Below are 71,433 nucleotides of genomic sequence, written 5' to 3' on the forward strand. Positions count from 1 at the left end.
AGCGTCTGGAGTTGTCTGTTGCGATCCTCCCCATCTGAGCAGATCCTGTGTATACGGAGGGCTTGTCCGTAGGGGATGGCTTCTTTAACGTGTTTAGGGTGGAAGCTGGAGAAGTGGAGCATCGTGAGGCTATCCATGGGCTTGTGGTATAGTGAGGTGCTGAGGTGACCGTCCTTGATGGAGGTGCGTGTGTCCAAGATTCCGGAGAGTAGTCCATGGTGAGACTGATGGTGGGATGGAACTTGTTATCATCATATAGTTGTTTCAGTGATTGTTCACCATGAGTCCAAAGGAAGAAAATGTCATCGATGTATCTAGTGTATAGCATCGGTTGAAGGTCCTGTGCGATGAAGAGGCCTTGTTTAAACCTGTGCATGAAGATGTTGGCATATTGAGGTGCGAATTTGGTCCCCATGGCTGTTCCATGTGTCTGGATGAAGAACTCGTTGCTGAAGGTGAAGATATTGTGGTCCAGGATGAAGCAAATGAGTTATAAAATTGCATCTGGAAACTGCAGTTGTCAGCGTTGAGTACTGAGACCTTTGATTTGGACTTTCAGAGCACCCTCCGTGTTCTCATCCTACGAACCCCCCACTTTGGACATCTCTACTGCCTCCCAAAAATACACAACGCAAACACACCCGGCCGTCCCATCGTATCGGGCAATGGGATCCTGTGCGAGAATCTCCCCAGCTACGTCAAGGGCATCCTAAAACCCATTGTACAAAGAACCCCCAGCTTTTGTCACGACACTACAGACTTCCTACGGAACCTCAGCACACATGGAGCAGTTGAACCAGGGACACTCCTCGTCATAGTGGATGTCTTGCCACTCTACACCAACATCCCCCACTGGTGTAGAAAAATAGACGATGGCATTGCTGCAACTGCCTCAGTACTCAATACTGCCAACTGCCAATCTCCAGATGCAATTTTACAACTCATTCGCTTCATCCTGGACCACAATGTCTTCACCTTCAACAAGCAGTTCTTCATCCAGACACACGGAACAGTCATGGGGACCAAATTCACACCTCCATCTGCCAACATCTTCCTGCACAGGTTTAAACAAGACCTCTTCACTGCACAGGACCTACAACTGATGCTATACACTAGATACATCGATGACATTTTCTTCCTTTGGACTCATGGTGAACAATCACTGAAACAACTGTATGATGATATCAACAAGTTCCATCCCACCATCAGACTCACCATGGACTATTCCCCAGAATCAGTTGCATTCTTGGACACACGCATCTCCATCAAGGACGGTCACCTCAGCACCTCACTGTACCGCAAGCCCACTGATAACCTCACAATGCTCCACTTCTCCAGCTTCCACCCTAAACACGTTAAAGAAGCCATCCTCTACGGACAAGCCCTCCGTACACACAGGATCTGCTCAGATGAGGAGGATCGTGACAGACACCTCCAGACGCTGAAAGATGCCCTCATAAGAACAGGATATGGCGCTCGACTCATCGATTAACAGTTCTGACGTGCCACAGTGAAAAACCACACTGACCTCCTCAGAAGACAAACAAGGGACACGGTGGACAGAGTACCCTTCGTCATCCAGTACTTCCCCGGAGCGGAGAAGCTACGACATCTTCTCCGGAGCCTTCAACATGTCATCAATGAAGAGAAACATCAAGGCCATCCCCACACCCCCACTTCTTGCCTTCAAACAACCACACAACCTCAAACAGACCATTGACTGCAGCAAACTACCCAGCCTTCAGGAGAACAGTGACCACAACACCACACAACCCTGCCACAACAACCTCTGCAAGACATGCCAGACCATCGACATGGATGCCATCATCTCACATGAGAACACCATCCACCAGGTACACGGTAAATACTCTTGCAATTCGGCCAACGTTGTCTACACTGCAGGAAAGGATGTCCCGAGGCATGGTACACTGGGGAGACCATGCAGATGTTACGGATGAACACTGCTCGACTGACTAGGCAAGAGTGTTGGCGAACACTTCAGTGGTCACGGGCATTCGGCCTCTGATCTTCAGGCAAGCGTTCTCTAAGGCGGCCTTCACAACACACAACAGCGCAGAGTCGCTGAGCAGAGACTGATAGCCAAGTTCCGCACACATGAGGACGGTCTCAACGGGGATCTTGGGTTCACGTCACACTATCTGTAACTCCCACGACTTGCCTGAACTTGCAAAATCTCACTAACTGCCCTGTCTGGAGACAATACACATCTCTTTCACATCTGCTTAAACCCTCTCTCCACTCACATTGTCTGTAACTTTAAGACTTGATTACCTGTAAAGACTCGCATTCCAATCATTATTTTGTGAATTGAGTTTGTGTCTTTATATGCTCTGTTTGTGAACAGAACTCCCACTCACCTGACAAAGAGACAGCGCTCGAAAGCTAGTGACTTTTGCTACCAAATAAACCTGTTGGACTTTAATCTGGTGTTGTGAGACTTCTTACAGCAGCTACAGGTCAGTAAATGCAAAAATTGTCAGGCAAAACACTACCTATCTCCTGGTCAACTCATATAACTTTCAACCTTCTGGCAATTGTAACAGGGAAACTTCTAAATTTGGAATATATTTGTAATGAATAGTTCTAACCGCGTATAATAAAGACATGGGATTTCTCATACCTAACCTGCAGTGAGCCAGTTTATATCGGTTGAAAAACATGGAAAGAAATTCTGTGACTGTCTGAAGAAGGGAACCACTCAGCAAACTAAATAGATGAACATTAGAATTAAACAAGCAGAGAAAGATCAGCCATCTCATGCTTGATATTTCTCACCCTCCTCCCCCCCACCCCACAATGGTTAGCACTGCTGCCTCACAACGCCAGGGACTCGGGTTCAATTCCCAACAGAGGTGACTGTGTGAAGGCTGCACATTCTCCCCGTTTCCTCCGGGTGCTCCGATTTCCTCCCACACTCCGAAAGACGTGCTGGTTAGGTGCATTGGCCGTGCTAAACATTCCCTCAGTGTACCCGAACAGGCGCCGGAGTGTAGGGGATTTTCACAGTAACTTCTTGTTACTGTGACACTAATAAATAAACTTTAAAAAAACCCCTCCTGGTTCTGATCTCACCCACGGTCACACATACCCCTGTAAGAGGCAAAGAAATATCTCGGGTCAATGAAAGATGAAATATTCCCCAGCCCTCACAGGCAACCAGAATAGGCCCAGTAAATTGGGAGGACTATGAATTAGTCCTCACCTGGACTTACAGCGCGACTGGTTCCTGAGAACAATGATGTAAGTCAAAGCGTCATAAGTTGGAATCGATTTTTCCCTGCGGAATGTTGGTATAAATGGGGAATTGGCCCCTGAACCAAGAAATCACTCATGGAACACCCACTGGTGTAAAATGCTCTCAGCCGTTGACGTGTTAAGACACTGAGGCGATTGTTGATATCTGCATGACTTAACACAAGTTCCTCAGTGTGGGGGATATGATGAAGCCATCGATCACCGTCCCTTGTCTGTTTAACCTTGAACCTCGGTGAACCTGAGCACATATTGAATACAACATCACTGTATGATTGCATTAAGGCTGTTCCAAAACTATTTAACAGCATAAAACACCCCTTTCATAGAATCCTACAGTGCAGAAAGAGGCCATTCGACCCATCAAGTCTATACCGACCACAATCCCACCCCATTTCCCTACATATATTACCCATTAATCCCTCTAACCTACACATCTCAAGACACTAAGAGGCAATTTCTTAGCATGGCCAATCAACCTAACCCACACATCTTTCGGACTGTGAGAGGAAACCGGAGCACCCAGAGGAAACCCACGCAGACACGAGGAGAATATGCAGACTCCACACAGACAGTGACTCAAGCCGGGACTCGAACCCGGGTCCCTGGAGCTGTGAAGCAGTGGTGCTAACCACTGCGGCCCAATCTAATTTCAGTCTAATAAAGTTGGTTCAACCTGTCCCGTCATACAGGAGGGGGGCATAGAATGGGTGTAGAACAATCTAATAAAGACTGTTCGACCTATCCCATCGTACAGGAGGGGGCTGTACGAATGTCAGTGCACACAATGTGTTGGCATGGTGCGTTAGTTCAAAATGGGGTGTCAATTTATGAACATTGTAACTGGAACATTGTAAAGTCGAGAACTGCCCGTGTGTTGTATCGCTCACCTTCCATTACAAATGATTCAGGATTAAACTGATCAATAAATTTTGATATCAGAGGCATCCTCAACCAGTGCCAGCCATTATAAATAAAACGGAGACATCTGTGACCTGTCTGTTTACAGACACTGATGGATTGGGTAAATTTTGCTTCACAGAGTGACATGAAACTCTTGACAGTTCAACAAATAGCTGCCAAAACATCATTCAGACTACAGTCAAGAATGGCTCTCAATGTGCTTTCCTGCAAAGGAACATGGCTTCACCAGCTCGTTCCGAACTCCACACTGATCCAAAGGAACTAAAGTGTGACCTTCGCTCAAACCTGTCACCACTCCCCTGACTGGCCAGGTAGAATAACATCTGAAACGCACACGCATATACACACACACACACACACACACACACACACGCTTGCACGCACACACACAACCTGTTCCATCCTCTGATATCTGAAATGATATCTGATAGCTCCAGTATCTGAAACACACACACACACACACACACACACACAAACTGTTCCATCATAGATATCTGAAATATATCTGATATTTCCAATATCTGAAATGCACACACACACACACACACACACACACACAAACTGTTCCATCATAGATATCTGAAATATATCTGATATTTCCAATATCTGAAATACACACACACACACACAGAACCTGTTCCATCCTCTGATACCAGTTTCTCCATCAATAACATTGTCCCTCAGCCGCTTACTTCACAAGAGGAAACCTGAATTGTACTCCAGTTTATTTATTAGTGTCACAGTTAGCCTTACATTAACACTGCGATGAAATTACTGTGAAAATCCTAGCGGGATTCAAACCCGGGTTCCCAGAACATTAGCTGAGCTTCTGGATTAAGCGTCTATAGTAAGAATACCGCTCGCCCCCCCGCATCGGGAATCCCCTGATAAAAGTGATTCGTTTCCTCTTGCAAAAAATCAGAAGTACAATTTCTACCCGAGTATAAATAGTTCAGGAAACATCCCTCAATGTTTCTCTAAGAGAGGAACAATGTAGAGTTGATCACTGCACAGGGGGTCATGTCCATGTGGTCTGGTTGGATGTTCACACCCCTGAACCTTTTGTTATTCACCAGCAATAAACATTGCAGAGAATATTGTCAGATACACCAATAGTTATTAACCTGTTTGTTTAAGGCTGGGTTGGATAGATATGAAGGGAAAGGAGGGACCTGGGACAATCAAGCAGGAGTTGACTTATTAAAATAAATGGCGATTTCCTCTTGCTACCACTTCCTGTTTACTAATTCATTGCCTGGTTCTGAAACTGGACATGTATGTATTGAAAGGACTGTTTAAACACAAACCTCGCTCACCAGCAAAGAACAGAAACAGGGCCCGCGCCGCCATTTTAACATTACCCGTTCCCCCCCTCCACCCGTGACCCTTATCGATGCTTATACGCTTAACGAGGGCAGGTTTAAGACTCCAGAAATAGGAGAAGGCCGTTCAGCCCCTTCATGCTGTTCCACCACCCCATTAAGTCATTTGTAGCTTAACTCCAATAGCCTGCCTCGATTAAACATCAATCCCTACCCTAATGCATTATAATCTACTCATCCTTTCACCCTTTTAGCTCCAGGATTATTCCAGTCAATCTGCGCTCCACCCCATCCAAGACTCACTTTGTTGAAGGGAACTGGGTCATTACGTGAGAAGGGTTACAGCGGGGCGGGGTTAAGGAGGTAAGTCATATCTTCACAGGGCCAACACAGGCATGAGGGATCAAATGACCTCTTTCTGATTTGTCCTTCCTGAGATGCGATGCCCAGAAGGGAACAAAGTTCTCCAGAGGCACTCCAGCCCATGGTGTAACCAGAGCATCATGTCCAATCCTTTCTATTCCAACTGCCCTGAGATAAAGGCCAACACTCCACTGTCCTTATTAGAACCATACAATGGCCAATCCACCTAACCTGCACATCTTTGGACACTAAGGTGCAATTTAGCATGGCCAATCCCCCTAACCTACACATTTTTGGGCACTAAGGGGCAATTTAGCATGGCTAATTCATGAACATATGAATTAAGAGCATCAGTAAGTCATTCAGCCTTCTCCATCTTTCAATAAGATCCTAGCTGATCCGAATGTAACATCAACTCCACATTCCTGCTGACCCCCAATAACCTTTCACTCCCCCACCCCCATTAACCAAGAATCTGTCTCGCTCCACCTTAACAATATTTAAAGACTCTGCTTCCATTGTCTTTTGAGGAGGAGGCTCCCCACCCTCTGAGAGAGAGAAAAACATTATTCCCTCATCTCCGTATTAAATGTGACCCCTCATCTCTAACCAGTGACCCCCTAGGTCTAAATTCTCCCATAAGAGGAAACATCCTCTTCACATCAAACCTGTCAAAACCCCTCAGGATCTTATATACTTCAATAAAGTTGCCTCTTACTCTTAGAAACTCAGGTGGATACTAGTCTAGCCTGTCTAAACTTTCCTCAATAGACATAATACAGCGTCTCAGGCTTATGATCTTGGAGTTTGATTTGATTGATTATTGTCACATGTATTGGGATACAGTGGTGGAAAGTATTGTTTCTTGCGCAGTATACAGACAAAGCATACCGTTCATAGAGCACATACGGGAGAAGGAAAGGAGAGAGTGCAGAATGTAGTGTTACGGTCATAGCTAGGGTGCAGAGAAAGATCAACTTCAAGTGAGTTAGGTCCATTCAAAAGTCTGATGGCAGCTGGAAAGTTCTTGGTTGGTACACTACCTCAGACTTTTGTATCTTTTTCGCGACAGAAGAAGGTGGAAGAGAGAATGTCCGGGGTGATAGTACACACTGCTGCTGCTGTGAATCAGTAGTGGAAGGATTACACTTCTGTATATGGGGTGCCAATCAAGTGGGGCTGATTTGTCCTGGGTGGTGTGGAGCTTCTTGAGTGTTGTTGGAGCTGTACCCATCCAGGCAAAGTGGGGAATATTCTATCACACGCCTGACTTGTGCCTTGTAGATGGTGGACAGATTTTGGAGAGTCAGGAGGTGAGTTACTTGCCGCGGGAACCCTAAACTCTGAACTGTTCTGGTAGCCACAGTGTTTATATGGCTGAGTCCAGTTCAATTTCTGGTTGATGGTAAACCCCAGGATGTTGATAGTGGGGGAATCAGCGATGGTTGCCTTTGAATGTCAAGGGACGATGGTTGATGGTCATTGCCTGGCATTTGTCTGGCACGAACGTTACTTGCCACTTGTCCGACAAGCCTGGATACTGTCCAGATCTTGCTGCATTTGAATAGCTTCAGTATCTGAAGAATTGCGAATGGTGCTGAACATTGCGCAATTATCAGGGAACATCCCCACTTCTAAACTATGACAAGAGGGAAGGTCATTGATGAAGCAGCTAAAGATGGTTGGGTCTAGGATACCACTCAGAGATTCCTGCAGAGATATCCTGGAACTGAAATGACTGACCCTCCACAGTAACAACCATCTTCCTATGTACCAGGTATGACTCCAACCAGCGGAGAGTTTGCCCCAATACCCATTGACTCCAGTTTCGCTAGGGCTCCTTGATGACACACCCAGTTGAATCATAGAATCATGGAATCCCTACATTGCAGAAGGAGGCCATTTGGCCCATTGAGTCTGCACTGATCACAATCCCACCTAGGCCCTATCCCTATGTATTGACTCTAAATAATCTCCCTGACACTAAAGGGCAATTTAGCATGGTGAATCTACCTAACCCGCACGTTTTTTTGGGGAGTGTGGGAGGAAACCCACGCAGACACGGGGAGAACGTGCAAACCCCACACAAGACAGTGACCCGAGGCTGGGAACCGAAGCCGGGTCCCTGGGGCTGTGAGGCAGCAGAGCTAACCACCCCGCTGGCCAAGAGCCACATGTCAGTGATCCACTCTGTGGAGAGGTTGTTTACTGAAGTGGCCAGTTTGTCTGAGCTGAGTCGACAGAAGGGAAAAGTCAGAAGAGACACAATGGATCGTGAAGCGAGGTTTGAAATGAAGTTATTGTTGAGGAGTTTCCACCCTGCCTATTCCTGGAGTGTTTATCTGAGCGGAGATCATACAGGAAAGAGCTGACAATAGCAGCACATCTAGAATTAGCTCCAATATCTGATGTTTATTGTCAGTGGGATCTGGCTGAGAACACATCTTGACCAGAGATTGTGAGACGCACGGCGACAGGGACCAAGCCTCACTCCCCAGGGTGAGTGGAAACCTTTCCCTCTGCGCCTCACAATGCTCTCGTATCCGTCCCCTCAGAGTACCGGGGGGTACAGGCCCCAGGGACACTGGGCCTCCTCACTGCCTCGTATAGTTAGCTATTCTTCACCTAACACTCTGGATCCCTCCACTACAGGCCCGAGGGGAGGCCTGGTTGTATTACCACTAGATTTTCAATCCAGAAACACAGTTAATATTCATGCCGGGACCCGGGTTCGAATCCCACCATGGCAGACGGCGGAATGTGAATTCAGTCAAGAAAAAAATCTCAAAATTAAGAATCTCCTGATGACCACGAAACCACTGTCGGAAAAGCCCATCTGGTTCTCTAATGTCCTTTAGGGAAGGAAATCTGCCGTCCTTACCCGGTCTGGCCTACATGTGACCCCAGAGCCACAGCAATGGGGTTAACTCTCAACTGCCCTCCAAGGGCAACTAGGGATGGGCAGTAAATGTTGGCCAAGCCAGCGATGCCCATATCCCAGGAATGAATTCCATTCTCACCCAATGGTGACATTCCTGAGCTGTGAGTTTAGGGTTAGAACAGCACAGCACAGGGAACAGGCCCTTCGGCCCAACGAGCCCGCGCCGCCATTTTAACATTATGAGTGCCCTCCTCTACCCGTGACCTTTGTCTATGCCTATTGGGGAAGATTGAGGGAAGAATAATTTAGGGACAATTTGTTACACCAATCAGCCTAAGAGCACATCTTTGGGGTGTGGGAGGAAACTGGAGCACCCGGAGAAAACCCACGCAATCACGGGGAGAATGCGCAAACTCCCGCAGACACCGGCCCAAATCCATGTATCTACACAGCAAACAGTGATAGTCACTGAGCTGTCATGTTGCCCGCCAGATGGTCCAGTTTAAGCGTACACTAACGATGTGAAGCACTAGGCAACTCTCGAAACATCCAAGAGCAGCCCTCGCACGACCCACCGCGTGTGTGCTCCTTGTTGGTCAACAAGGCGGACTGATGGATGGTGATGGATTAATTCTTGACTCCCCTTAGTATCTTGAGGCAGCGAGGCCAGTTATCTCTCCCTCAACACACGCTGAGCACCTTGTATCCATCAGTTCAAGGAACCCATCCTCGTGCTTTCTACTTTGCTTGGCTCAGCTATTCTCTAAGAGAACTCTGTCACCCTCAGCCCTCGATTGGTTCTGTTGGGATTCCCGTGACGTGGAACGGAATCCCACACTATGTTCAAAAGCTTTGTCCTAGTTGTTATTTTGTTGCTGAATGGATTCTACTCCAACACACTCTCTTCCTCACTCCCAACAATCTGAATGGCATCCATGGTGCCAGGTACATCTGCCCCTCCAGCCCGCACCTTCCTCCTCACCCACCCATCTGTTGGACACAATGCCAGGGGACACGGTTCCTCCATGCTGGTCTCCCATATCTGTCCAGCTCACTCGTTAGAGTTTAGAGAGGCTGAGGGGGGGATCTTATAGAGACGTATAGGATAATGAAGGGAATGGATAGGGTAGAGGTAGAGAGATTCTTCCCGCTTAGAAAGGATAGCAGGACTAGAGGGCACAGCCTCAAGATAAGGGGGGGGGGGGGCGTGCAGTTTAGATCGGAGTTGAGGAGGAACTTCTTCACTCAAAGGGTGGTGAATCTCTGGAATTCTCTGCCCGTTGAAGTGGTGGAGGCTGCCTCGCTGAATATATTTAAGTCACGGGTAGATAGGTTTTTGATAGACAAGGGAATTAAGGGTTATGGGGAGAAAGCGGGAAAGTGGAACTGATCCACTTCAGATCAGCCATGATCTTATTGAATGGCAGGGCAGGCTCGAAGGGCTAGATGGCCTACTCCTGCTCCTATTTCTTATGTTCTCACACTCACACCCTCCTGTCCCTGAGCACTGACAAAGTTAAAGCCATGTCTGACCTGAGGGGAGTGCCAGCCTCCCGGGACAGTGCATCCAGGTAACTCTCTCTACCCCTCCCCCCACCCCAACCAGCCCCCACCCCCACCCCCTAGACCCCCCCCCCCCCACCCACCACTCTGTCCGATGCCCCACAGTTCAGCTCAACAACTTGGGGCTGAGTTTGCCCAAACTGCAGGCAGCTCTCATCACATCTCTTCCCTGCCACAACTGGTTTAAATGTTATTTGTGATTCCTATGGACCATCCAACATATTTTATGGCTCACCTCTCTTACATCTGAGCTTCTGAGGATTCCGTGAATGTCTGTATAAGCTGCGTATGTTTATTGATGTCTTTTTTTTTAATCCACAGGCGATTTGGCCCGCCTTGTTGTCCAACGAGGGGCATACACGCGGTGGGTCGTGCGAGGGCTGCTCTTGGATGTTTCGAGAGTTGCCTAGTGCTTCACATCATTAGTGTGTGCTTAAACTGGACCAGATGCTGGGCAAGACGACAGCTCAGTGACTCTCACTGTTTGCTGTGCAGACACATGGATTTGGGCCGGTGTCTGTGGGAGTTTGCACATTCTCCCCGTGCTTGCGTGGGTTTTCTCCGGGTGCTCCGGTTTCCTCCCACACCCCAAAGATGTGCTGTTAGGCTGATTGGTGTAAGAAATTGTCCCTAAATTAGTCTCCCCTCAATCTTCCCCAATAGGCGTAGACAAAGGTCACGGGTAGAGGAGGGAACTCATAATGTGAAAATGGCAGCGCGGGCTCGTTGGGCCGAAGGGCCTGTTTCCCGTCTGTGTTTTCCTTTGTTCTTTGTTATTAAACACACGTCATTTGGGTGCCGTTAGTCTGACGGCTAAACAGGGTTCCAATAAGGTGGCTCCATTCATTCTTACCTCCGTGACAAGACTACGTTCCCACGATCCTCTGATATCCCTGCCTGGCGGTGATCCAGTGAACACGGCGACCACATCAGTTCGTCACGTTAGGGATTGTGAGTTGAATTCAACTCAAGTGGCTCCTGTCCGTGGAGAGGGTTCCTCTCAACGGTGAAGGGGGCAGGAGAGAGTCGTGGCCAGCGGTGATCTTGAAGGCAGCTCCAATTTACTTCCGTCGCCCGTGAGGATGTTCTTCAACCTCTGGGATCTTCGGCGGCTCCTCCCCCCCCCTACGAACCCCCCCCCCAACCCCCCACCGGCGCCACCCCCCCCCCTAGAACCCAGGCTGCTAACAATGGCCCCCATTGTTACACCTCAAGCTTCTATTGTTGGATACCACAAGGGGAGGAGGGGGAGGGGGAGGGGAGGGGGTGGGGAGGAGGAGGAGGAGGAAGTGGGGGAGGGGGGGGACCGCGCCAGGGTTTTGGGGGGGGGGGGGTGCGGTTGCTGATCTTCCACTCAGGCAGAGGACGGAGGCCAGAAGCCCCCTGAAAATGTCAGTCATCCATTCCGAGACAGATATCTACGACATTATTCAGGTTCTGGGCAAGGGGACGTTTGGCGAGGTAGCAAAGTGTTGGAAAAGGAGCACGGGCCATTTTGTCGCCATCAAGATCCTCAAGAGCGACTCGTATCGAACCCGGATCATCAAGAATGAATTAAAGATGCTGAGGGTTCTGGGATCGGTGGATCCCGACCAGTACCACTTCATCCGGTTTTTCGAGTGCTTCCACGACGACATCAAGTCTTACCTGGTGTTCGAGCTGATGGAGCAGAACATCTTTGAGTTCCAGAAGGAGAACAACTTTGCCCTGCTTCCAGCCAGGCACATTCGGACGATTACCATCCAGGTTCTGAGGGCGCTCCAGAAACTAAAGGACCTGTCGATCATCCACGCTGACCTCAAACCCGAGAATATAATGATTATTGATCAGAAGAGGTTCCCCTTCCGCGTGAAGGTCATCGATTTTGGCTCGGCCAGCATATTTCATGAGGTGCGGTACGTTAAAGGTAGGAGTGAGTGCTCGTTCCCTCCTTACCGACACACACACACACACACACACACACACACGCACACACACACACAGACCGAGCTCTCAACACGGTGGTGATTAGGACCCAGCCTGGGACATACCGACTGTGCGCAAAGAATATCCACATGCCTTACAATAACGGCAACATTTATACATGTATAAATCTCTTTACGCGGTTAAGCATTCCCCGCCCCCCACAAGAACCTGAGTAGCCATCACTTGTCACCAAGTTACATGAGGAAATATTAAGGCAGGTTGGTCAAAGAGGGTGGCACGGTGGTTAGCGCTGAGGCCTCACAGCGCCAGGGACCCGGGTTTGATTCCCAGCTTGGGTTAGGGTTAGGGTCTGTGGGGAGTTTGCACATTCTCCCCATTTCCACATGGGTTTCCTCCGGGTTCTCTGGTTTCCTCCCACACTCCAAAGATGTGTAGGTTAGGGGGGAATTGGCCATGCTAAAAATTGCACCTTAGTGTCCAAAGAGTATGTGGATTGGCCATGAGAAATGTGCAGGAGACAGCGCAGGGAAGGGGTGGGCCTGGGTAAGGTGCACTTTCAGAGAGTCGGTGCAGACACAGTGGGACAAATGGCCTCCTATTACACTGTAGGGATTCTATGGTTAGGTGGGGTTTAAGGGGAGGCTGGATGAAAGCGAGGTGGCCAGGGTTTGGGGGAAGGAATCCCAAATCTTAGGACCCAGGCAGCTGAAGGCGTGGCCACCAATGGCGGAGCGACTAAAATCAATACAAGAAGTGAAAATTGGAGCTGTAACAGATCTCGGAGGGTTGTAGAGTTGGCGGAGATTACAGGGCAAGGCCAGGGAGGGATTTGAACACAGCAAATTTAAAATTTCAAAGCTAAGAATTTTCAAGAACCCTCGCTGTTAAAAATATTACCCATCGAAGGGCTAGATGGCCTACTCCTGCTCCTATTTCTTATGTTCTTATGTTCTTATCCTCGTCTGCTTCCTAATGTCCCCTTCAGGGAAGGAAATCTGCCGTCCTTACCCGGTCTGGCCTACATGTGACTCCAGAGCCACAGCGATGCGGTTGACTCTTAACTGCCCTCCAGGGCAAGTAGGGTTGGGCAATAAATGCTGGCCCAGCCAGCGACACCCATCTCCCAGGAATGAATTAGCAAATAAATCTCCAACTCTCCAATCCACAGAGTCTTAACATTAAACCCGAGGGTCACCCAATCAAACCTGTTTGATCTATTCCAGCTTTGATCTTGAGATGAGCCAATCTCACATTGGCTAGTAAAAGGTTTAATAGAAATGTTCTTTTGTAAATGATGAAGGGTTTGACTGGGTGAGTAAGTGAAAGGTTATTCTGACCAGTTGGGGAGTTACTCTGACGAGAGAATTACGAAAGTTAAGTTTGTCATTGTAAGTGGGTAGTAACATTTCTTTCTCCAAAAGGCTATTGGAGCACAGAATATTTTTTTAAGTTAATTCATGGGACATGGGGGTCACTGGCTGGCCAGCATTTATTACCCACAATGATGTGGAGATGCTGGTGTTGGACTGGGGTAAACCCAGTAAGCAGTCTGACAACACCATGTTAAAGTCCAACTGATTTATTTGATAGTAAACTCACAAGCTTTCAGGGTTTGCCCCTTCGTCAGGTGAATGGAGAGTTCTGGCCTCAGACAGAGCTCAGACAGAGTTATATGCTCTGCCTGAGGCCAGAACTCTCCACAGTGAGTTTACTATCAAATAAATTGGTTGGACTTAAACCTGGTGTTGTCAGACCGCTTACTGTGTTGACCTACAACGCCATTAGAGAGGGAACTCCAGAATTTTGACCCAGCAAAAGTGAAGGAATGACAGTATATTTCCAAGTCAGGATGGCGAGTGGCTTGGAGGGGGAACTTGTAGGTGGTGGGGTTCCCATGTATCTGCTGCCCGCTTCCTTCTAGATAGAAGTGGTCGTGGGTTTGGAAGGTGCTGTCTAAGGATCTTTGGCAATCGCAGAGAATGGTTGGGGACACAACTGGGGACGACTATCTGAGAAATAGACACATGGGCAGTGTGGTTAACTCTGGATTGATTCTGGGCTTTGGGGACAGAGTGGGACAGTGGGACTGGTTTCTCCCTGATAGAGTGCTGGGCGGGCGGGGAGAGAGAGAGAGAGAGAGAAAACAGGTCAATGCCATTAGCCTGGGAATGATACAGAGGGCTCAGGGGGCAAAGGTAACACCATTAGTTTTGGATTGTCCTCACAAAGGACCAACAATAGGCTGCATGGACCTCCTTCATTGGTTCCTGGAAACTTTTTGATGATTGGAAGAGCATGTTTAGGGTTTGACAAAGGGGTTTGCATAAATAGGCTCCATAATGCCACTGGTGATGGCGCTGTGTAAGGCCCAGTGTGAGAAAGGACTGCGTGTGTATTGCTCCTACCCTCTTCTGGCCCAGCCTCCCACATGGTGCCCCAAACTGGTGGGCCAGAGACTCCAAGGTGCTTTCTGAAGGTAGCCTAGATCTTAGATTTATACATTTGATTTTGGCATTGGGGTGAGTGTAAGATATTTCACTCCAGGTATGATTCAAGTGATCCACTAGGGAGCTTTTATCAAACACAGTTTGTTTAAGAATATAGTTAACATGCAATAAAAAGATTAACTTTTCCCAACATCAAGAATCAAACACAATATAATATAAACTTAACAGCTCGCTATCTCTGATATTCCAAGTCAAACAACACCTCACAAACATACACCCCTTCCTCGACTTGGCATAAAGAGCGAGTATGCTCACATGATGCTGTGAATTAGCCCTTTGAATGTTGGGTCAAATCTATGAGGCTTCCTGGGAGCCTCCGTCCATCGGGATATTGAGAATAAAAATTGGCAGGTCATGCTGCAGCTGTACAGAGCCTTAGTTAGGCCTCATTTAGGATATTGTGTACAATTCTGGTTGCCACACTACCAGAAGGATGTGGAGGCTTTGGAGAGGGTACAGAAAAGGTTCACCAGGATGTTGCCTGGTCTGGAGGACATTCACTAACCGATTTGTTCTCACTGGAATGATGGACGTTGAGGGGGAGACCTGATAGAGGTTTACAAAATTATGAGTGACAGAGTGGATAGTCAGATGTTGTCTCCTAGGGTAGAAAAGTCAAATAGTCGGGGACATAAGTTTAAGGCGCATGGGGAAATGTTTAGAGGACGTGTGAGAGGCAAGTTTTTTTACACAGAGGGTGATGAATGTCTGGAATGCACTGCCCAGGGAAGCGGTGGGAGCAGGGATGATAGCAGCATTTAAGGAGTAGCTAAATGATTAGATGAATAGGGTGGGAATGGAAGGATACGGAGTCTGTAAGAGCATGTAGTTTTATTTGAGGCAGGCTTGGAGGGCCACAGGCCCTGTCCCTGTGCTGTACAGACAGAGAGAGACAGACAGACAGAGAGAGAGAGAGAGACTGCCTGCTGCCAGCAACTTCCAATAGCATCTGAGTAAAATGAAACTAAAAACTTGGACTTCCCTGTGGGAAATCCCTGACCTGTTGATCATGCTCCACACAGCAATTCCAAGAAGGTCATAAAACCCCAGGACACTGCATTAGGCCAGGTTAAAAAAAAATGTCCATCATTACTTCAGTCGCAATTAGTGGACACCAGTTACAGACAACACGGCACCGATAAAATACTAGGAGCTGCTTGACAAACCTACAAAGAAATTTGCTTGAAATACATTTCTTAAAGGCACAGTCCATCACACTGGTTCTACCCACTTCCCGGACAGCATCTCCCCACCCCCTCATGCAGCACCCCACAGACACTGGTGTATCATAGTGGCATTTCCGCCATTCCCACTAATCTGATGCCTGTTCTGGGTCAGCTCTGATCCAGCGACCACGTGGATTGACCACTCACATCTGGACCTGTGCTCAGTTGCATGGGGGGGGAACTGACCCCCTCCATCTGATGCTATTTAAAGGGACAGGCACCCAGTTTGCAGGTGGCATAAAAAGAAAGAAATGCTGGATATTTCAGAGGGTCTGGCAGCAACTGCGAAGAGAGAGGAACACAGTCAACATTTCGAGTCCGTGTGGCCCTTCTACAGAACTGAAAAGGGATAGAAAAACAAAGGATTGTATATTTGGCTGGAGGGGGAGGGAGGCAGGATGGGAGGTCAGGGATTGGTCGGAGCTAAGGAGAGATTGATAAAGATGTCGTAGGCATCCAGATCACCTGGAGGAAACCCACGCAGACACGGGGAGAACGTGCAGAGTCCACACAGACAGTGACCCGAGCCAGGAATCGAACCCGGGTCCCTGGCGCCGCGAGGCAGCAACACTAACCACTGCGCCACCGTGCCACCCATATCCTGACCCCCAATCGATGAACTCAATGTGCACGCTGTCCTAGTGGGATCCTGCTCTGCCAGTCTCCTCTTCTCACTGACCCTGGGAGGCTCACCCCCCACCCCCACCCCCCCCCCGTCCACTAAATTCACAATTCCCACCTTTGAATCACGTGTCCATCTAACGTCCAGTGCTCACTCCGTCTATTCCAGTTCCAACTCTCTTCCCGCCCCAAGTGTCACGCTCAGGCAGGCTCATATCTGTTTCCATAGCTAGTCATTCCCGGAACAGGTCATTAGTCTGTCACCAGGCAGCTTATAGTGTGAGGGGGGCGGGTGGGTCACTCCATTTCCCGCGTCGCTGACCAGGAGTCTCTCCCTCTCTTATCGCCAGTGATTGGCGTGTCTGGAAGGATTGACAGATTGACATTCTCAGTCTGTTTGACTTGATTTGGTTTTATTATTGCCACTTGTTCGGGGATATAGTGAAAAGTATTGTTTCTTACACGCTACATACACATCCTGTTCATAGAGTACGTAGGGGAGAAGGCAATGAGAGAGTGCAGAATGTAGTGTTGCAGTCAAAGCCAGGGTGTAGAGAAAGATCAGCTTAGTGCAAGGCAGGTCCATTCAAAAGTCTGATGGCAGCAGCAGGGAAGAAGCTGTCCTTGAGTCAGTTTGGCCGCGTAATGAACACATCTTCCTCCGCCATCCTGGGAACGGGAGCTGAACCAGAGCTTCTGGCTCGGAGGCAGGGACGGTGACCCCACAAGACCTCCACATTCTATCTCTTACTGCGCCTAAATTCCATCGCCCACCACCATGACCTCCCCCTCACCCGCCAGCCCTCTACGCAGACTCTCACTCTACTGAATCTGGCCCCCCTTGCATCTCTCTCTCACTCCCTGAGCCCTCTAACTGATCCTATAGAGACTGAAATCCCCCCTTCCCAAACTCTTCCGCCTCCTCATTGGCACTGAGGGACACTTTCCAAGTCCCCTCTTGAGGACCCAGACCTCAAGCAGAACCTTTCCCCCTGCTTCCTGGTGAGTCTGAACCCAACCACGAGGGGCCTGACAAACGGTGGAACAGGGAGGTTTCCGAATGGCATGAACCTCGGAACCGCAGAGGAACAGAGGACCCTAACGGATAGGGTCAAGAACAAAAACCGGAAACCTCGACAGGAAGGACAGCTTTTAACTGGAGGAAGCTGGAATATCAGTGGGCGACCGCGGTGTAAACTATCCGGTTAGGTCCCATCCTGAGAGCAGCTTTCTGGGCTCTATACCTTGGACAGGTACAGCCAGGTTAACCAGGCTGGTACCGAGGCTATGGAGGAGAGATGATGCCCGTATCCCTCAGATATAGAACATTAAGGGTGGATTTGACTGAGCTGCTTGAAACGTGGTTCAGTTGCGCTAAACTTGAATATTGCTGAAAGACCACTGAAGTTTTTCATCCCTCACTCATCAGGACAAACTTCAGAAATATTGGGGTGCTTAATATGATGAAGGGATTTATTTATTGTCCTATTTATTATTTTTTCTTAGGTCACAAGTAGACTTACATTAACACTACAGTAACTTCACCGCAGTGTTAAGGTAAGCCTTACTTGTGACTAATAAATAAACACTAAATTACTGTGAAAATCCCCCAGTCACCACACTCCAGCGCCTGTTCGGGTACACTGAGGGAGAATTTAGCACGGCCAATGCACCCTAACCAGTATGCCTTTAAGAATGTGGGAGGAAACCAGAGCACCTGGAGGAAACCCACGCAGACATGGGGAGAACGTGCAGACTCTGCACAGACGGTGACCCAAGCCGGGAAACGAACCTGGGTTCCTGGTGCTATGAGGCAGCAGTGCTAACCCGCCGTGCCACCTGAGTCAGATCAGACATAATCTAATTAATTAAGCTAAGCTAGCTCAAGGGGTGGGAATCCTAACTCTGATCTTGTATTCCTCATGTATCCCTGCTTGGGTCAATTACAGCCTTTGAGGACGTTTACTTGTTAAAGGTGCTATATAAATGCGGTGGTTTAGTCCCTGTAAACCCTGGCACCATGCCACACTCCTGCTCTTGTGCCTCCCGCTGAACCCATTTCATCCGGAAAATACTTGCTGCCCACTTTGGGAACATGATGTGGAGGTGCTGGTGTTGGAGTGGGGTAAACACAGCCAGAAATCTCCCAACACCAGGTTAAAGTCCAACAGGTTTATTTGGTAGCAAAAACCACTAGCTTTCAGAGCACTGTCCCTTCATCAGGTAAGTGGGAGTTCGATCACAAACAAGGCATATAAAGACACAAACTCAATTTACAGAATAATGGTTGGAATGCGAGTCTTTACAGGTAATCAAGTCTTAACAGGTACAGACAACGTGAGTGGAGAGAAACTTTACAAAAACTTTACCAGGCACTTAATCATACTAAAATAAAGTTCCCAGGAGCTGTAGGTGCTCCAGCTGCTGTGGTGTCAATCGACTGTGGAAGGCCTCGTTTAGCTGGAGGACATCACAATCTCCCCCTCCCAGGGGTAACTGGGCCTGACCTAGCCACGGAATGGGGCAGACAGTTGGGTCTAACACCCCCCATGATGCCCCATTGGTTGGACATCCTAGTGGCCACTTTAGCCAGGCCAGGAACAGACACACAAGATTGGGGGGGGGTGGAATTGGTCTGCCTGCCCCCACTCTCTCCACTCACATTGTCTGTACCTTTAAGACTTGATTACCTGTAAAGACTCGCATTCCAGCCATTATTCTGTAAACTGAGTTTGTGTCTTTAAACGCCCTGTTTGTGAACAGAGCTCCCACTCACCTGACGAAGGGGCAGCGCTCCGAAAGCTTGTGGCTTTTGCTACCAAATAAACCTGTTGGACTCTAACCTGGTGTAGTGGGACTTCTGGCTGTGTTTACCCCAGTCCAACACCAGCATCTCCACATAGTGTCAGGAATGCCAGCTGCCCCATCTGCTGGTTGGACCCCAGTCCTGCAGCTAAACATGTGGAAAAGTTCAGGTTGAAACCCTGATGGTTATTCAGATTACTGTATCGCTGGCATTGCCAAACAGACTCCCCGCCAGCTGTACAATTCCACCTTTGAAACTCCCTTGCAATGCCACCTGGTCAGTACCAGCTTGTTCACACAGTTGTACATGATGCACAGGACAATAACCAGCCGCCGATCCACATTGCGCAGAAGCTGCCTCTCCGTCTGTGTCACCCCCTCATTCCTGGCAGAGATCTGATGGTGTGTGACAGACAGGAGGGTGTTGAAGCTGAGTATCGTCCCAGTGTTGCTACCTGTGGGCGGCACGGTAGCACAGTGGGTTAGCACTGCTGCTTCACAGCTCCAGGGGCCTGGGTTCGATTCCCGGCTCGGGTCACTGTCTGTGTGGAGTTTGCACATTCTCCCCGTGTCTGCGTGGGTTTCCTCCGGGTGCTGCGGGTTCCTCCCACAGTCCAAAGATGTGCAGGTTAGGCTGATTGACCATGCTAAGAAATTGCCCCTTAGTGTCCAGGGATGTGTAGGTTAGAGGGATTAGTGGGTATAATATGTAGGGATATGGGGGTGGGGCCTGGGTGGGATTGTGTTCGGTGCAGACTCGATGGGCCAAAGGGCCTCTTTCTGCACTGTAGGGTTTCTATGATTCTATGATCACCTCCTGCTGTTGTAGAAATTTGTGGTTCCCCTGTGTTAATTGCTTCAGATGCTTGATGCTCAAATGGGAAACTAGACACTATAATTTATGCTTAAATATTGGATCTACTTACAGAACTCAACATTTGTCTGCCTCCCAATCCAATGCCCAGTGTCCCGGAAGTCTCCCTGCTGAATAAACAATAATCAGAGAATCATAGAATCCCTACAGAGCAGGAGAAACCATTCAGCCCATCGAATCTACACTGGCTCTCTGATGGAACATCTTACCCAGGCCCTCTCCCCCTCCTTAATGCCCTCCAATCCCACACATTTACCATGGCCAATCCCATCTAATCTACAGACTTTGGGCCACTAAGAGGCAATTTAGCAGGACCAATCCCCTTACCTGCACAAACTTGGAATACTGTGTGCAGTTCTGGTCACCCTATTACAGAAAGGATATTATTAAACTAGAAAGAGTGCAGAAAAGGTTTACTACCGGGACTTGATGGATTGAGTTATAAGGAGAGGCTGGATAGACTGGGACTTTTTTCCTCTGGAGCGTAGGAGGCTGAGGAGTGATCTTGTAGAGGTCTGTAAAATAATGAGGGGCACAGATCAGCTAGATAGTCAATATCTTTTCTCAAAGGTAGGGGAGTCTCAAAGTGGAGGGCATAAGTTTAAGGTGAGAGGGAAGAGATACAAAAGTGTCCAGAGGGGCAATTGTTTCACACAGAGGGTGGTGAGTGTCTGGAACAAGCTGCCAGAGGTAGTAGTAGAGGCGGGTACAACTTTATCTTTTAAAAAGCGTTTAGATAATTACATGGGTACAACGGGTATAGAGGGATTATGGGTCAAATGTGGGAAATTGGGGCTAGCTTAGGGTTTAAAAAAAAAGGCAGCCTAGACAAGTTGGGCTGAAGGGCCTGTTTCCATACTGAAAGCCTCTTCTTTGGCGTGTGGGAGGAAACTGGAGCATCTGGAGGAAACCCACGCAGGCACGGTGAGGATGTGCAGACTCCACAGTCACCCGAGGCTGGAATCAAACCCATGTTCCTGGCGCTGTGAGGCAGCAGTGCCAACCACTGTGCCACCGTGCCGCCCCAACCAAATCAACCAATAGACTAAAGGACAACCCCTTAAAGGGGCAACACAACAAAAAACAAAACTTTAAAAGAAAGAAATCAAAAACTTTACCAGATACTTTTCATACTAAAATAAGGTTCCCGGGGGCTGTAGGTGCTCCAGCTCCTGTGGTGTCAATCGGCTGTGGAAGGCCTCGTTTAGCTGGAGGACATCATAAGCTCCCCCTCCCCCCAGGGGTAACTGGGCCTGACCTAGCTGAGGAATGGGGCAGACGGTTGGGTCTAACAACCCCCATGATGCCCTATTGGTTGGATGTCTTCGTGGCCACTTTAGCCAGTAAGAGGTCTCACACCAGGTTAAAATCCAACAGGTTTATTTGGTAGTAAACACCACGAGCTTTCGGAACACTGTTCCTTCATCAGGTGAGTGGGGAGTTCTCATCACAAACAGGGTTTATAAAGACACACACAGTTTACAGAATACTGATTAGGATGTGAATCTTTACAGCTAATCAAGTCTTAAAGGTGCAGACAATGTGAGTGGAGATAGCATTAAGCACAGGTTAGAGATGTGTATTGTCTCCAGACAGGACTGTTAGTGAGATGTTGCAAGTTCAGACAAGTCATGGGGGTTACAGATAGTGTGATCCCAGTTGAGGCCGTCCTCACGTGTGCAGAACTTGGCTATCAGTCTCTGCTCAGCGACTCTGCGCTGTCGTATGTCATGAAGGTCACTTTGGAGAACGTTTACCCGAAGATCAGAGACCGAATGCCCAAGACCAATACACATCTCTTTAACCTGTGCTTAACGCTATCTCCACTCACATTGTCTGCACCTTTAAGAATTGATTAGCTGTAAAGACTCGCATCCTAATCAGTGTTCTGTAAACTGAATGTGTGTCTTTATAAACCCTGTTTGTGATCAGAACTCCCCACTCACCTGATGAAGGAGAAGCGCTCCGAAAGCTAGTGGTGTTTACTACCAAATAAACCTGTTGGACTTTAACCTGGTGTTGTGAGACCTCTTACCGTGTTTACCCCAGTCCAACACCAGCAACTCCACATCACTTTAGGCAGGCCAGCAGCAGACACACAAGGTGGAGGGGTGGAGGGGGGGAGAGGGGGTTGATCTGCCTGCTCCCACCAGCTCCCCCACCCCTCTCTGACCCTCCCCCGTCTCCTCTTTGATTTGGATGCTGGGGTTAGTCGGTAACACCACCATAATTGGAGGTGACACTAAAATAGGTGGGATAGTAAAAATGCGAAAACGAAATAATAAATTTGCAAATGGATACGGATTGGTCAAAGTGAATGGGACAAAATGTAGCAGATGGAGCTTAACGGGGATAAGCGTGAGGTTATCCAGTTTGCAAAGGCAAATTATTATATAAATAAACAGAAACTTGGTAGTGCCTCGGTGCAGAGGGATCTGGGTGTTCTAGTGCACGAGTCTCAAAAAATTAGTGTGCAGATACAGTGGGTAATAAGGAAGGCATGGAATCAAATAGTGAAGTGTTACTGCTAATATACAAAGCATTAGTCAGACCACACTTACAGTATCATGCACAGTTTCGGTCTCCTTGCTTGAGGAAAGATGTAGTGGCATTGGAGGCAGTTCGGAGGAGGTTCACTAGATTGATTCCAGAGATGAGGGGTTTGTCTTACGAAGAGGGATTGAGCAGGTTTGGCCGATAGTCCCTGGAGTTTAGAAGAATGAGGGGGAAATCAAATTCAATTGTATAAGATGACACAGGAGACATGGAGAGGGTGTTTCTGCTTGTGGGGCAATCTAGAACAAGAGGTCACAGTTTTAGGAGAAGGGGGTGGCAGATTTAAAACAGAGGTGAGGTCAAATTGCTTCTAAGAACATAAGAAATAGGAGCAGGAGTAGGCCATCTATCCCCTTCGAGCCTGCCCCGCCATTCAATAAGATCATGGCTGATCTGAAGTGGATCAGTTCCACTTTCCCGCCCTCTCCCCATAACCCTTAATTCCCTTTCTCTTTCTCTCAGAGGGTGGTGAGTCTGTGGAATTCACTGCCTCAGTGTGTGGTGGATGTCGGGTCTTTAGGTAAATTTAAGGAAGAGGTAGACAGATTTTTTAATGGGTTTGAAGGGTTAGGGTGAATGGGCAGGAAGGTGGAGTTGAGGCTGAGATGAGATCAGCCCTGACCGTATTAAATGGCGGGGTAGGCTCGAGGGGCTGAATGGCCTACTCCTGGTCCTAGTCCTTATGATTCTTATGGTCCAGCAGAAGGTAAACCTTCATCTAAATGCTAATTAATAATTGGTATTTGGATTCCGCCGAGATCTCTGTAGCTTCATTCATGCCCACGACCTTCCGAGATCTCCATCTATCTCCTCCAACCCTATAACCTTCTGAGATATCTGTATCCTCCTCCAGCCCTACAACCCTCCGTAATCTCTGTAGCCTCTTCCAGTCCTACAACCCTCCGAGATCTCTACCCCTGTAGCTTCATCCAGCCCTCCGATCCTCCAAGATCTCTATCTTTATAGTCTCCTCCAGCCCTACAAACTTCTGAGATATCTGTAGCCTCCTCCAGTCCTACACCCCTCCATAGTCTCTGTAGCCTCTTCCAGTCCTACAACCCTTCATGATCTCTATCTTTATAGCCTCCTCCAACCCTATAACCTCCTGAGATATCTGTATCCTCCTCCAGCTCTGTCTGAGATCTCTATCTCTGTTTCCTCCTCCAGCCTCACAACCCTCCGAGAGCTCTCTGTTTCTCCAATTCCATCCTCTGACATCTCTGTTTTTTTACCCCAGTCCAACACTGGCATCTCTACATCATTTCTGCGTCCCACCGCCTGAACTGCCCCAACCCCTCTCTCCCTTAAAACCAACCTGTCCGGCCAAGTTATCGGTCACCCATTCCAATACCTCCCTAGTTAGTTCAGTTTTGACATTTGCTTGACAAACAGCACCTCGGGGTCATTGTAGGCTAGACTGATTCCTAGGCTGATTTACTAGGCTGATTCCGGAGTTGAGGGGGTTGAACTATGAGGAGAGGCTGAATAAACTAGGCTTGTACTCGTTAGAGTTTAGAAGAATGAGGGGAGATCTTATTGAGACGTATAAGATGATGAATGGGATGGATAGGATAGAGGTGGAGAGACTCTTCCCGCTCAGAAAGGACAGTAGGACTAGGGGGCACAGCCTCAAGATAAAGGGGGGGCGGTTTAGAACGGAGTTGAGGAGGAACTTCTTCACTCAAAGGGTGGTGAATCTCTGGAATTCTCTGCCTGTTGAAGTGGTGGAGGCTGCCTCGCTGAATGTATTTAAGACGCGGGTTGATGGGTTTTTGATAAGAGAGGGGATTAAGGGTTATGGGGAGAGGGCGGGAAAGTGGAACTGAGCCACAACAGATCAGCCATGATCTTATTGAATGGTGGGGCAGGCTCGAGGGGCTAGATGGCCTACTCCTGCTCCTATTTCTTATGGTCTTATGTTAGGCGCTACGTAAATGCCAAGTTGTTGTTTGACCCAGTAGATCAGAAGAACATGTCCCCTCCCCCCCCGCCACCAAGTTCAGATCCGTAATTCCTTCTTGGTTTAACCTCTGTGCTTTCTCCTTCCCCCCCACCCCCTCCCCCTCAGAGCCCTACATCCAGTCACGGTTCTACCGCTCTCCGGAGATTCTCCTGGGCCTCCCCTTCTGTGAGAAGGTGGACATGTGGTCTCTGGGCTGCGTGATGGCCGAACTGCACCTGGGCTGGCCCCTCTACCCCGGCAACAGCGAGTACGACCAGGTCAGGTACATCGTGGAAACACAGGGGCTGCCAAAGGACCACCTTCTCAACGCGGCCACCAAGGCCGGCCACTTCTTCAGACGCAACCCCCGGCAGCACTCGCCTCAGCAGTGGCAGCTCAAGTGCGCGGCCGATTACCAGGCCGAGACCATGATCCAGCCACTGGAGAGGAGGAAGTACGTCCTGAAGTCCTTGGACCAGCTGGAGACCATTAACATTGCCAAGACTGTCTTCCCCGACGACGAGGTCATCGCTGAGTTCCACGATCGGAGAAACATGGTGGAGCTGATCAAAAGGATGCTCACCTTGGACTCTCACGAGCGAATCACGCCCAGCGCCGCCCTGAAGCATCCCTTCGTCACCATCCAGCAACTGAAGGCCACACACGAACACACCAAATATTACGAGCTGTCGGTCCAAGGCCTCAACGCGGCCCTGAACTGCGACAGGCGGGTGCTGGCCGACCGCCATTACTACAACATGGCCGACGAGGCCTACTACCCCACCTCGGACTACTACGAGTGCCGGCAGGCCCGCCACATCCCCAGCATCAGCTCGATGCAGAGGGCCATCGACAAGATGGACAGCCTGACCATCGAGGAGCCGGGGGCCCTGAACTTGTGGCCTGAGGGAGCAGGCAACGCGGGCTACCAGCCCTCGACCTCCAAGGCCGGCAGCTCCACGTGCCTGCCCCACTCATACCACCACGGGGCCTGCTGCAGGGCCAGCCACCCTGCCCACCGACACAGGAAAGAGCCAGTCATGGGTTACTACGCCAACCGGTGTGGGATGAAGCAGCGAAACGTTCCCCACCATTCCCAGTCGGATCCCAATTTCGGCAGTTTGATCTTACTCGGGCAGGAGCCTTCCACGGAGGTCATTAGCTGGGAGGAGGAAGAGACGGAGGCCATCTTCTCCACACCCTCGTCCTCGGCTCAGGAAACCAAGAGGCCGGAGGAGCTCTCGGCCGCTAAAGAACCTTCAGGTCCTGAGGTAAACCCCAGGTGAAAGTGCATGGCAACTGTGAGGTGTGGCCAAGGTGGCATCCAACTCTAGAAACGTTTAAACAAGAGCTTTGGGGCAGGTGAAGCCAGGGTGAGGGCTTTCAGGTGTCTTTTGTGGCTCCGGGTCAGTCAATGAGACAGGAGTGGGTATTGATCACACTGATTCTGCAATGTAGGCAACAGGCATTGGCCTTTATAGCGAGGGGGATTGAATATAAAAGCAGGGAGGTCTTGCTGCAACTGTACAGGGCACTGGTGAGGCCGCAGCTGGAGTACTGTGTGCAGTTTTGGGCGCCGCACTTGCGCAAGGATATTTTGGCCTTGGAGGGAGTGCAGAGGAGGTTCACTAGGCTGATACCGGAGTTGAGGGGGTTGAGCTATGAGGAGAGGCTGAATAAACTGGGTCTGTACTCGTTAGAGTTTAGAAGAATGAGGGGAGATCTCATTGAGACGTATAAGATGATGAATGGGATGGATAGGGTAGAGGTAGAGAGGCTCTTCCCGCTCAGAAAGGACAGTAGGACTAGGGGGCACAGCCTCAAGATAATGGGGCAGCAGTTTAGAACGGAGTTGAGGAGGAACTTCTTCACTCAAAGGGTGGTGAATCTCTGGAATTCTCTGCCCGTTGAAGTGGTGGAGGCTGCCTCGCTAAATATATTTAGACACGGGTAGATAGGTTTCTGATAGACAGGGGGATTAAGGGTTATGGGGAGAAAGCGGGAAAGTGGAACTGATCCACTTCAGATCAGCCATGATCTTATTGAATGGCGGGGCAGGCTCGAAGGGCTAGATGGCCTACTCCTGCTCCTATTTCTTATGTTCTTATGTACGATAGGACGTATACCATAGGTGCTAATGGATAACCTGGCACCAATACAGGACTGGTACTGGACTGGGTCGTGGAAATATAGAAACTAGGGTTAAGAGTGAAAGGAGAAAAGTTTACAGGAAATATTGGCGGGGAGGGAGTTCTTCTTCACACAGAGAGCGGTGGGAGTGTGGAGTGAGCTGCCGGATAAATGTGGGGTCACTTTTAAGAAAATCTTGGACGGGTTCATGGCTGAGAGGGGTGTGGAGGGATATGGTCCAGGTGCAGGTCAGTGGGACTAGGTGAAAAATGGGTCAGCACAGACAAGAAGGGCCAAAAGGCCTGTTTCTGAGCTGTAATTTTCTACGGTTCTAGAAGCAGGAGTAGGCCATTCAGCCCTTCGAGCCTGTTCTGCCACTCATTATGATCATGGCTGATCATCAAATTATCCTGATTCCCTCCTTCCCCCCCCCGATATCTCTTTAGCTCCAAGAGCTATATCTAATTTCTTCTTGAAATCACAATATTTTGGCCTCAGCTACTTTCTGTGAAATTCCACACATTCCCCACCCTCTGGGTGAAGAAATCTCTCCTCACCTCAGTTCTAAAAGGTTTACCCCCTTATCCTCAAACTATGACCCCTAGCTCTGGACTCCCCCCCCACTGTCGGGAACATTCTTTCTGTCTAACCCTGTGTGAATTTTATAAGTTTCTACGAGATCCCCTCTCACTCTTCTAAACTCCAGTGAACACAATCCTAACCGGATTGTCTCTCCTCATTTTAAGAGGTCTCACAACACCAGGTTAAAGTCCAGCAGGTTTATTTGGTAGTAAACACCATTAGCTCTCAGGTGACGAAGGGGCAGAGCTCCGAAAGCTGGTGGTTTTTGCTACCAGATAAACCTGTTGGACTTTAAGCTGGTGTTGTGAGGCTTCTTACTGTGTTTACCCCAGTCCAACGCCGGCATCTCCACATCATGTCTCCTCATCTGACAGACCTGCCATCCCAGGGTAATGAACACACTGGCACTAATACAGGGCGAGTATTGGACTGGGTAGTGGACAAAAAGAGTAACGGTAGCCCCCTCAGCTCACAAACCTATCAATCAGTTAAATTACATTCATTTGTATCTCAATCTCATTTCCAAGGACACAAGGGATTGAACACCATTCAGCCCATCGAGTCTCCTTCACCATCCAATGCTATCCAGGCTCACCTTGGGACTCAACTGCATTTTCCCATCCGCTATCCATTTCCTATAAATTTCCTGAGAGACACAATATCCCAGCCTTAAACCTCATCAAGCTAGGGAGAATCTACAATCCCGTGTGGCAGAGATTTCCAAAGATCCCCAGCCCATTGGGTGAAATAATATCTCCTTATCTCAGTGCTAAATGATCAGCCTGAGACTGTGGCCCCCACCACCCCGTGTTTTAGCCTCCCTGAACGATTTCTCTGCGTCCACACAGTCAAACCCTTTCAGAACGGTGTCAGTTTCAATGCGACCGCCTCTCATCCTTCTAACCCCATCCTCTATAACTACGGTGGTACAGTGAGTTAGCGCTGCTGCCTCACGGTGCCTGGGTCCTGCGTTCGATTCCAGGCTCGGGTCACCGTCTGCGTGGAGTCTGCACATTCTCCCTGTGTCTGCGTGGGTTTCCTCTGGTTTCTTCCCATATTCCAAAAAAAAGAACATAAGAAATAGAAGCAGGAGTCGGCCATCTAGCCCCTCGAGCCTGCCCCGCCATTCAATAAGATCATGGCTGATCTGAAGTGGATCAGTTCCACTTTCCCGCTTTCTCCCCATAACCCTTAATTCCCTTGTCTATCAGAAACCTATCTACCCGTGACTTAAATATATTCAGCGAGGCAGCCTCCACCACTTCAACGGGCAGAGAATTCCAGAGATTCACCACCCTTTGAGTGAAGAAGTTCCTCCTCAACTCTGTTCTAAACTGAACCCCCCCCCATCTTGAGGCTGTGCCCTCTAGTCCTGCTATCCTTTCTAAGCGGAAAGAATCTCTCTACCTCTACCCTATCCATCCCCTTCATTATCTTATATGTCTCTATAAGATCCCCCCTTATCCTTCTAAACTCCGAGTACAGACCCAGTCTATTCAGCCTCTCTTCATAGTCTAACCCCCTCATAGAACATAGAACATAGAACATTACAGCGCAGTACAGGCCCTTCAGCCCTCCCGGTATCAGCCTAGTGAACCTCCTCTGCACTCCCTCCTAGGCCAAAATATCCTTGCGCAAGTGCGGCGACCAAAACTGCACACAGTACTCCAGCTGCAGCCTCACCAGTGCCCTGTACAGTTGCAGCAAGACCTCCCTGCTTTTATATTCTATCCCCCTCGCTATAAAGGCCAACATTCCATTCGCCTGCCTGATCACCTGCTGCACCTGCAGACTGGGTTTTTGCGACTCATCCACAAGGCTCCCCAGGTCCCTCTGCACCGTAGCATGCTGCAGCTTTTCGCCTTTTAAATAGTAATCCCTCCTACTATTATTAGATGTGCAGTTTAGGTGGATTGGCCGTGTTAAATTGCCCCTTAGGGTGGACTAGCTAAGGGTAAATATGTGGGGTTATGGGGATAGGGCCTGGGTGGGATTGTGGTTGGTGCAGACACAATGTGCTGAATAGAACATAGAACATAGAACATTACAACGCAGAACAGGCCCTTCGGCCCACGATGTTGTGCCGACCAGTTAAAAAATAATGACCCTCTAACCTAAACCAATCCCTTTTCATCCATAAACCTATCCACGGATCTCTTAAACGCCCCCAAACTAGGCGCATTTACAACTGCAGCAGGCAGGGCATTCCAATCCCTCACCACCCTCTGGGTAAAGAACCTACCCCTGACATCCGTCCTATAACTACCCCCCCTTAATTTAAAGCCATGCCCCCTCGTGCTAGCTTTCTCCATCCGAGGATGGTCTCCTTCTGCACGGTAGGGATTCTATGATTCTCTACTCAGAGTTTCACCAAAACCCTGTATAATTTCAGCAAGATTTCTTTACACTTGTAAGCCAATCCCCTCGCAATAAAGTTAATTTGCCTTCCTCGCTGCTTGCTGCACCTGCGTACTAACTTGTTGTGTTCCTCGTATGAACACAACCAAATCTCTCTGAACATCGACGAGTTTCTCACCTTTTAAAAAGTACCCTGCTTTTTCTATTCTTCTAAACTGGTGACTAACTGCCTCTCTGTGCCCTCCACACAGCTTACCTTCTCACCGAGTTTGGTATCATCAGCAAACTTGGATAACATTGTCCTATGTTTCTTCCTCTTGGTCAGTGGTGTAGATTGTAAATAGCTGAGGCCCCAGCACTGATCCTTGTCATGCTCTACTAGTCACTCCCTGCCAGCTTGAAAAAGTCCCGGTTATGTCCACTCTCTACATTCTATGTATTAATGATACCTCTACCCATGCTAAAATATTGCCCCCAACTCCATGACCTCTTATCCTGACTGTTAACTTTTTTGTTTGGCAGCTCATCGAATGCCTTTTGGGAAATCTGGGTATACTACATCTACTGGTTCCCCTTTATCTACCCTACCTAGTTCCATCTTCAAGAAATCTAAATAGATGCGTCAAACAGAGTTTCCTCTGGAAACACTATGTTGACTCATTCTAATTAGACTATACTTATTCAAGAGTGCTGTTAAAACTTCCTTGATGATAGATTCTAGTATTTTCCCCAACAACAGATTGGCCTCCTCGCTCCCTCCTCTCTTAAAAAGTGGCGTAACATTTGGCAATTTCCAGTCTAATGGGACAATTCCCAAATCTAAGGATTTTTGGAAAATCATAGCCAGCACATTCCTTATCTCTGCAGTTATCTCGTTTAGAACCTTAGTGCCCTAGTTCTGCAATTAATTCAATGGCATTGGTAGTTAGCACTGCTGTCTCACAGCGCCAGGGACCCAGGTTCGATTCCGGGTGACTGACTGTTGGACTTTGCACATTCTCCCCGTGTCTGTGTGGGTTTCCTCCCACATCCAAAGATGTGCAGGTTAGGTGGATCAGCCAAGCTAAATTAACCCCTGGTGTCCAAAGATGAGTGGCACTGTGGTTAGCTCTGCTGCCTCACACCACCAGGGACTCGGGTTCCATTCCGGCCTTGGAATCAAACCACTCTCTGCCAGTTTGATTGCCCCAGTCCATATGAAGATTAATTATTATATTTCCTTCGTCATTAGCTCCAATAATTTCTTCATAGAATGGAATCATAGAACCCCTACAGTGCAGAAAGAGGCCATTCGGCCCATTGACCCTGCACCGACAACAATCCCACCCAGGCCCTATCCCCACATATATCTCCCTGACACTAAGGTGAAATTTAGCCTGGCTAATCAGTCTAATCTGCACATCTTTGGAGTGTGGGAGGAAACTGGAGCACCCGATGGAAACCTACGCAGACACGGGGAGAACGTGCAAACTCCACACAGACAGTGACCCGAGCCGGGAATCGAACCCAGGTCACTGTGAGGCAGCAGTGCTAACCCACTGTGCCACCATGCCACCTTTTATATAATGCCCTTATAACCATCTTTGAGTCATTATGGAGCCAACAAACCACTCCTGAGGCCAGATACTTACCCACTAACGTCCATATTTTACCATCAGGACCACCCCATTCTTCTGCCATTCTGTCTGTCTTTCTGTAATATTGAGTACCCTGAGCAGTTATTTCACATCATTGTATCCATATCTCTATAATGACCATTAAATCAAAATCATTTACCTGTACTGGTGTCACTATCAATCTACCCTATTGTAAGCCAGGGGAAGTGGTGACTCAGTGGTACTGACACAGGAATGGTAATCCTGAGACCTGTGGTGATGCTTTGGGGGCCTGGGTTCGAATCCCTCCCCCCAAGGCTGATGGTGAAATTTGCCTTCAATAAAAATCTTGCATTGAAATTCTAATGATGACCACAAATCGATCGTCATTAATCATAAAAACCCATCTGGTTCGCTAATGTCCTTTAGGGAGGGAAATCTAAATATTGAGGGGTACAACGGTAGCACAGGAACAATGGTGTTGACGTTGATGATCTCATTGAATGGCAGAGCAGACCCGCAGGGCCGAACGACCTTCTCCTATTTCATACACTAACCGTATTGTCCAAAGCACAATTTCTGGCGGTGCCTGCACTTTTCATTCATTCTTGTCCTGTTATTTATTCCGCCTGAACTATCTCCTCCCAAAACGTATTAGCTTGAAATCCTTGTGATGTCCCATTTATCCTTTGACCCTGCTTTAATCCTGGTCTGGTTCCAACCCAATACTGATGGAGCCCCTTGTAGTTTCTCCCCATCCCACTACTGGTTCCTGGGCCCAGTGACCTGGGGCCTCTCTTTAGGACAACTCTCCTTCAGGTCTGTGTCCAACTCCCCAACCTGCTTACCTGAATGCCAATGTGTATGTACCTTGGGAAGGTATCCAGAGATTATGATCTTGAGGTCTTGTCCTTTAGTTTAACTCCAGCTTCTTGGCACTCTCTGAAGTTGACTTCTTGCCTACTTTTTCCTTTTGCTCCTTGCCCCAGTACGGATCACAGTGATGGGATTCTGCCCTTCGTCCTCAAGCCAGACAGGCAACATATCATGTGGAACTCTCAACCCTTCTTGCAAAGGATGCACAGGACAGCACAGTGGTTAGCACTGCTGCCTCACAGCGCCAGGGATCTGAGTTTGATTCCGGCCTCGGGTTGCTGTCTAGGTAGAGTTTGCGCATTCTCCCCATGTCTCCGTGGGTTTCCTCCGGGTGCTCCAGTTTTCTCTCACACTCCAAAGATGTGCAGGTTAGGTGCGTTGGCCATGCTCTTTAGCATTGGAGGATTATACGAGCAAATACACGAGGATACAAGGATAGGGCCTGGGTGGGATTATTGTTGGTGCAGATTCAATGGGCTGAATGGCCTCTTTCTACACTGTAGGGATTCCATTATCACACAGAGCAAACCCACGCAGACACGAGGAGAATGTGCAGACTCCACACAGACAGCCACCCAAAGCTGTAATCAAACCTGGGTCCCTGGCACTGTGAGGCAGCAGCACTTAACCACTGTGCCACCTGATTACTCCGGTTTCCTTCCCCACTCCAAAGATGTGCAGGTTACATGGATTGGACAGGCTACATTGCCCCTTAGTGTTCCAAGATGTGTGAGCTAGGGGGATTAGTGGGGTGAAAACATGGGGTTACGGGGATAGGGTCTGTGTGGGATACTCTGCGGAAAGGTCAGTGCAGACTCGATGGGCTGAGTGGCCTCCTTCTGCACTGTAGGGATTCTACTCTATGATTCAAATCTGTTCCCCCTAGGTACTGAATCCCCGACAACAACCACATTACACCTTATCTATCCTTATTTTACCCGTCAACAGCCTCACATTCCAGAGTGCTAATATCTACATACCAGCTACCCTTACAACAGAACTTATCCATCCAATCAAAACCACCTAGGTGAAGCTGAAACAGAGGCAAAGGGATTTCATTGGCTTATTCTGCCTCATAACTTTCCTCCCACTCACTCTAGTGTCCCAGCTATCACCTATTTATCTGTACTCTACATCCTGGGGGATCAAAGGGGCAATTTAGCATGGCCGATCCACCTAACCTGCACATCTTTGGACACTAAGTCAGTAGTTTTAGCTGGGGGAAGGGTAATTATGAGGCTATTAGGAGAGAATTAGGAAGCATAGGTTGGACTAGGAGACTACAGGGTCTGGGAACGTCCGAAATGTGGAGTTTTTTCAAGGAGCATCTACTGCGAGTCCTTGATATGAATGTCCCTGTCAGGCAAGGGGGAAATGGTCGAGCTAGGGAACCGTGGTGCACCAAAAAAGTTGATTCGCTGGTTAAAAGGAAAAAGGAGGCTTATGACAGGATGAGACTTGAGGGCTCAGGTAATGCACTAGAAAGCTTTAGATTGGCTAGGAGGGAGTTAAAGAGTGAGTTAAGAAGGGCTAAAAGAGGACATGAGAAGACTTTGGCTGATAGGATTAAGGAGAATCCTAAGGCGTTCTATAGATATGTTAAGAACAGAAGATTGGTTAGGGCAAGATTAGAGCCAGTTAGAGACAGCAGTGGGAGGTTATGTGTGGAACCGGAAGAGATTGGAGAGGCATTGAACCAATATTTCTCTTTGGTATTCACGCAGGGGGACATAAATGTAGCTGTGGAGAACACTGGGTTACAGGGTTGTAAACTGGACAGTATTGCAGTTGATAGGGAGGATGTGCTAGATATTCTTGAGGGTTTGAAAATAGATAAGTCCCCTGGGCCGGACGGGATTTACCCTAGGATTCTCTGGGAGGCAAGAGAGGCAATTGCAGAGCCTCTGGCTCTGATCTTCAGGTCGTCGTTGGTCACAGGTATAGTGCCAGAGGATTGGAGGATAGCGAATGTTGTCCCATTGTTTAAGAAGGGGAACAGAGACTTCCCCGGGAATTATAGACCGGTGAGTCTTACTTCTGTTGTGGGCAAGGTTTTAGAAAAAATTATTAGGGATAGGATTTATAGTTATTTATAGAGTAATGAATTGATTAGAGATAGTCAGCATGGTTTTGTGGAGGGTAGGTCGTGCCTTATTAACCTTATCGAGTTTTTTGAGAAAGTGACCAAAGAGGTGGATGGGGGTAAGGCAGTTGACGTGGTATATATGGACTTTAGTAAGGCATTTGATAAGGTTCACCATGGAAGGCTTCTGCAGAAAATGCAGATGTATGGGATTGAGGGTGATTTAGGTAATTGGATCAGGAATTGGCTAGCAGATAGGAGACAGAGGGTGGTGGTTGATGGTAAGTATTCATCATGGAGTTCAGTTATGAGTGGTGTGCCTCAGGGATCTGTTTTGGGGCCACTGCTGTTTGTAATTTTTATAAATGATCTGGATGAGGGTATAGTTGGGTGGATCAGTAAATTTGCTGATGACACCAAAGTCGGAGGTGTGGTAGATAGTGAGGAAGGGTGTCATAGTTTACAGAGAGACTTGGACAAGTTGCAGAGCTGGGCCGAGAGGTGGCAGATGGAGTTTAATGCGGAAAAGTGTGAGGTAATTCACTTTGGCAGGAATCACAGATGTGTAGAGTATAGGGCTGACGGTAGGACTCTGAATAGTATGGATGAACAGAGGGATCTAGGTGTATGTGCACATAGATCCCTGAAAGTTGGGAATCAAGTAGATAAGGTTGTTAGGAAGGCATACGGTGTCTTGGCGTTTATTGGTAGGAGGATTGAATTTAGGAGCCGCAGCGTCATGTTGCAACTGTACAAAACTCTGGTGCGGCCGCACTTGGAGTATTGTGTGCAGTTCTGGTCCCCACATTATAGGAAGGATGTGGAGGCTTTGGAGAGGGTGCAGAGGAGGTTTACGAGGATGTTGCCTGGTATGGAGGGGAGGTCCTATGAGGAGAGACTGAGGGATTTGAGGTTGTTTTTGTTAGAAAGAAGGCGGCTAAGGGGGAACCTTATTGAAACATATAAGATGATTAGAGGTTTAGATAGGGTGGATAGTGATAGCCTTTTTCCTCGGATGGAGAAAGCTAGCACGAGGGGGCATAGCTTTAAATTAAGGGGTGGTAGTTATAGGACGGATGTCAGGGGTAGGTTCTTTACCCAGAGGGTGGTGAGGGATTGGAATGCCCTGCCTGCTGCAGTTGTAGATGCGCCTAGTTTGGGGGCGTTTAAGAGATCCGTGGATAGGTTTATGGATGGAAAGGGATTGGTTTAGGTTAGAAGGTCATTGCTTTTTAATTGGTCGGCGCAACATCGTGGGCCGAAGGGCCTGTTCTGCGCTGTAATGTTCTATGTTCTATGTTCTAAGGGGCAATTTAGCATGGCCAATCCACCTAACCTGCACATCTTTGGACACTAAGGGGCAATTTAGCATGGCCAATCCACCTAACCTGCACATCTTTGGACACTAAGGGGCAATTTAGCATGGCCAATCCACCTAACCTGCACATCTTTGGAGACTACTCTTTACTCAGAGAGTAGTAAGGGCATGGAATGCCCTGCCTGCAGCAGTTGCGGACTCGCCAACTTTAAGGGCGTTGAAATGGTCAGTAGATAGGCAAATGGATAACATTGGAATAGTTTAGGTTAGAGGATCATTAGATTGGTTCCACTGGTCGGTGCAACATCGAGGGCCGAAGGGCCTGTACTGTGCTGTAATGTTCTATGTTCTATGTTCTACTAAGGAGCTATTTTGTAGCTTGATCAATCCACCTAATCTAACCAATTGCTCAAAGAACATTAATGACCACGGTAATTAATGATCAGCAGTGTGGTTGACTCTCAACTGCCCTCTGAACAAGGGCAGCTAGGGAATGGGTAATAAATGCTGGCCCAGCCAGCGACACCCGTGTCCCATGAATGAATAAAAAAATGCCAGTCCAGTGAAAACTCCACTCTCTTTGCAGGGTACGCTTGTGACAGTAAACACCTAGAAAAGAAATTATCCATTGTTTCTGAAACTTTAAGAATTGTAATTGATATTAACAAGCCTTACCAATGTCATTAACAAGATGTTAACTGTGCTGATGGATAACAGGTACATGGGATCTGCACAGTTTTGGTAGTTGCTCCTTCCCTAGCTCCCCATTGCACTGCACACTATCGGTTACAACAACCCCATTCTGAAGCTGCGCCTCTCTAAGAGGTGTGACTGAAGTGTGGACTGACCTGCTCTTGCTCACCTCTGTGTTAGACAGTCTCCAACATGCATCCTAGCCCAATGAATCAGGCCCACGCGGGAGATTACCTGTGTAGATACTGTGCAGTTTTGGTTGCCACACTTACGCAAGGATATTTTGGCCTTGGAGGGAGAGCAGAGGAGGTTTACTAGGCTGATACCGGAGTTGAGGGGGTTGAACTATGAGGAGAGGCTGAATAAACTAGGCTTGTACTCGTTAGAGTTTAGAAGAATGAGGGGAGATCTCATTGAGACGTATAAGATGATGAATGGGATGGATAGGATAGAGGTGGAGAGGCTCTTCCCGCTCAGAAAGGACAGTAGGACTAGGGGGCACAGCCTCAAGATAAAGGGGAGGACGGTTTAGAACAGAGTTGAGGAGGAACTTCTTCACTCAAAGGGTGGTGAATCTCTGGAATTCTCTGCCCGTTGAAGTGGTGGAGGCTGCCTCGCTAAATATATTTAAGACGCGGGTAGATAGGTTTCTGATAGACAAGGGAATTAAGGGTTATGGGGAGAAAGCGGGAAAGTGGAACTGAGCCACGACAGATCAGCCGTGATCTTATTGAATGGCGGGGCAGGCTCGAAGGGCTAGATGGCCGACTCCTGCTCCTATTTCTTATGTTCTTACGTCCTTAGATGTTTCACTCAGGGCAGTCCCAAAGTCAGCTCACACCCACATGCTGCAGACACACAACCTGCTCTGCTTAGTCTAGATTATTAGCTTGCTGTAATGTTTTTGGAGACAATAGACGATTTCCTTTCTAAGTGCTTACTGCCCCAAGCTTACACTATGAAGGGAGTGGTGGTATCAGTGGACTAGTTTTTTTTTATTCATTCATGGGACACGGGCGTCGCTGGCTGGGCCAGCATTTATTGCCCATCCCTAGTTGTCCTTATACAGAGGAGCAACTAAGAGTCAACCACATTGCTGTGTCTCTGGAGTCACACGTAGACCAGACCAGGTAAGGACGGCAGATTTCCTTCCCGAAAGTGAACCAGGTGGGTTTTTCTGACAATCGACAATGGATTCATGGTCATCAGTAGATTCTTAATTCCAGATATTTTTATTGAATTCGAATTCCACCATCTGCCTGAGTCCTCAGAACATTAGCTGAGTTCATAGATTAAAAGCCTAGCGACGTCACCACGAGACCACAGCCACTGCTGTTTGTCATGTTTATAAATGACCTGGATGAGGGCGTAGAAGGGTGGGTTAGTAAATTTGCGCATGACACTAAAGTTGGTGGAGTTGTGGACAGTGCGGAAGGATGTTGCAGGTTACAGAGGGACATAGATAAGCTGCAGAGCTGGGCTGAGAGGTGGCAAATGGAGTTTAATGCGGAAAAGTGTGAAGTGATTCATTTTGGAAGGAGTAACAGGAGTACAGAGTACTGGGCTAATGGAAGGACTCTTGGTAGTGTGGATGAGCAGAGAGATCTCGGTGTCCATGTGCATAGATACCTGAAAGTTGGCACCCAGGTTGATAGGGTTGTTAAGAAGGCGTACGGTGTGTTAGCTTCTATTGGTAGAGGGATTGAGTTTCGGAGCCGTGAGGTCATGTTGCAACTGTACAAAACTCTGGTGCGGCCGCACTTGGAGTATTGCGTACAGTTCTGGTCGCCGCATTATAGGAAGGATGTGGAAGCATTGGAAAGGGTTCAGAGGAGGTTTACCAGGATGTTGCCTAGTATGGTGGGAAGGTCTTATGAGAGATTTGAGGCTGTTTTCATTAGAGAGAAGAAGGTTAAGAGGTGACTAAATGTAAGGATATAAGATCATCAGAGGATTAGATAGAGTGGACAGTGAGAGACTTTTTCCTCGGATGGAGATGGCTAACACGAGGGGACATAGCTTTAAATTGAGGGGTGATAATTATAGGATGGATGTCAGAGGTAAGTTCTTTACTCAGAGAGTAGTAAGGGCGTGGAATGCCCTGCCTGCAACATTAAGGGCATTTAAATGGTCATTGGATAAACATATGAATGATATTGGAATAATGTGGGTTAGATGGGCTTTAGATTGGTTTCACAGGTCAGCGCAATATCGAGGGCCGAAGGGCCTGTACTGCGCTGTAACGTTCTATGTTCTATATTCCCCATTGGGTCTGGGGACCTGGGTTCAAATCCCACCACAGCAGATGGTGAAATCTGAATTCAGTAAAAATCTGGAATTAAAAGTCTAGTGGTGACCATGAAACCATTATCTATTGTTGGAAAAACTCAACGAATATCGTTTAGGACGTTGCTTATGTGTTGTCTGAGGAAGCAATCTAGAGGAACAATAACTGTAAAACACAACTAAATACACATATACAGGATCCAGTTCGAGTTACCTTCACACTGACTTTTACCAGAGCCCTTGACCACACCCAGGGGGGTGCCTCATGTGGGTGCCTCTGCTGCCTTAGTCCCACATTAACCCTTTCAGTACCAAGCACCCTGATACTGCATCCTCCCAACAAGTCTTTACCCAAACCTGATAACAAAGAGAGAGAATGGCCTGGTGGTATTATCGCTACGCTATTAATCCAGAAACTCAGCTAATGTTCTGGGAACCTGGGTTCGAATCCCACCACGGCAGATGGGGGAGTTTGAATTCCACAAAATATATCTGGAATTAAGAATGGGCTGATGACCATGAAACCGTTGTTGATTGTCGAAAAAAACGCGTCTGGTTCATTGATGCCCTTTAGGGAAGGAAATCTGCTGTCCTTACCTGGTCTGGCCTACATTGACTCCAGAGCCACAGCAATGGGGTTGCCTCTCTAACTGCCCTCTGAATTGGCCCAGCGAGACACTCTGTTGCCCCTCCCCTGATGACATTGTGGGTCAACCCCCAGCACGTGGGCTGCAGCGTTTCGAGAAGGCAGCTCACCACCACCTACGCAAGGGGCAACTAGGGATGGGCAATAAATGCTGGTCTCGCCAGCAGTGCCCATGTCCCACGAATGAATAAAAAATAATAATATTGACATGATACCACTGTTCTGCCCTCTCCTCCTGAATAAGCAGGGGCGTAGCAGCCATTCAATATGATCATGGCTGATCACGCACTTTCGGTATCCCACTCCCCGCTTTCTCTCCAACCCCTTGATCTCTTCAGCCTCAAGGGCCACGTCCAGCTCCCTCTTGAACATATCGAACAAATTGGCCCCAACAACTTTCTCTGCTAGAGAATTCCACAGGTTCACAACTCTCTGAGTGAAGAAGTTCTTCCCCATCTCAGAGCTGAATGACTCACCCCTTATTCTTAGACTGTGACCCCTAGTTCTAGACTTCCCAAACATCAGGAACATTCTTCCCGCATCTAACCTGTCCAGTCCATCGGGATTTCTATGAATCCCCTCTCATTCTTCTAAATTCCAGTGATTACAAGCCCGGTTGATCCAATCTGTCTTCATATTTCACTCCTGCCATTCCAGGAATCAGTCTGGTCTCCCTCAGTAGCGAGAATGTCCTTCCTCAGGCTAGGAGACCGAAGCTGCACACAGTACTCAAATCCTCATGCTATGAGGGCCAGCGTGCCATTAGCTTTCCTCACTGCTATACCTGCATGCTAATCTTCAGTGACAGTTCCACCATCACACCCAGGTCAGCCTTTCCTAAGCTGCCACCATTCAGATAATAACCTTCCTTCCTGTTTTTTGCCACCAAACTGGATAACCTCACATTTACCCACATTATATTGCATTTGCCAAGTCTTTACCCACTCAGCCAGCCTGTCCAAGTCGCCCTGCAGCCCCTTAACATCCTCCTCACAGCAAACACGGCCACCCAGCTTAGTGTCATCTGCAAATTTTGGGGATATTACTATCAATTCCTTCGTCTAAATCATTAATGTATATTATGAATAGCTGGGTCCCGGCAGTGAACTCTGCGATACCCTACTATGCACTGCTTGCCGCTCTGAAAAGGACCCATTTATTCCTGCTCTCTGCTTCCTGTCTGCCAACCAGTTCTCTATCCACTTTAATACTTGCCTCCAAAACCATGAGCCTTCATTTTGCTCACTAATCTCTTGTGTGGGACCTTGCCAAACATTCTCACCACCCACCCTGTCAACCCTCCCTCAGGATCTCAAATGTGTCACCTGTCGTACTCTTTCTCGATGTACAACCTTTATCTCCATTCTTTTTGCCTTTTCTGTTTGAGGTTTCTCACTGCCCTTTGGCAGGTGTGGTTACTCTGGCCTTTCCCCAGTCAATGGCTGGGAGCTGGTCTCAGTGACCTCCAGTTGGTGTCCTCTTCTTACGTAGAAACATAGAACAGTACAGCAGAGTACAGGCCCTTTGGCCTTCAATGTTGTGCCGAGCTATGTCCAAACCCAAGATCAAGCTATCCCGCTCCCTATCGTTCTGGGTGTGCTCCATGCGCCTATCCAGTAACCACTTCTCCTGTCTCAGTCTGAGTGTAAATGCAGTAATGAGTGACACAGGGTCTTGCTCGCGTTCCGGTAATTTTGCTGGTCTGTTTGAAGAAGATTCTTTTTGCTTATTGAGAAAGAAGTTGCCTGTGCAAAGAGTGTGGACAATTCTGAATCAAAGCCCCAGTCAGGACAATCAGCGCTCGGGGATGTTTTGGGTGTCTTCTCGGTTGAACAACGCCTGTTTGTTAGTAACTATCTACATACACACAGGATTCAGTCCTGGCTTTCTTCATACTGACTTTACCAAACAAATCCACTACTACCAAGCAAGTTTCAAGACGCCAGCTCAGTGACTATCACTGTTTGCTGTGCAGACACATGGATTTGGGCCGGTGTCTGTGGGAGTTGGCGCATTCTCCCTGTGCTTGCGTGGGTTTTCTCCGGGTGCTCCGGTTTCCTCCCACACCCCAAAGATGTGCTGTTAGGCTGATTGGCAGGAATAAATTGTCCCTAAATCAGTTTCCCTCAATGTGGATGGCCATCAAACATTAGACAGGGGTCGTGGGTGGAGAACAAAGAACAAAGAACAAAAACAGCCCGGGAAACAGGCCCTCCGGCCCAACGAGCCCGCGCCGCCGGGGGGGGACTGGTGGTGTTAAGATGGCGGCGCGGGCTCGTTGGGCCGACGGGCCTGTTTCCGGGGCTGTTTTTGTTCTTTGTTCTTTGTCCTACTCATCATCAGGTGGGGCACCACTGATCTTTAGCACGGCACGGTGGCACAATGACCTCACTGCGCCAGGGACCCAGGCTCAACTCCCGCCTTGGGTCACTGCCTGTGTGCGCATTCTCCCCGTGTCTGCGTGGGTTTCCCCCGGGGTGCTCCTACAGAGTGAAAGATGCGCTGGTCAGACGTGTTGGCCGTGCTAAACTCCCCCTCAGTGTGACCCGGGCAGGCGCCGGAGTGCGGCGGCGGCGGCTAGGGGGGATTTGCACAGTCACTTCATTGCAGCGTTAACGTAAGCCTTACTTGTGACACTTACAAATAAACGTTATCCATTGCTCCTCTCAGAAAGCTCAAGCGAGCCAGCAGGATTCCGAAAACTCTGACAGCTACGAGAACGAATGGTTAAATAACGACAGTGAGACGTGGAGCCCCGACAGCACAGATTCCGCCTCAATCGAGTATGAGGAACTGCAGCCGCGAAGTAACAGTTACCAGAATTACGTGCACATGGAAAATCAACATTAACTTCCTTGCCCAGAGAAGCCTAGTAAAAGTACGCCCTCTACCAATCAAAATGAACCTTCTAGTGATTTTTCGATATGACAAATGCCTTGCTAGTTTGCCACAAAATAAACCTTCATTTAATCCTCAGATGTAAGCATTATTTTATTGATAGTATCGCAGGGTGAGAATGGAACTCGACTGGACGAAATGTGTTGTGCTGAATGAAAAATGCCAGGCTCGGTGAACATGGAGGAGTGGGTGGCTGGGTAAGTTTGGAGTGGAGCAGAGAAGAGTTTTGTTGGGGGAGGGGGTGGGGTGGGGTGGGGTGGGGTGGGGTGGGGAGGGTAAGGGGGGGAGTGGTGGGGTTGGGGGTGGGAGTTTGGGTCTTACGGTCAAAGAGGTTTCAAAAGCAAAAGGGAGGTGGCCAGCTCGTCACCCCGTGTTGCTGAAATCAACATCGCCGGCACCCCGAAAACGCTCGGGAGGTTTGGAAAAATGAAAAAAAAAAGCTTTTGCTCTGTTTTATTTCTCGATGTTAAAACCGAAAATGCACTCTCTGTGTAGTTGTGAGTTGTTAATAAAGCTCTTTGAAAAACCCATACCGATTTGTTGGACTTGAATAATCTTCCCCAGAGTCCACGTTCTTGAGTCAGGGGAGTGACCCCCCCCCCCAACCCACACCCACTCAGGGGAGTGCCCACCCACCCAGTCAGGAGAGTGCCCACCTCCCCCCTCACTCACTCAGGGGAGTGCCCACCCACCCAGTCAGGAGAGTGCCCACCCCCCCCCTCACTCACTCAGGGGAGTGCCCTCCCCACCCCACCCACTCAGGGGAGTGCCCACCCACTCAGGGAGTATCCCCCCACCACCCACTCAGGGGAGTGACCCCCCCCCTCCCCCCCTGCCTCACCCACTCAGGGGACTGACCCCCCCCATCACCCACTCAGGGGAGTGCCCCCCCCCACCCCACTCAGGGAGTATCCCCCCCCACCCACTTAGGGAGTGCCCTCCTCACCCACTCAGGGGAGTGCCCCCCCTCTCTCACCCACTCAGGTGAGTGCCCCACTCTCTCACCCACTCAGGGGAGTGCCCCCACTCTCTCACCCACTCAGGTGAGTGCCCCCCTCTCTCACCCACTCAGGGGAGTGCCCCCACTCTCTCACCCACTCAGGTGAGTGCCCCCCTCTCTCACCCACGCAGGGGAGTGCCCCCCCTCTCTCACCCACTCAGGGGAGTGCCCCCACTCTCTCACCCACGCAGGGGAGTGCCCCCCTCTCTCACCCACTCAGGGGAGTGCCCTCACTCTCTCACCCACTCAGGGGAGTGCCCCCCCTCTCTCACCCACTCAGGGGAGTGCCCCCACTCTCTCACCCACACAGGGAAGTGCCCCCCCTCTCTCACCCACTCAGGGGAGTGCCCCCACTCTCTCACCCACGCAGGGGAGTGCCCCCACTCTCTCACCCACTCAGGGGAGTGCCCCCCCCCTCTCTCACCCCTCAGGGGAGTAACCCCCCCCTCCTCCTCCACCTCAAAGGGTACCATGGCCACAACAGTTTGATGATGGTTGTTCCTGGGGAAAGTTGCTGCCATTACTCTGGTACCTCACCCCCAAAGGGTGACCACAGATGGTGGCGAAGGTGGCACAGTGATGACCATTGCTGAGTTCATACTGTGCCGATAAGAGGGCCAAATATACCAGGAAAATGATTACACACAACGCACCACGCCAAACATCACACCCACACCTTGGTGATTATTACAACACTCTGCAAATCATTGTAACAATCATGTCTAGCTCATTATTACTCTGATTATACCCGGTTGGTAAAGGCGCCTATTTTATCAGTCCAATTACTGCACCAATCACACTGTGCCAATAATGACACCAATTTTACTGCACTGACTCATCCACCATTTAAACCAAATATTACATTCATTACTCCAAGCCATACTGTGCTATTTATTGCACCAGTTGCACTGTCCCTTCGACACAAACTCTCTAATCCTCCAAATGCAGATACCCTTCAGGAAACCACTGGCTCCTCTGCTCACGAATTCCCATCTCTCATACCTGCCTCTCCTGCTGCCTGCCTCTTTCTGCTCTGCTTGTCTCTCTCTCTCTCTCTAATACCTACCTGTCTATCTCTGATACCTGTTTCTCTCTGATGCCTGTCCATCTCTGATGCCTGTCTGTCTCTGCTGCCTATCTGTCTCTCTGCCTGTCTATCTCTGATACCTGTCGCTCTCTGATGCCTGTCGCTCTCTGATGCCCGTCGCTTTCTCTCTGCTGCCTGTCTGTCTCTCTGCCTGTCTATCCCTGATGCCTGTCTATCTCTGATGCCTGTCTATCTCTGATGCCTGTCGCTCTCTCTCTGCTGCCTGTCTGTCTCTCTGCCTGTGTATCTCTGATACCTGTCTATCTCTGATGCCTGTCTCTCTCTCTGATGCCTGTCTCTCTCTCTGTTGCCTGTCTATCTCTCTAATGCCTGTCTATCTCTGATGCCTGTCTATCTCTCCAATGCTTGTCTCTCTCTCTGATGCCTGTCTATCTCTCTAATGCCTGTCTCTCTCTCTGATGCCTGTCTATCTCTGATGCCTGTCTCTCTCTCTGATGCCTGTCTCTCTCTCTCTGATGCCTGTCTCTCTCTCTCTGATGCCTGTCTCTCTCTCTGATGCCTGTCTCTCTCTCTCTGGTGCCTGTCTCTCTCTCTCTGGTGCCTGTCTCTTTCTGATGCTTATTTGTTTCTTCTAACTTCTCCTCTTGTCCCGGCAAAATTATTTGCTCCAGGCGGGGAGGTGATGGCCGAGTGGTATTATTGTTAGAAACTCAGCTAATGTTCTGGGGATCTAACCCGCAAATCTTTGGACTGTGGGAGGAAACTGGAGCACCGAGAGGAAACCCACACAGACACGGGGAGAATGCGCAAATCCAACACAGACAGTGACCCAAGCCTGAAATCGAATTGAACCCGGGTCCCTGGCGCTGTGAGGCAGCAGTGCCAACCACTGTGCCAGCCCTTATCAAATATTCCTCTATCAAAAACTCCCCCCCAATCTTTGCTCCCAAGGGAACAATCCCAGCTTCTCCAACCCTGAACTTGGAGGTGAATCCCGCCACAGCAGATGGTGGGATTTGAATTCAATAAAAAAAAATCTGGGATTAAGAATCTACTGATGACCGTGAAACCATTGTTGGAAAAAACCCATCTGGTTCACCGATGTCCTTTAGGGAAGGAAATCTGCTGTCCTTACCCTGGTCTGGTCTACCTGTGACTCCAGAGCCACAGCAATGTGGTTGACTGTCAGCTGCCATAAGGCAGATAATAAATGGGCAATAAATGCTGGCCCAGCCAGCGACCCCCATGTCTCATGAATGAACAAAGTATATATATATATCTGTCCACCGGCCTAAAATACTGACCACATTCAGTTTCTGCTGGGAAGCAAATTGTTCACCTTTCTCTTCACCTTAATTGCGGAATCCGGATAGAACATAGAACACACTACAGCACAAACAGGCCCTTCGGCCCACAAGTTGCACCGATGATATCCCTACCTACCAGGCCTATCTATAACCCCCAATCCCATTAAATCCCATGTATTCATCCAGAAGTCTTTTAAAAGACCCCAGCGAGTTCGCCTCCACCACCACCGACAGCAGCCGATTCCACTCACTCACCACCCTCTGAGTGAAAAACTTACCCCGACATCCCCTCTGTACCTGCTCCCCAGCACCTTAAACCTGTGTCCTCTCGTAGTGACCATTTCAGCCCTGGGAAATAGCCTCCGAGAATCCACCCTATCTATTCCTCTCAACATCTTATAAACCTCTATCAGGTCGCCTCTCAACCTTTGTCTCTCCAGGGAGAAGAGTCCCAGCTCCCTCAACCTATCCTCATAAGGCATGCCTCCCAATCCAGGCAACATCCTTGTAAATCTCCTCTGCACCCTCTCAATAGCCTCCACATCCTTCTTGTAGTGAGGCGGCCAGAACTGCGCACAGCACTCCAAGTGTAGGATGATGAGGATTTTGGCACCCAATTCTGGTCACCCATGCTTTAGGGTGGGTTTAAAATTCTTGGGAGAGTGCGGGGTTAATTTACTAGAACGGTTTCAGGGATGGAGGCTTGGGTGACAGTGTGGGGTTTGCACATTCTCCTCGTGTCTGCGTGGGTGCTCCTGTTTCCTCCCACAGTCCAAAGATGTGCAGGTTAATTGGATTGGCCAGGCTAAATTGCCTCTTAGTGTCCAAAGATGTGTAGGTTAGGTGGATTGGCCATGCTAAATTTCCCCTTAGTATCCAAAGATGTGCAGGTTAGGTGGATTGGCCATGCTAAATTGCCCCTTAGTGTCCAAAGATGTGCAGGTTAGGTGGATCGGCCATGCTAAATTGCCCCTTAGTGTCCAAAGATGTGCAGGTTAGGTGGATTGGCCATGCTAAATTGCCCCTTAGTGTCCAAAGATGTGCAGGTTAGGTGGATTGGCCATGCTAAATTGCCCCTTGGTGTCCAAAGATGTGTAGGTTAGGTGGATTGGCCATGCTAAATTGCCCCTTAGTGTCCAAAGAAGTGTAGGCTAGGGGGGTAAATGGAGTAAAAAGTGGGGTTATGACATTAGGGCCTGGGTAAGATGCTCTGTCAAAGAGTTGGTGCAGACCCGATGGGATTCTATGGTCACGGCAGACTTTCCTGAGGTAGACAAGAAGAAATTTTGTTCCCAATAGCTGAAGGGGCACAAGGATAGTTGCGGGGGGGGTGGTGGTGTGGTGAGGCACAGGGTTAAGGTTTTGGGGAAGGGAAGCTTGGGGGCCAGCGTGAGGAAGAATATTTTAATGTATTGAGTGGCAATGACTTGGCATTCGCTACCACCAAGGATGGTGGAAGTCGAGACAATGATTTTTAAAGGAGAAATGGCTAGACATTTGAGGAAAGTTAGCTTGCAGGGCTACAGGATAGATTAGGGAAATGGATCAGTCTGCAGAGTGCGAAGTTGTACGAATGAAGTAGTGGCATGATGGGAAAATTGGTCAAGTACTTGGTACAAAATAAGGAAAACTGACTCTGCGTAACCTAAGACATGAATAAGACCGGAGTAGGTCAAGACCTGATAAAGCTGACTCCACATAACCTAGGGCTGTATGAGTAAGACAAGACAAGGTCAGGGATGAAGGAGTCACTGACTTTCCGTTCTATCAAAGGACAAGATAAAGGTATGACTGAGGAGACAAAGAGTTTTAGGAGGTCAGCAAATTGTACCATGATTTATGACATTGCTTACGACGCTATTATTGATTGAATTTTTGAATAAGCTCTGGTCACACAAACTGATAATGAGTAAGTATAAATACCGAACTGATTCTTTATGTCAGTGGGGACTTGACGAAGAATTAACAAGTCAAAGCGACAGCTCTCTGAACTCAAGTTTTTGCCAATACTGCATACAAGTTATTTTGTTGGAACGAACCTTGTTGAGTCTTCCTACCACAGTCAAGAAGCAGGAAAATTTCCACTTCCACAGAGAGCTGGCATGGTTCTGATGGGCCAAATGGCCTTGTTCTGCGTTGGATGATTCTACGACTTTCCCACAAACCTTTGACAGCACAGTAAAGAAAATTGAGAGTTTCTTTAAATCATCTGTTAAATCTTTAATTTTTGTTTAAGGGCTTTTTGTAAAGGGATTCACTGCAATTTTCTTCAATAATCTCAAAATCTGGTCCACGTGACCTGGCGACCCTTGACTTGGAAGCAACTTCAACAGGAAGTTAGTGTAGGCAAGCTGGCAGACACAAAGGAGAGCTGGAGGCAGAAGGCGATCAGCATCCAGACACAACATCTCTGTGTAAGAGGTGGGGAACTGGGAAGCGGTGTGAATAGCTCAGAGACGGTAAAGGGTTGGGTCTGTGACCAGATGCGGCCAAACTGTGAATGGGATATTATTGGTTGGTCTCTTCAAAAGGAATTCAGGAGAGCTACAGCACCAGGACTATCACAGGAGAGAGGGTTCATAGAAATGTGTCTCAGTGATGATAATCGAACGTGTGAACCAATGACTGGGCCCCACTCATGCGCCCCAGACCTGGGTCCCACTCCCGTGCCCCTGGGCCTCGCCCCACTCCCGCACCCCGGGCCTGGGCCCCACTCCCGTGCCCCTGGGCCTCGCCCCACTCCCGTGCCCCGAGCCTGGGCCCTGCTCCCGCACTCGGGGCCTCGGCTTTGCTCCTGTGCCCTGGGCCTGGGCCCCGCTCCCGCGCCCTGGGCCTGGGCCCAGCTCCTGCGCCCTGGGCCTGGGCCCCGCTCCCACACCCTGGGCCTGGGCCCCACTCCCACACCCTGGGCCTCGGCCCCGCTCCCTCGCCCTGGGCCTGCGCCCCGCTCCCGCGCCCTGGGCCTGCGCCCCGCTCCCTCGCCCTGGGCCTGCGCCCCGCTCCCGCGCCCTGGGCCTTGGCCCCGCTCCCGCGCCCTGGGCCTCGGCCCCGCTCCCGCACCCTGGGTCTGGGCCCCACTCCCGCACCCTGGGCCTCGGCCCCGCTCCCTCGCCCTGGGCCTGGGCCCCGCTCCCACACCCTGGGCCTGGGCCCCACTCCCACACCCTGGGCCTCGGCCCTGCTCCCTCGCCCTGGGCCTGCGCCCCGCTCCCGCGCCCTGGGCCTGGGCCCCGCTCCCGCGCCCTGGGCCTGGGCCCCACTCCCGCACCCTGGGCCTGGGCCCCGCTCCCTCGCCCTGGGCCTGGGCCCCACTCCCGCACCCTGGGCCTCGGCCCCGCTCCCTCGCCCTGGGCCTGGGCCCCGCTCCCACACCCTGGGCCTGGGCCCCACTCCCACACCCTGGGCCTCGGCCCCGCTCCCTCGCCCTGGGCCTGCGCCCCGCTCCCGCGCCCTGGGCCTCGGCCCCGCTCCCACACCCTGGGCCTGGGCCCTGCTCCCGCGCCCTGGGCCTCGGCCCCGCTCCCACACCCTGGGCCTGGGCCCCGCTCCCGCACCCTGGGCCTGGGCCCCACTCCTGGGCCCCGCCCCGTGACCCGGGCCTCGGTTCTGCTCCCACATTCCGGCCTGACAAAACTTTCAAAAAAAAACCCCTCAAGCTCAGAAAGATTCCACAGGAAGCCTGAGAAACTAGCCGAGGATTCAGAATAAAATAGACTTTATTTCCAAACTGACAGAAGGAAGTGTACAGATCGAGGCAGCAGAACGTCTGCTGTGAATGCAGCAGCTGAGAATCCTGCACCTCTGTCACTCTCTCCACACAGGAACTGCACTCACTGGGGCAGGAGAGGAGTGGGGGAGGGTGGTAAAAATATAATAATATCTGTCTGACAATAGAATGATTTCCTTTTGTTTTTGTTTTTGGTATCCTTTTGGTGGGATGTTATTGTTAGAATTAGAAGTTTGCAAATCATCAAACACTCCCAGGACAGGTACAGCATGGGGTTAGACACAGAGTAAAGCTCCCTCTACACTGTCCCCCATCAAACACTCCCAGGACAGGTACAGCACGGGGTTAGATACAGAGTAAAGCTCCCTCTACACTGTCCCCCCCATCAAACACTCCCAGGACAGGTACAGCACGGGGTTAGATACAGAGTAAAGCTCCCTCTACACTGTCCCCCCCATCAAACACTCCCAGGACAGGTACAGCACGGGGTTAGATACAGAGTAAAGCTCCCTCTACACTGTCCCCCCCATCAAACACTCCCAGGACAGGTACAGCACGGGGTTAGATACAGAGTAAAGCTCCCTCTACACTGTCCCCCCCATCAAACACTCCAGGACAGGTACAGCACGGGGTTAGATACAGAGTAAAGCTCCCTCTACACTGTCCCCCCATCAAACACTCCCAGGACAGGTACAGCACGGGGTTAGATACAGAGTAAAACTCCCTCTACACTGTCCCCCCATCAAACACTCCCAGGACAGGTACAGCACGGGGTTAGATACAGAGTAAAGCTCCCTCTGCACTGTCCCCCCATCAAACACTCCCAGGACAGGGACAGCACAGGGTTAGATACAGAGTGAAGCTCCCTCTGCACTGTCTCCCATCAAACACTCCCAGGACAGGTACAACACGGGGTTAGATACAGAGTAAAGCTCCCTCTACACTGTCCCCCATCAAACACCCCCAGGACAGGTACAGCATGGGGTTAGATACAGAGTAAAGCTCCCTCTACACTGTCTCCCCATCAAACACTCCCAGGACAGGTACAGCACCGGGGTTAGATACAGAGTAAAGCTCCCTCTACACTGTCCCCCCATCAAACACTCCCAGGACAGGTACAGCACGGGGTTAGATACAGAGTAAAGCTTTTTCGTGTTTCCACTGCAGTTTGAGGTGCGGTTAACACTGACTAACATACATCCTGGCCTGTGTGAGTGTCTGATTGCTGAATAAAGGTCAGTTTGGGCCAGTGGTCCAGACCCACTGGGAGCTGGATTGAGAAAGGCCATTCCAGACCAGGAGACTTAGACGGGTCTGAGCCTGCCTCCCACAGCTGAGCTCTCGGTGTTTACTGCCCCCCCCCCAACTTGCCCCAGCTTTTACCCTGTGAGTAAGCAGGAGTGTGAGGGGGAGGGCACCGTCATAAACCAAATTGTAAGGTTCCTAACAGGCTCAGTACCTGATACGGCCAGTAGGACTTTACTGCCTCGCTCGTCCCAAACCTGTAGCATCCCACCCGAGGTCAACAGACCTTTCCATTGGTCCGCATCCCCCACCCTCCCCGCCCTCCCCCTCCCCCCCCCCCCACCCCCACCCCGTCCGCTCCGATTCCCGTAGCCGGCGGGATGGTAAAATTCCGATCCTTTGGATTTCCTGAAATAACCGGCTGGGGAGACGGCACCAAGGCAGCGGGTTGGGTGCCTCCGCTTGCAAAGTTACGTCAGGCGTTCCAGCAGAACTGTCCGCGGGGATTCATCCCCCCCCCGCCGTGTCCTCCACCCTGAGGTCGGTGACCCTCAGCGATCACCTCTCGATGGACACAAAGGGACAAGATTCCAGGGTCATTTGAGACTCCCAATCGGTTTCAGTGTTTTGCTGGGGGTTTTGGCGTTGATTTGGTTTCAGATTCTGAGTGGACACATTTCCCCCGGGTGTGGTGGGTGGGTGGGTGGGTGGGTAGGTGGGGGCGGAGGTTAGATATATTTACAGCTTCTGCTCCACTTTTCACTGCTATCCAGGGGCGTGCTGTAGGCTGAGTGCCAGTCTCGCTCAAACACACTCTGCAGTTGCTGCTGCACGGTCAAGTCCTGGGAACGTTTGCCCGAGCCAGTCTGGTTCACCACTAAGCCCACGCCTGCCGTGTTCTCAAAGTAATCGCCAGACCAGTTGGAAGTCCCTGAAACAGAGGAAAACAAATGCTGTTTAATCCAGAGATGGGCTGACTGTGTGAGACAGACAGACAGACAGACAGAGAGGTGTACATGGGCAGGCCATAACTTCGTCAATTTCCAACATCCCCCCCCCCCTCCCCCCGAGCTGTGTCTGGGGTACGTGTTGTCAGACTTTTTACTGTGTTTACCCCAGTCCAACGCCGGCACATCCACATCATACGTGCCAGCAGTCAGGGTTCCTGCGATCGGCATCGGTGATGAGCCGGTTGGTCATCAACTGGTGGAGACAGTCGGTGCTTGGGGGCATCGGAGGCTAAATTCAGGGGCAGACGGGAATGGAGAGAGGCTGAAGGGTAGGAGGGAGGGGAGGAGGGAAGGGGGGACGGAGGGGAGGGAGGAGGGGAGAAGGGAGGGGAGCAAGAGTTCCAAAGATTTATTTTGTACCTATCCCCATGCTGTACGTGTGTTTGACAGGGACAGTTTAGTCGGAGCTTTACTCTGTATCTAACCCCGTGCTGTACCTGTCCTGGGAGTGTTTGATGGGGGGACAGTGTAGAGGGAGCTTTACTCTGTATCTAACCCCGTGCTGTACCTGTCCTGGGAGTGTTTGATGGGGGGACAGTGTAGAGGGAGCTTTACTCTGTATCTAACCCCGTGCTGTACCTGTCCTGGGAGTGTTTGATGGGGGGACAGTGTAGAGGGAGCTTTACTCTGTATCTAACCCCGTGCTGTACCTGTCCTGGGAGTGTTTGATGGGGGGACAGTGTAGAGGGAACTTTACTCTGTATCTAACCCCGTGCTGTACCTGTCCTGGGAGTGTTTGATGGGGGGACAGTGTAGAGGGAACTTTACTCTGTATCTAACCCAGTGCTGTACCTGTCCTGGGAGTGTTTGATGGGGGGACAGTGTAGAGGGAACTTTACTCTGTATCTAACCCCGTGCTGTACCTGTCCTGGGAGTGTTTGATGGGGGGACAGTGTAGAGGGAGCTTTACTCTGTATCTAACCCCGTGCTGTACCTGTCCTGGGAGTGTTTGATGGGGGGACAGTGTAGAGGGAGCTTTACTCTGTATCTAACCCCGTGCTGTACCTGTCCTGGGAGTGTTTGATGGGGGGGACAGTGTAGAGGGAGCTTTACTCTGTATCTAACCCCGTGCTGTACCTGTCCTGGGAGTGTTTGATGGGGGGACAGTGTAGAGGGAGCTTTACTCTGTATCTAACCCCGTGCTGTACCTGTCCTGGGAGTGTTTGATGGGGGGACAGTGTAGAGGGAACTTTACTCTGTATCTAACCCCGTGCTGTACCTGTCCTGGGAGTGTTTGATGGGGGGACAGTGTAGAGGGAGCTTTACTCTGTATCTAACCCCGTGCTGTACCTGTCCTGGGAGTGTTTGATGGGGGGACAGTGTAGAGGGAGCTTTACTCTGTATCTAACCCCGTGTTGTACCTGTCCTGGGAGTGTTTGATGGGGGGACAGTGTAGAGGGAGCTTTACTCTGTGTTTAACCCCGTGCTGTACCTGTCCTGGGAGTGTTTGATGGGGACAGTGTAGAGGGAGCTTTACTCTGTATCTTACCCCGTGCTGTATCTGTCCTGGGATGGATCTCTAGGGAAGGAAATCTGCTTTAATCTGGTGTTGTACTTATGTGTGGCTCCAGAGCCACAGCAATGTGGTTGACTCTCAATTGCATTCCAAAGACGACTAGGGATGGGCAATAAATGCTGGCCAGCCAGCGACGCCCTTATCCCAAGAATGAATAAAATAAACTCCTAATCTCTACTCCTTTGATCACAGATTCACTATTCGATACGTAGCAATCAGCGGAAGGCTGCTCACCGATGTAGGCCACTTTGTCCGTCACCATGTACTTGTTGTGATTGACTCGTGTGTACGGGATCCTCCTTTGCTCCTGCGTCGAGGGCACCACAAAGATCTTCTACAAGAAGGAAATGGGAGGGAGGGTTACCGTGTATCTCGATAGCAACGCAGCACCTGCACTGGAAATGCTGGTGAGAGCTCCCTCAATGGGTTAAACACGAACCCACCGTGTTGCTAAGACATTGAGGGCATTGCTAGTTAACGCCTCTACTTTCTCAGGAGGCTAAGGAAATTTGGCGCGTCAGCTACGACTCTCACCAACTTTTACAGATGCACCATAGAAAGCATTCTTTCTGGTTGTATCACAGCTCGGTATGGGCTCCTGCTCTGCCCAAGACCGTTACCTAAAAAACTACGGTAAGAAGTCTCACAACACCAGGTTAAAGTCCAACAGGTTTATTTTGTATCACGAGCTTTCAGGAGCGCTGCTCCAAAATCGCGTGACCCCAAATAAACCTGTTGGGCTTTAATCTGGTGTTGTGAGGCTTCTTACTGTGCCCATCCCAGTCCGACGCCGGCATCTCCACATCATGGCAATAAACTCCGTGAATGTAGCCCAGTCCATCACGCAAACCAGCCTCCCATCCATTGACTCTGTCTACACTTCCCGCTGCCTCGGGGAAAAGCAGCCAGCGTAATTAAGGACCCCACACACCCTGGAAATTCTCTCTTTCACCTTCTTCTGTCAGGAAAAAGATACAAGTCTGAGCTCACGTACCGACCGACTCAAGAACAGCTTCTTCCCTGCTACTGTCAGACTCTTGAATAGACCTACCTTGTATGAAGTTGATCTTTCTCTAGCTCTGACTGTAACACTATGTTCTGCACTCTGTCCTTTCCTTCTCTATGTACTGTATGCTTTGTCTGTACACAAGAAACAATACTTTTCACTGTCTACTAATATATGTAATAATAATAAATCCAATCAAATCAAGTCAATTTGAATGGCCAGTCCACCTAACCCACACACCTTTTGGACCGTGGGAGAAAAACTGGAGCACCCAGAGGAAACCCACACAGACACGGGGAGAATGTGCAAACTCCACACAGACAATGACCCAAGGCTTAAATTCAATCCGGTGGTTAGCACTGCTACCCCATAGCGCCAGGGACAAAGGTTCGATTCTGGCCTTGGGTGACTGTGTGTGGAGTTAGCACACTCTCTCCGTGTGTGAGTGTGAGTGCTTGTGTGTGTGTGTGTGTGTGTGTGTATAAGGATGAGTGTGTGTGTGCGAGTGTGACTGTGCATGTGAGCATGGGAGTGCGCGTGAGTGTGATTGTGTGAGTGAGTGTGCATGTGACTGTGTGTGAGTGTGTGCGAGTGTATGTGAGTGAGTGTGAGTGCGCAAGTGTGATTGTGTGAGTGTGTGAGAGTGTATGTGAGTGAGTGTGAGTGCGCAAGTGTGATTGTGTGCGTGACTGTGCATGAGTGCAAGTGTGCGAGTCAGTGTGAGTGTGCGTGAATGAGTGAGTGTGACTGTATGAGTAAGTGTGTGTGTGATTGTGTGTGAGTGAGAGTGAGTGTGTGTGTGTGTGTGAGTCTGTGCACATGTGTGGGAGTGTGTGCACGTGTGTGTCGGTGTGTGCCCTGTGATGGACTGGTGTTCCATCTGGGGTATATCCCATCTAACACCCAGGGTGGGATTTTCCAGCTGCGCTTGCCCCAAGACCCCTCCTGTCCCGCCTGCGATGATTCCCGTGGGGGGGGGCTGGATGGGAGGATTCCACCCCCAGTGTCTGCCGGAACAGTCTCGACGCTGTGATGGAGAATTGGTGTGAGCAGTGAGGTGACGATGATTGGCGGAAAGGGTGGGTAGAGGGAGATAACGAGAGGAGCGCTCAGAATGAGGGGACAAATAATTTGAGCCACACCGTACTGGGGCAGCGTCAGGAAGCACTTCCTCACACAAGGGAGATCTGGAACTGCTGAGGTCAGTTGTGAAGGATAGATTTTCTCGCACGATGCCACCCCTGGGTTAGAGAAATAGATTACAATACAGAACAGTCACAACCTAGTTGAGTGACAAAACAGGAGCAAGGGGCTGAATGGCCTCCCTAAACATTTGCCTCTTGAGAAGTGGCTTAAAAGCAAAACGCCAAAGCACGCCATCAATAGGTCGGGATTCCCACCAGCCCCCCCCCTTAGATCACCATCCAAGATGACCGCCCACTCACCACCTTCACGTTGAGGAAGTGGTGTCTATTCAGAGCTGTCAATGAATGGAGGAAGGGGAACATGGTGGGGTCGGAGTGCGACCAACAGCTGATGAGGAGGTTTATTTTCACTCTCCGCTCGAACGCTGCCTTCCGCAGGTGTCTGTCGATCTCCGGCCAGTACCTAGCGGCGAAAGTGAAATCGTTATTAGCCAGCGCTATCCTTACTGATGGAGCGGCTCCTCCAGAAACCCCAGCCATGCAAACATGCCCCTCCCCCCTTACTCCCCTTCCCGTCATCCCCCTGGGGTTTGTAGGATCCATACAATCCCCCCAAGTGCAGAAGACAAAGAACAAAGAACAACACAGCACAGGAAACAGGCCCTTCGGCCCAACGAGCCCGCGCCGCCATTTTAACACTGTCAGTGCCCTCGTCTACCCATGACCCTTGTCCACGCCTATTGGACTCTACAATAAAGGAATTATAACCAGATCGAGGGGGAGACTAATTTAGGGACAATTTGTTACACCAATCAGCCTAAGAGCACATCTTTGGGGTGTGGGAGGAAACCGGAGCACCCGGAGAAAACCCACGCAAGCACGGGGAGAATGGTACTGGTGTTTTTCTCTTTTAATTCACAGGTTTTAAGGATGTATAAGGATGTGGAATGATACTAATGTTTTTCCTCTTTTAATTCACAGGTTTTAAGCCAGTCCGCCTTGTTGTCCAACGAGGGGCATACACGCGATGGGTCGTACTTGGGCTGCTCTTGGCTGTTCGAGATTGGCCTAGTGCTTCATGTCGTTAGTGTGTGCTTAAACTGGACCAGATACTGGGCAAGACGACAGCTCAGTGACTCTCACTGTTTGCTGTGCAGACACATGGATTTGGGCCGGTGTCTGTGGGAGTTTGCGCATTCTCCCCGTGCTTGCGTGGGTTTTCTCCAGGTGCTCCGGTTTCCTCCCACACCCCAAAGATGTGCTGTTAGGCTGATTGGAGGTAATAAATTGTCCCCAAATTAGTTTCCCTCAATGTGGATTGCCATAAGCATAGATAAGGGTCATGGGTGGAGGGGGGGACTGGTAATGTTAAAATGGCGGCGCGGGCTCGTTGGGCCGAAGGGCCTGTTTCCCAGGCTGTTTCTGTTCTTTGTTCTTTGTTATGTGCAAACTCCCACAGACACTGGCCCAAATCCATGTATCTGCACAGCAAACAGTGATAGTCTTGAATCTACACTGACTCTCCAAAAGGGCAACCTACCTAGACTCACTCCCCCAGCCCTATACCCAAACTCATGGTCAATCCACCTACCTGCACATCTTTGGACTGTAAGGAGGAAACCAGAGCACCCAGAGGACATAGGCAGAACGTGCAAACTCCACACAGACAGTCCCCAAGGCTGGATTTGAACCCAGGTCCCTGGCACTGTGAGGCAGCAGCACTAACCACACAGAGAGACCAATAAACAAGGTGAGAGAAACAAATAGTCAGAGAGAAAGACAGAAAGAGAATCAGTGTGACAGAGAGGTCGAGTGAGGGGCATTCAGTCTGTTCACAAATGGACTCTTCATGAATGCTTGGCAGAGCTCCAAGGCTTAGTAATAAATTAACTCAGCAGGGGCCTATTTCCACAATGGGAAGAGGAGTATTTCTGTTAGTTGACTGACATCTTTATGAGATTTTAATAAACCATTCTTTATTTTTTTTCCATGTCTGTAAGTTTATTTGGATAAGGTTAAGAGGTGTGAACTGAGGTAAAGCTTTGATATTCAAGTCTCGGACACTGTTATAAGAATCACCGTTTCTTTTTAAGTAGATCTGTGAGTGCATTTCAAGCCTTGTCATTGCTACTTTATAGTTGGCAGGTTTCAGAGCACATTGGACGAGTGGGCAAGAAGCAGGAAGGTGGGAGGGATATGGAGGTATGGAAGGGGCATGAGGAGATGATGAGGGGGTGGTGAGGGGTGAGGGCTAGAGGGCCCAATGTATAAGAATACAACTGGGAAGGAAGACTAGATGCAGGAATTTCAACCAACTGCCTCGACACTCGTCCCCTCCAACCAACTGCCTCAACACTCACTCCCCCTCCAACCAACTGCCTCAACACTCATCCCCCCTCCAACCAACTGCCTCAATACTCACCCCCCCTCCAACCAACTGCCTCAACACTCACCCCCCCTCCAACCAACTGCCTCAATACTCACCCCCCCTCCAACCAACTGCCTCAACACTCACCCCCCCTCCAACCAACTGCCTCAACACTCATCCCCCCTCCAACCAACTGCCTCAATACTCACCCCCCCTCCAACCAGCTGCCTCGACACTCACCCCCCCTCCAACCAGCTGCCTCGACACTCGCCCCCTCCAACCAACTGCCTCAATACTCACCCCCCCTCCAACCAACTGCCTCAACACTCACCCCCCCTCCAACCAACTGCCTCAATACTCACCCCCCCTCCAACCAACTGCCTCAACACTCACCCCCCCTCCAACCAACTGCCTCAACACTCATCCCCCCTCCAACCAACTGCCTCAATACTCACCCCCCCTCCAACCAACTGCCTCAACACTCACCCCCCCTCCAACCAACTGCCTCAACGCTAGCTCACTCCAATGAGGTTTTGCTGAGGTTTTGGGCCTGGATCCAAATGCCCCCCAACTGTGTCTCCAGAATACACTGCTCAACTGAAAAACACACGTGCACGCGCGCACACACACGGGATGATCCACGCAAATCGCCTTTTACCTTTGAGGAGTTGAGAAGACTGTTACGGGGATGTAGTTCATGACTGCCACGTAAACAAACTCACTCGCATCATCGATGATGCTGAGAATGGCCCAGAGGTCATCCGTTCGTCCGTCTGGACACAACTGAGGGGGGGAGCTCTAAAAGAGAGAGTGGGGGGGGAAGCGAGGGGTCAGTGATAACTCAAACCCGTTCTGCTATCAGCGCTATCGATAGACTGGGGATGGATTGGTCCCTCGTGGCTTCAGATAAACAACTCGGCCGATCCATCATAGGAACTGGGGCAGGCCGTTCAGCCCTTCAAGTCTGTTCAACCATCCAACTATATCACAGCTGAACTGAATATTAACTCCGTTAACGCATCAGAAATCTTGCAATCCTCAAACAGTTGCAGCACAGGAGGCCATTCAGCCCCACGTGTCCGTGCCAGCTCTCTGCAAGGTCCATTCCCTCGCCCTTTCCCTGCAAATTTTCCTTTCCCTTCAGGGACTTGTACCTCTCTGAAAGCCTTCCTCGAGCCTGTCAGCTCCCGACGCTGTGGCAGCGCACTCCAGAACCCGACCACTCGCTGAGGGAGGAGGGCTCTTCTCAAGTCGCCGTTGCTTCCTTCGCCAATCGCCTTCGATCTGTGCCCCCCCCTCCTCTCCCATCCTTCCACCAATGGGGGAAGAGTTTCTCCCTGTCTAATCCATCCAGCATCCATCCACTCCCCTCCTGGCTGTGTCCTGCCGCACAGGAATCGGTGGGTGTGCTGGTACCATTCCAGCCTTGGAGTGGGATTTCCCGCCGGAGTCTGACGGACATTTGACTTGTCAGTCATATTTACCCCCCCCCCAACCACCCACCCACCCACCCCAAGAAGATTCTTGAGACAGGCGGGACGGCAAAGTTTCAGCCTCAGAATTAAAAAAGAATATTTTATAAACGGTGAGAAACTTGTCGATGTTCAGAGAGACTTTTTTCTTTCCGAGTTTATTTATCGGCGCCACCAAGTAAGGCTGACGTTAACACTGCAATGAAGTTACTGTGAAAATCCCCCAGTCGCCACACTCCTGTTGGGGTACACTGAGGGAGGATTTAACCCGGCCGGTGCACCCTGACCAGCACGTCTTTCGGACAGTGGGAGGAAACCCACGCAGACACGGGGAGAACGTGCAAACTCCACACAGGCGGTGGCCCGAGCCGGGGAATCGAACCCGGGTCCCTGGCGCCGTGAGGCAGCAGCGCTAACCCGCCGTGCCACCAATTACACCAGTGTGCAATTGTACAAAGGGTTAATATGCGGGCGCAACAAGCGATCAGGAAGGCAAATGGAGGGGATTGGAGTACAGGAATGAAGAAACCTTGCTGCAAGTGGACGGGTTTTGGTGAAACCACATCTGGAATATGGCGTGAAGTTTCAGTTTCCACATTTAAGGAAGGATAAACCCACACTGGAGACAGCACAGTGAAGGGTCACTGGATGAAGTGGTTGTGCTCTGATGAGAGATTGAGTAAATTCTTTTCTAATTCATTTGTGGGACGCAGGCATCACTGGCTGGGCCAGCATTTATTGCCCATCCCTAATTGCCCCTTGTTCAGAGAGCAGTTGAGAGTCAACCACATTGCTGCGGCTCTGGACTCACATGTAGGTCAGACCGGGTAAGGACGGCAGATTTCCTTCCCTAAAGGGGACATTAATGAACCAGATGGGTTTTTCCGACAATGGTTTGGTGGTCATCAGTAGATTCTTAATTCCAGATATCTTTCATGGAATTCAAATTCCACCATCTGCCGTGGCGGGATTCGAACCCGGGTCCCCGGGACGTTGGCTGAGTTGATAGTCTAGCGATAATCCCACTCGGCCAAGGCCTCCCTGGTTACACATTCAGAAGAATGAGAGGTGATCTCATTGAAACCTAGGCAGTTCTGACAGGGTTTGATTGGACGGACACACAGAGAGATTGTTCCAATTGGTCAGTCAGTCTAAAATACGGGGGCACACTCTCAGGATAGGGGGCTGAGATAAGGAGAAATGATCTCCCCCCCCCGCAGGAAGGGCTGTGAATGTTTGGAATTCTCTACCCCAGTGGGTGTGGGTGCTCTATCATTGAGTATATCCTGGTTTGGAGGGTAGGTCTTAGGAAAGGTTGAGGGAGCTGAGGCTTTTCTCTTTGGAGCTGAGGAGGATGAGAGGCGACTTAATAGAGGTTTATAAGATGATGAGGGGGATAGATAGAGTGGATGTGCAGAGACTATTGCCTCAGGTGGATGTAGCTGTTACTTGGGGGCATAACTATAAGGTTCATGATGGGAGATATAGGAGGGATGTCCGAGGTAGGTTCTTCACTCAGAGAGTGGTTGGGGTGTGGAATAGACTCCCTGCTATGATAGTGGAGTCGGACACTTTAGGAACTTTCAAGCGGTTATTGGATCATCAGTAGATTCTTAATTCCAGATATCTCTCATGGAATTCAAATTCCACCATCTGCCGTGGCGGGATTCAAACCCCGGTCCCCAGAACGTTGGCTGAGTTGCTGGATTGATTGTGGGTTGCTCTATCATTGACTATATCCTGGTTTGGAGGATGGGTCTTATGAGGAAAGGTTGAGGGAGCTGGGGCACATGGAGCACACCAGAATGATAGGGAGCGGGATAGCTTGATCTTGGGACCGGACATAGCTCAGTACAACATTGAGGGCCGAAGGGCCTGTACTGAGTTGTACTGTTCTATGTTCTATATTTAAGGCTGAGATAGACAGATTTATGGTCCCTCAGGGAATTATGGGATATGGGGAATGGGCGGGAAAATGAAGTTGAAGCCTGCCTTGATCGTATAGAATGGCGGAGATGGGCCGAATGGTCTACTCCTGCTCCTGTTTCTTGTGTTCTGTTGCCTCTGACATGAGAATTCCTGCCTGCTGGAGGAAGCATTGATGGGAGGGATGTAACTCTGGGTGGGGAAACTACAAATCTGACCAGGAGCCGCCCACCTTCTGACTGAGCTGGCCAAGGCCTGCAGGACCCGGCTGTCAAAGGAACCAACCAACCAAGATGCCGACACCCTCCCTGTGACCCCGCATGGATCCCGGTAAACCTCGGAGAGAAACCGGCGACACGTTTGCAGAGCTTACTGAGAAGTAGACGCTGGCCGGGGTGTTGTTCAGGTCCAGTTTCATCGAGGTGTTCGCATTGTAGGACGTGGAGTAATTACTGGGCCAGGGGGATGGGATGCTGCTGTTGGGCCCACCAATTGTCCAGTACTCTTCAAAGATCTTGCCCAGATCCTCCGCCAGGCTGCTGCAGTTGTAGACGATGGCTCCCAGCTCCTTCACCTGCCGAGAGGCCGGAAGAGATTCAAGATAACGACTCGCACAGGAAACTGTGCTCCCCACTCCCACCCTCTCCCAAAATGATCTCCCCCCCCCCAGGAAGGGCTGTGAATGTTTGGAATTCTCTACCCCAGTGGGTGTGGGTGCTCTATCATTGAGTATATCCTGGTTTGGAGGGTAGGTCTTAGGAAAGGTTGAGGGAGCTGGGGCTTTTCTCTTCAGAGTGGAGGAGGATGTCCAAGAAATAAGGTTCCAATTGAACAGAACTTGCATTTGCCTCGTACCGTGACCCCAGCAGGATTCCCCCAAGAGCAGTTAAAATGTAGTTAAAACCCAGTCATTCTTGATAACACATGGCCAATTTGTGCCCAGATCTTGGTTGAAGGACAGTCTGTAGGACACCTCCTACTTTTCCTCTAATTCAATCAGGAAATATTTGACATCCAGCCAAGCAGGCCTCAGTCTCAGGCCGCCCCCCCAAAAGCCAGTGGTGCCTCTGCCATCGCGGCTCTCCCTCAGTGCTGCACTGGAACATCGACCAGGGCCGTAGGCTGGGCTAGAAGCTAAAGCTATCTCTCAGGCACAGAACGGGCACCTAAACATGGCGGACGGGGGCCCGCGCGCCAATCACTCATCGGAAATGCGTCATCGTCATTGGCAAAGGTGCAAAAATAGGCAGCCAGGCCGCACGCCTGAAAGAAATGCTCGCCTTGTTCATGCCTCAAGCTGCAGGCCCCATTTACACAGCCAACTTTCTGAGGAAGCCACTACCAGGCCTGGGGGGAGTGGGGGAGGGGGGGGGGGTCCTCAAAGAGACCGCTGACAGCTGCCTTCAAACATATACGATGATAACAACCACCTATATAGCACCTTGAACATAAAGAAAGGTCCCCACAGTGCTTCACAAGAACATTATAAAACCCAAGTGTGACAACAAGCCAGATGAGGAGATATTGGGTCAGGTCATAGAGGTTTACAGATTGGAAACAGGACCTCCGGCCCAACTTGTCCATGCTGCCCTTTTTGTTAAACCCGTAAGCTAATCCCAGTTGCCCGCGTTTGGCCCATATCCCTCTATACCCATTTTATGAATGTAACTATCTAAATGCTTTTTAAAATTGTTCCCGCCTCTACTACTACTACCTCTGGCAGCTTGTTACAGACGCTCACCACCCTCTGTGTGAAAAAATAGCCCCATTCTCACCCACCACCCTCTAAGTGAAAAACTTACCCCTCACATCTCCTCTGCACACACTCCCCATCACCTTAAACCTGTGTCCTCTCGTAGCGACCATTTCAGCCCTGGGAATCCACCCGATCAATACCTCTCAACACCTCATAAACCTCGATCAGGTCACCTCTCATCCTTCGTCTCTCCAGGGAGAAGAGTCCCAGCTCCTTCAACCTATCCTCATAAGGCCTGTCACCCAATCCAGGCAACATCCTTGTAAATCTCCTCTGCGCCCATTTTTTAAAATTTTAATTTCAATTTTCATTCCAGGAACTAGCCTGGGGAATCTCCTTTGGACTGCCTCCAATCTTACTATCTCCTTTTTAAGATAGGGCGAACAAAACTGTAGGCAGTATTCCAGGAGAGTCCTCACCAACACAGAGATCTCCCCCTCGGTTACCTGGGTCAGTGATCTCCCCCTCGGTACCTGGGTCAGTGATCTGCCCCTCAGTTACCTGGGTCAGTGATCTCCCCCTCGGTTACCTGGGTCAGTGATCTCCCTCTCGGTTACCTGGGTCAGTGATCTCCCTCTCGGTTACCTGGGTCAGTGATCTCCCTCTCGGTTACCTGGGTCAGTGATCTCCCCCTCGGTTACCTGGGTCAGTGATCTCCCTCTCGGTTACCTGGGTCAGTGATCTCCCCCTCGGTTACCTGGGTCAGTGATCTCCCCCTCGGTACCTGGGTCAGTGATCTCCCTCTCGGTTACCTGGGTCAGTGATCTCCCCCTCGGTTACCTGGGTCAGTGATCTCCCCCTCGGTTACCTGGGTCAGTGATCTGCCCCTCAGTTACCTGGGTCAGTGATCTCCCCCTCGGTTACCTGGGTCAGTGATCTCCCTCTCAGTTACCTGGGTCAGTGATCTCCCTCTCGGTTACCTGGGTCAGTGATCTGCCCCTCGGTTACCTGGGTCAGTGATCTCCCCCTCGGTTACCTGGGTCAGTGATCTCCCCCTCGGTTACCTGGGTCAGTGATCTGCCCCTCAGTTACCTGGGTCAGTGATCTCCCCCTCGGTTACCTGGGTCAGTGATCTCCCCCTCGGTTACCTGGGTCAGTGATCTCCACCTCGGTTACCTGGGTCAGTGATCTCCCTCTCAGTTACCTGGGTCAGTGATCTCCCTCTCGGTTACCTGGGTCAGTGATCTGCCCCTCGGTTACCTGGGTCAGTGATCTCCCCCTCGGTTACCTGGGTCAGTGATCTCCTCCTCGGTTACCTGGGTCAGTGATCTCCCCCTCGGTTACCTGGGTCAGTGATCTCCCCCTCGGTTACCTGGGTCAGTGATCTCCCTCTCGGTTACCTGGGTCAGTGATCTGCCCCTCAGTTACCTGGGTCAGTGATCTCCCCCTCGGTTACCTGGGTCAGTGATCTCCCCCTCGGTTACCTGGGTCAGTGATCTCCTCCTCGGTTACCTGGGTCAGTGATCTCCCCCTCGGTTACCTGGGTCAGTGATCTCCCCCTCGGTTACCTGGGTCAGTGATCTCCCCCTCGGTTACCTGGGTCAGTGATCTCCCCCTCGGTTACCTGGGTCAGTGATCTCCCTCTCGGTTACCTGGGTCAGTGATCTCCCCCTCGGTTACCTGGGTCAGTGATCTGCCCCTCGGTTACCTGGGTCAGTGATCTCCCCCTCGGTTACCTGGGTCAGTGATCTCCCCCTCGGTTACCTGGGTCAGTGATCTCCCCCTCGGTTACCTGGGTCAGTGATCTCCCCCTCAGTTACCTGGGTCAGTGATCTCCCTCTCGGTTACCTGGGTCAGTGATCTCCCCCTCGGTTACCTGGGTCAGTGATCTCCCCCTCGGTACCTGGGTCAGTGATCTCCCTCTCGGTTACCTGGGTCAGTGATCTCCACCTCGGTTACCTGGGTCAGTGATCTCCCTCTCGGTTACCTGGGTCAGTGATCTCCCCCTCGGTTACCTGGGTCAGTGATCTCCCCCTCGGTTACCTGGGTCAGTGATCTCCCTCTCGGTTACCTGGGTCAGTGATCTCCCCCTCGGTTACCTGGGTCAGTGATCTCCCCCTCGGTTACCTGGGTCAGTGATCTCCCTCTCGGTTACCTGGGTCAGTGATCTCCACCTCGGTTACCTGGGTCAGTGACCTCCCTCTCAGTTACCTGGGTCAGTGATCTCCCCCTCGGTTACCTGGGTCAGTGATCTCCCTCTCGGTTACCTGGGTCAGTGATCTCCCTCTCGGTTACCTGGGTCAGTGATCTCCCTCTCGGTTACCTGGGTCAGTGATCTCCCCCTCGGTTACCTGGGTCAGTGATCTCCACCTCGGTTACCTGGGTCAGTGATCTCCCTCTCGGTTACCTGGGTCAGTGATCTCCCCCTCGGTACCTGGGTCAGTGATCTCCCCCTCGGTTACCTGGGTCAGTGACCTCCCTCTCAGTTACCTGGGTCAGTGATCTCCCCCTCGGTTACCTGGGTCAGTGATCTCCCCCTCGGTTACCTGGGTCAGTGATCTCCCCCTCGGTTACCTGGGTCAGTGACCTCCCTCTCAGTTACCTGGGTCAGTGATCTCCCCCTCGGTTACTTGGGTCAGTGATCTCCCCCTCGGTTACCTGGGTCAGTGATCTCCCTCTCGGTTACCTGGGTCAGTGATCTCCCCCTCGGTTACCTGGGTCAGTGATCTCCCCCTCGGTTACTTGGGTCAGTGATCTCCCCCTCGGTTACCTGGGTCAGTGATCTCCCCCTCGGTTACTTGGGTCAGTGATCTCCCCCTCGGTTACCTGGGTCAGTGATCTCCCTCTCGGTTACCTGGGTCAGTGATCTCCCTCTCGGTTACCTGGGTCAGTGATCTCCCCCTCGGTTACCTGGGTCAGTGATCTCCCCCTCGGTTACCTGGGTCAGTGATCTGCCCCTCGGTTACCTGGGTCAGTGATCTCCCCCTCGGTTACCTGGGTCAGTGATCTCCCCCTCGGTTACCTGGGTCAGTGATCTCCCCCTCGGTTACCTGGGTCAGTGATCTCCCCCTCGGTTACCTGGGTCAGTGATCTCCCTCTCGGTTACCTGGGTCAGTGATCTCCCTCTCAGTTACCTGGGTCAGTGATCTGCCCCTCGGTTACCTGGGTCAGTGATCTCCTCCTCGGTTACCTGGGTCAGTGATCTCCCCCTCGGTTACCTGGGTCAGTGATCTCCCCCTCGGTTACCTGGGTCAGTGATCTCCCCCTCGGTTACCTGGGTCAGTGATCTCCCTCTCGGTTACCTGGGTCAGTGATCTCCCTCTCAGTTACCTGGGTCAGTGATCTGCCCCTCGGTTACCTGGGTCAGTGATCTCCTCCTCGGTTACCTGGGTCAGTGATCTCCCCCTCGGTACCTGGGTCAGTGATCTGCCCCTCGGTTACCTGGGTCAGTGATCTCCCTCTCGGTTACCTGGGTCAGTGATCTCCCTCTCGGTTACCTGGGTCAGTGATCTCCCTCTCGGTTACCTGGGTCAGTGATCTCCCCCTCGGTTACCTGGGTCAGTGATCTCCCCCTCGGTTACCTGGGTCAGTGATCTCCCCCTCAGTTACCTGGGTCAGTGATCTCCCCCTCGGTTACCTGGGTCAGTGATCTCCCTCTCGGTTACCTGGGTCAGTGATCTCCCCCTCGGTTACCTGGGTCAGTGATCTCCCCCTCGGTTACCTGGGTCAGTGATCTCCCCCTCAGTTACCTGGGTCAGTGATCTCCCCCTCGGTTACCTGGGTCAGTGATCTCCCTCTCGGTTACCTGGGTCAGTGATCTGCCCCTCGGTTACCTGGGTCAGTGATCTGCTCCTCGGTTACCTGGGTCAGTGATCTCCCTCTCGGTTACCTGGGTCAGTGATCTCCCCCTCAGTTACCTGGGTCAGTGATCTCCCCCTCAGTTACCTGGGTCAGTGATCTCCAGTCCATGTTGGCACTTCCAATGTACACGTGCTTCCTGTCCACTATCCAGAATTTGGTGTGCAGAACCCCTTCCGTTAGCCTGCTCATTTCCACAACCGCTGTCTTGGCACCTGTCAACACACAAAACAATGACCCAATGACCCCAGGTTGACTTGGGTGTCAGTACCAGGAGAAGGATTTGCATCTCTATAGCGCCTTCCAGGGCCCCGGATGTCCCAAAGCACCTCATGGATGGCCCCTGAGGTAGACATGATGTAGAGATTTCGGCTGGGATAAACACAGTAAGAAGTCTCACAACACCAGGTTAACGTCCAACCTGCCCCTGAGGTGCAGTTATCATTGCAATAAGAACATCAGAAATGGGAGTCGGAGTAGACCACTCAGCCCATCGAGCCTGTTCTATCTTTCATAGGATCCCGACTGTGCGGAAGGAGGCCATTCAGCCCATCAAGCCTGCAATGACATCAATCCCACCAGGTCCTATCCCCGTAACCTCACGTATTTATCCTGCCTGACACTAAGTGTCAATTTAGCACGGCCAATTTACCTAACCCGCACATCTTTCGGATGGTGGGAGGAAACCAGGGCACCCATGGGGAAACCCACGCAGGCACGGGGAGAATGTGCAGACTCCGCACAGACAGTGAGCTGGGATTGAACCCTGGCGCTGTGAGGCAGCAGTGCTAACCACTGTGCCACCGTGTCACCCCAGTGTTACTGAACCTTCCAGCAGACCATCGGGGGCTGAAGCGCTGATAAACTTACCGTTCTTTTCCAGAATGTGCAAGTCGTTCAGGCTCTGAGACTTCGAGGGTTCACTGACAGCGATCCGTAAGTTCAGTTTTCCAGCAGCTTGCTTCAGTTCCTGAAAAACCTCCTCGCCCTGAAGAGAGAAGTGACCAGTTAGAACCAAAAGGTGCAGTGAACGTGGAGGTAAACAGTGTAGATGAAGAAAGAACGACTGCAACAGCCATCTAACAACAATAATGGCACTATTGGCTTTCAAATGGCTATTCTGGCTGAGAGTTAAGCATGCTGGGATTTTTGGTCAACTTTTAATTGAAACCAAATGCAGGTCATAAAGTTCAGGGTTCTGGTCTGGAAAGTATGACCTGAAGCTTCTTGTGTTGGGAAGTTATTTACTCTCCAGTAAGTTTAAAGTTTATTTATTAGTATCACATGTAGGCTTACATCAACACTGCAAATGAAGTTACTGTGAAAATCCCCTAGTTGCCACATTCCAGCACCTGTTCGGGTACACTGAGGGAGAATTTAGCACGGCCAATGCACCCTAACCCGCACATCTTTCAGACTGTGGGAGGAAACCGGGGCACCCGGAGGAAACCCACACAGACACGGGGAGAACGTGCAGACTCCGCACGGACAGCGATCCAAGCCGGGAATCGAGACAGAGTGGCATGTAATTTTATTGCTGTTATGTGAGGTACATGTCATCTGAATTAAGCATAATGGCATCGTTCATAAGTAATTTCATTGGATGTTCGAGCCATGTGATCAGTTTCTGGTGACACAGTTGGCTGGATAATTAGAATTCTCTGGAAGCAAGTGAAGGAATTGTAGATAAAAGGCACATGTAGTTCTTTGTTCGCCTACAACAACTCTATAGAGATTAACCATGTAAGAAGTGTGCCCTGAAGGAATCTTCAGAGAGACGATAGATTCTACATAAGGAATACTTCTTGGCCAAAATTTTCCTAAACCCGGTAGTGTCTATTTTCGGTTAAAGTTGATGTTCAGTTCAGAGTTGAAGTTCAGTAAAGGAGTTAGAGAGTTCTAACTGTCCTTTAGGGAAGGAAATCTGCTGTCCTTACCCAGTCTGGCCTACATGTGCCTCCAGAGACACAGCAATGTGGCTGACTCTCTAACTGCCCACTGAAATGGCCGAGTGAGACACTCTGTTGTCTCTCCCTAATGACATTGTGGGTCAACCCACAATATGGTTGACTCTCAACTGCACTCGGGCAGCTAGAGATGGACTGGCTAGCCAGCGATGCCCACGGGCAGCACGGTAGCACAGTGGTTAGCACTGCTGCTTCACAGCTCCAGGGTCCTGGGTTCAATTCGTGGTTCAGGTCACTGTCTGTGTGGAGTTTGCACATTCTCCTCGTGTCTGCATGGGTTTCCTCCGGGTGCTCTGGTTTCCTCCCACAGTCCAAAGATGTGCGGGTTAGGTTGATTGGCCGTGATAAGAAATTGTCCCTTAGAGTCCAGGGATGCGTAGGTTAGAGGGATTAGTGGGTATAACGTGTAGAGATATGGGGGTAGGGCCTGGGTGGGATTGTGTTCGGTGCAGACTCAATGGGCCGAAGGGCCTCTTTCTGTACTGTAGGGTTTCTATGATCCTATGTTTGCTGTCATTTTCTGTAAGCTTTGTGGTATTGTCATGGTTCATCATTGCTGTTCATGTGTTTCAGGCTAGGGGGGATTTGGGGGGAAGCTCCAGGCACAGACAGGTGGTGATCCCATTCCCAATGCCAGCGTAGGGTGTTGGGGGTGGAGGCCGGGGTGGGTTGCGAGAGGAGAGGGACCGGGTGGTGGGGAGGGGAGGGGGAGGCAGGATTGAAATTTGGAATGTTCGGCCAATTCTGAACCAAAAAGGACGGGGATTATCCCAGGTGGAGGTGGGGGGCGGTTTGGACAAGGTTCACTGCTGCCTGTCCCGTGTGAGTGAGGTATCCCCGGAATGACCTCGTAACCTCCAGCAGAGGTCAATCCGGAAGGGGGTGCGGGGTGATGGGGGCATGAGGTTTACACATTCGATTATTGAGTATAAATTGAATATTGAAGAGTGATCAAAAGACCAGGAGAAATAGGAGCAGGAGTAAGGCCACTCGGCCCCTCAAACTTGCTCCACCATTCAATAAGATCATGGCTGATCTGATCGTGGCCTCAACTCCTCTCTCCTGCCTGCCCCCGACTCCCATGTCAATCAAATATCTATTTAATTCAAATTTGAATGTATTCAATAACCAATCATGACCCTATCTAAGGATGGAAGGATGTGCTGGCCCTGGATTGGGTGCACAGGAGGTTCTCGGAATGACCCAGGAATGAAAAGCTTGACGATTGAGCTGTGTTTGAGGACTCTGGGTCTGTACTTGATGGAGTTTAGAAGGATGAGGGGAGGGATCTCATTGAAACTTAGAAAGGCCTGGACAGAGTGGACGTGGGGAAGATGTTTCCGTTAATTGGAGAGACTGGGATCCGAGGGCACGGCCTCAGAGTGAAGGGACAACCCTTTAGAACCGAGATGAGGAGGAATTTCTTCAGTCAGAGGGTGGTGGATCTGTGGAATTCATTGCCACAGAAGGCTGTGGAGGCCAGGTCATTGAGTGTATTTAAAACAGAGATAGATACGTTCTTGATTGGCAAGGGGATCAAAGTTTACAGGGAAAAAGTGGGAGAATGGGGTTGAGAAACATATCAGGCATGATTGAATGGTGGAGCAGACTCGATGAGCCAAATGGCCTAATTTCACTCTTATATCTTATGGTCATTGCTCCCAGGAGGAGAAGGTTGCAAAGACTAATGACCCTCTGAATGAACAAATTTCTCCTCATTCTTACTTTCAATGAGAGAACCCCTTATTTTGAAACTGGGTCCTCTGGTTCTGGAAGACACATTCTTTCAGTATCTAATCCTATCAAACAGAATCTGAAATATTCCAATAAGATCACCCCTGAATCTTCTCAACTCCATTAGGAATCAATCCTAATGGAGTTTAGGGATCTGGGTGTACAGGTACACAGGTCACTGAGAGTGGCAACGCAGGTGGAGAAGGTGGTCAAGAAGGCACACGGCATGCTTGCCTTCATCAGCCGGGGCATTGAGTTTAAAAATTGGCAAGTCATGCTGCAGCTTTACAGAACCTTAGTTCGGCCATACTTGGAATACAGTGTTCAATTCTGGTCGCCACACTTCCAGAAGGATGTGGAGGCTGTGGAGAAGGTACAGAAAAGATTTACCAGGATGTTGCCCTGGTACGGAGGGCATTAGCTACCAGGAGAGGTTGGAGAAACTTGATTTGTTCTCATTGGAGTGACGGAGGTTGAGGGGAGACCTGATAGAAGTCTACAAGATCATGAGAGGACAGAGTGGATAGTCAGGAGCTTTTTCCCAGGGTGGAAGAGTCAATTACTCGGGAGGGCACAGGTTTAAGGCGCGAGGGGCAAGTTTTAAAAGAGGTGTACGAGGCAGATTTTTTACACAGAGGGTGGTGGGTGCCTGGAACTCGTTGCCGGGGGAGGTAGTGGAAGCGGATACGGTAGTGACTTTTAAGGGGCGTCTTGACAAGACAATAGGATGGGAATAGAGGGATATGGTCTCTGGAAGCGTAGGGAGTTTTAGTTTAGTCGGGCAGCATGGTCAGTGCAGGTTTGGAGGGCCGAAGGGCCTGTTCCTGTGCTGTAATTTCCTTTGTTCTTTGTCCATCTTGCTCAGTCTATCCTCATGAGGCAATCTCTACATCCCAGGAATCAGCCCAGTGAACCCTCCCTGAACTGCCTCCAATGGAGTGGGGGGGGGGGGTGAGTGACACTGAACTGGGCCGTACCTGATTGGCTGTAGGTTCTGAGGTGTGTGTGTCATTGTTCTGCATTGTCCAATAGAAGGAGGCAATGTCAATGCTTTGCTCCGCCTCGCTCAGCAACTTCATCCAGCCCTCAAAAATGGACGGGTTCCTGGTGGAGTTAGGCCCAAAGTGCATCCCTTCCGGAATACTCTCGACGAGGACGAG

At 50.2% G+C, this 71,433-nt stretch overlaps 2 protein-coding genes across 2 annotated transcripts in view; one reads left to right on the forward strand and one right to left on the reverse strand.

The window, feature by feature from the left end:
• Positions 1-11,715: 11,715 nt before the first annotated feature.
• Positions 11,716-42,200, forward strand: LOC145337182 (homeodomain-interacting protein kinase 4-like). The gene is made up of 3 exons (XM_080181982.1): positions 11,716-12,232; positions 24,910-26,054; positions 42,021-42,200. The coding sequence occupies exons 1-3, from the start codon at positions 11,716-11,718 to the stop codon at positions 42,198-42,200; spliced, it is 1,842 nt and encodes a 613-aa protein (XP_080038108.1).
• Positions 42,201-51,299: 9,099 nt separating this feature from the next.
• LOC145337183 (5'-3' exonuclease PLD3-like) overlaps positions 51,300-71,433 on the reverse strand; it is a 47,493-nt gene continuing 27,359 nt past the window's right edge. The window contains exons 5-12 of the mRNA XM_080181983.1: positions 71,251-71,433; positions 67,443-67,560; positions 66,660-66,787; positions 61,392-61,592; positions 58,279-58,418; positions 55,553-55,715; positions 53,336-53,435; positions 51,300-51,506 (exon numbers count right to left, since the gene is read on the reverse strand). The exon at positions 71,251-71,433 is cut by the window's right edge and continues 1 nt beyond it. Of these exons, the coding sequence (XP_080038109.1) occupies positions 51,304-51,506; positions 53,336-53,435; positions 55,553-55,715; positions 58,279-58,418; positions 61,392-61,592; positions 66,660-66,787; positions 67,443-67,560; positions 71,251-71,433 (1,236 nt within the window). The 3' untranslated portion in view covers positions 51,300-51,303. The remainder of the gene's footprint in view (positions 51,507-53,335; positions 53,436-55,552; positions 55,716-58,278; positions 58,419-61,391; positions 61,593-66,659; positions 66,788-67,442; positions 67,561-71,250) is intronic.

The sequence above is a fragment of the Carcharhinus amblyrhynchos genome, unplaced genomic scaffold (assembly GCF_965287045.1).
Source record: "Carcharhinus amblyrhynchos unplaced genomic scaffold, sCarAmb.v2.hapA scaffold_44, whole genome shotgun sequence".
Lineage (NCBI taxonomy): Eukaryota > Metazoa > Chordata > Chondrichthyes > Carcharhiniformes > Carcharhinidae > Carcharhinus > Carcharhinus amblyrhynchos.

Coding starts and splice junctions, on each gene's coding strand:
- LOC145337182 (XM_080181982.1), top strand. CDS start 11,716: ATGTCAGTCATCCATTCCGAGACAGATATCTACGACATTATTCAGGTT. Junction 12,233..24,909: donor TGAGGTGCGGTACGTTAAAG/GTAGGAGTGAGT, acceptor CCTCCCCCTCAG/AGCCCTACATCCAGTCACGG. Junction 26,055..42,020: donor AAGAACCTTCAGGTCCTGAG/GTAAACCCCAGG, acceptor TGCTCCTCTCAG/AAAGCTCAAGCGAGCCAGCA.